At 45.6% G+C, this 71,791-nt stretch overlaps 1 protein-coding gene across 3 annotated transcripts; it reads left to right on the top strand.

The window, feature by feature from the left end:
- Positions 1 to 45,996: 45,996 nt before the first annotated feature.
- PITX2 (paired like homeodomain 2) lies at positions 45,997 to 65,687 on the top strand. 3 transcript variants are annotated; one of them, XM_059662530.1, is made up of 5 exons: positions 45,997 to 46,466; positions 50,256 to 50,311; positions 50,690 to 50,827; positions 61,782 to 61,987; positions 64,378 to 65,687. In XM_059662530.1, the coding sequence occupies exons 2-5, from the start codon at positions 50,266 to 50,268 to the stop codon at positions 64,939 to 64,941; spliced, it is 954 nt and encodes a 317-aa protein (XP_059518513.1). In that variant the 5' UTR covers positions 45,997 to 46,466; positions 50,256 to 50,265; the 3' UTR covers positions 64,942 to 65,687. The 3 variants fall into 3 exon arrangements, with proteins under 3 accessions (XP_059518513.1, XP_059518523.1, XP_059518507.1); XM_059662540.1 differs by lacking the exon at positions 50,690 to 50,827 and having other exon boundaries at positions 46,018 to 46,466; positions 64,378 to 65,686; XM_059662524.1 differs by lacking the exons at positions 45,997 to 46,466; positions 50,256 to 50,311; positions 50,690 to 50,827 and adding an exon at positions 60,114 to 60,936 and having other exon boundaries at positions 64,378 to 65,686.
- The last annotated feature ends 6,104 nt before the right edge of the window (positions 65,688 to 71,791 follow it).

Below are 71,791 nucleotides of genomic sequence, written 5' to 3'. Positions count from 1 at the left end.
CATATCATTAGAGGTTCTACCTAATTTAACAAGGCTCAAAATCATAATTCAGAGAAATCTGTTTTTCTTGGGTATGTAAATGAATCTTGAGTGCTCCTTATTTTTTCTATTTATAGAGCAATTAAAATTAATTCTGGCAATATTTTAATCCTGTGATTAATTTCTAAAGAAAATTTAAACTTTCCAAAGATTTCAAGGCAGTCTACGTTGTTACTCTACAACTTCAACTCTAAAACAGACAATGCTTTCTAGATCGACTTTATTTTTAGGAGTAGGAAAAAAAAAAATTATTGGATAACTTGGGAATTTAACCAGAAAAGTAGCTTGGTAAATCTGCATTGTAAATAGGTTTCTGTTCACAACAAACCGTCAATTTGTAATCTGGCTCAACTAACCAGCTCAGAAAAACAACCTCTGGACAGGAGGAATTCCGCACATGCAGATAAGCACTAGTGAAAATCCGTGTAAAATAACTGCCCGCTCAGCATGCACCCGTGCAATTTGGTAACCACTCCTCTGGAGAGATGCCAAATTAGCTAGGTAATTGCAGCAGCCTGCATGTAGCCCTGGAGGTGCTAACCCCAGGTCCTTGGAGCTTTCCAAAGACAGCTTGGAGGTCCTCAGCTATGGACCATGAACTATGTTTCCGTGGCTTCCGTTATCCTTTTGTAAATTATTTTGTAAATGAAGAGCTCTCTTTACCACTGAAATGAAGTTTAAAGACAATATAGCTGAGCTATTTTCCAGTGATTGAAACGGCAAAGGGAGAAAAAAAGGCATATAATATGCAATTTATTTTAGTCAGAGAAAGTTGGGCATGTCTTTTCCTAGTTTGGAAGTGTTAGAACTATACTAATAAAATTTGTCTTTATTGTTACTTTAATTCTAACCCCTAATCAATGCTTTCATACAGGTGCGAAGTGCTAACTATGTGTGTATTTTTTAAATGTTTCTATTAATCAGCTCCTGATTAGTTGTTTTCGGTTATTTTCTTTTCTATTTGAGTTTTGAGTCGCAGTAGCAGAAGCATTTTTGTAATTAAATGATTGTTGCTCTTTGCAAAAATCTCCGTACACTTGCAAAGGCTGACTTTGTCCTCATTCTCCTCACCACCTAGTTACTTGTAGTCTATGAAGGCGCTTTGACTGTGGGTCTTTCCAGCCTAATGCCCGCCCCCCCCCCCCCACACACACACACACACACACTCACACAGGACAAGTCAGAATATTGGTGCTGATTTAACTCTCTCTCTCCTGGTTCTTCTTTCTAGCAACAGCTTCCATGGGCAAGGTTTATCTGCTTCAGGATATACTAGTATATAGTCTGACTTAGTACCCAGAATTCATCACCAACCCCTGCTCCCTCCCCACAACCCTTTTTTCTGGTTCTGCCTGGATCAATGAGCAGGGCCAGGTCACAAGACAGAAAACTGGACAGATTCAGAGATTTCCATCGCTCCCTCCACCTCCATATCCACTCATCCAGGAAGCCCTGTGCACAGGGCCAGTCTTCGTGGAGGATTAGACCCCCAAACGTGCCTCCATCTCACCTCATGTTCATCCTTTGCCCATTGCCTTTGATGATGGCTCTTATCATTTACGGCCTAAACTACTGCAATGCTCCTTTGTATTGTCCCTGTACATTCCTGCTCTTCCTTTCCCCTCTGTTTTAACACTAACTGGGCAGGTCCCTCCAATTTGAAAAGTCATCAATGGCTGCAATGCCTCGTCTGCAGTCTGAACTCCTCGGCGGCCTTGCAAGAACTCCAGGCCCCATCTCTGGCCAATCTACGTGTTTATTCTAGTGTGCTTGTTCCCGGACTCCTCGTTTTCTTTTTTTCTTTGAGTCTGCCTGTCTTTCCCACCGCACCTTGCCGCGTCTGTGTAGAGAATTCCTTACCGATTCAGGTCCTTCTGCCTCCCCTGAGGAAGCCCCCATGTCCACCCGGCAGTGCCTTCCCCTGGCCTCCCTTCCCGGCACTGCTCCTCCCACTTTCAGGACACTCACCCCTCTGCCGGGGAATTAGCACTTCACAGATAGTTGTGAGTTCCCTGAGGCTTGGGAGGTTTTCTTATCAGTTTTTGTATTCCTAGCACCTAATCCAAGTCCTAAGAATCTGAAGGGGGCAGGGGAGCTGAAGAAGGAAAGGGGGAAGATGATAAAGGGAAGGAGGAAGGAGAGAAGGAAGAGAGGAAGGAAGAAAAGAAAGGAGGGGGGGGTATTTAGAAACCCGTGTTAGAATGAACAGTTTAACCAGCTGAGACCCAAACACTGAAAAGCCCCACAGCGACACACAAAGAAAGGAATACATCCTTAGCCTACACTTGGAAGCTGTGTGTGAGGCCTGAAAAAAAAAGATCTAAGAAGACAGTACAGTCCTTTCTGACATAACTGAGTCATATGTTGAGATTGGTTTCTAAAAGCAATAATATCTGAAAGTAAAGAAAATAATGAATGCCAGAATGGTGTGTGGGGGTGGATTTTTCTCCAGAATACACCCTAGGGGTTGAAAGGGAGGGGAGAGGATAAAGATTGACTAGAACTGAGGGGAGCCAAAAAATCACCTCTCCACCTTCCGCACTCTTCCTCCCCGCCCCCCCCCCCCCCCACTTTAAAAGGCATCAGAGAAAGGAAAGGAGGATTGGACATTAATGGGAAAAAACAACCACTCTGATTACAATGTTACATACTCTTTACTCACTCAGAAGGCCGGAGGAGGGGTCGAAGGGTGTGTTTTTACTAATGATTAATCTCTTTCTCTCTGTGTTTTTCAACCTGGTGACATTGTTGAACTTGGGGGAGGGGAGAGAAGAATTAAAGTAGCAAAAGTAAGATTTCTGTGATTCTGAGAGAACAGTATCCTTAACGAAAGTTTCCCTTGAGTGTTCACTTTTATGTACCCACCGCAATCTCTGCTTAAGAGAATTTTTCTATTATGACTTGGCACCTAAACATTGTTTGTGTACTTACTGGGAAGAGTCATCAAATAAAGGAAATTACGGAGCAACATTTTCATCCCAAAAGCGATTTATGATGTATAAGGCATCCCAAGTTTTGTCTGGTTAAAATAAATGTAATGCTTTTGAGATGATCACTTGTGAAAACATTTGAGAAAGATATGAATGTCTTACTCTAAAGGAGTCCGTTCTTCCTATATGGTGGCAAAAAAAAAAAAAAAAAGCCTGAAGACACAGCAGGAATAAATAATTCTGGGTGATTTATTTACAGAGCCCTGAAGTGTATGGTTCTGAAGAAGATATTTTCCAGAGCTGCAGCAGCCTGACACAGCACCAGGCCCGTTCCAGGCTCCCGACGGCTCTTCCACAGGCACTTACCTCTGTTTTCCAGGCTGTGTTTCCTGCTCCCAGGTCAGCAACTTCTTTCATTTACTCTTTTCTCTACCCCACATGTCTGTCCTATCAAGCTATCTGTCTGGGGTCTCCATTTCAGTGATGTGGGCGAGACTGACTCAGGGCCATTGAATCACCAGTCAACCCCAACACTCAGCTGTATTTCATCTCCGATGTACTGCCGGTCCCAGAGCAATTTAACATTTGTTCACTCATTCAACAGGTAGGTAATGAGAAACTACTGCATCCCTAGCTTGGCACTGAGTCCCTGGGGGACAAAGGTGACAACTACTGCTCTTCAGTGTGAACCCATCATGGCAACAGCAGGTACAAGGGCTGTAAATAGGAAACAGAAAGTAAGGATGCCGAAAGGAAGGGGAGGCCAACACGGACACCTTTCTCCAAAGTGGACAGAAGTTGGCCTTCGAAGGAGCGTGACTACACTTCACTGAGACTTTGCTGTGTGAGCCTCCTGTTCCGCCTGCACCGCGACCCCTTTTGGAGGCGCTGTCACAAGCCACTCCTAAGAGTGGGAGCCACGGGCTCAAAAATTGCTTACAAAGACTGCTCCCGAGTGGCTAGCCTCATGAATATGTTACTGATTTTTTCAGCACCAGCTTTAAGAAATACATAAGAATTAATTTATAACTAAAATATTACCTATTTATTAGAGCAGCCGTGGGCAAACTACGGCCCGCGGGCCGGATCCAGCCTGTTTGAAATGAATAAAACTAAAAAAAAAAAAAAAAAAAAAAAAGACCGTACCCTTTTATGTAATGATGTTTACTTTGAATTTATATTAGTTCACACAAACACTCCATCCATGCTTTTGTTCTGGCCCTCCATTCCAGTTTAAGAACCCATTGTGGCCCTCGAGTCAAAAAGTTTGCCCACCCCTGTATTAGAGGAATAAGTGCTATCTCTGTCCTATTCGAGAAATCCTGTACCTTTGGGCATTTAAGAAGATTGTATCATGTTAACACTTGTGATGTATGGAAGTATTACTGTCTATTTTAAGGATAACTTTAAAGTGATGGTGAGGAGCACATTTCTCAGTTCTCTTTTCATTTACCTATCGTAAGCAGTCACTATATGAGTGAAGAGAAAGAACATTAAATTTGAGGCTAAAATGAATCACAGCCAGTTCCAATGAAAATTGCATTGAATGTATGCATGGAATTTATTTGGATTAACATTACTCACGGCAAAGATACCAAAAAAGACACTCCATGGGACAGGAAGCTTGAGGTTCTCACCATGTCCAGAGCTCGTATGCATACCATCCGGCAGTTCTGCTCGCTGCAAGGGCACTGTCAAGCATATTGCATATGGTGATGTTAAATGTGGGTCTGGAAGCCAGTTAGAAAATCCCTAAACTGAGTTTATTTGAGGGCTTAACAATATGAATTGCAGTAAAAGAGAGAATCTCCTAAAGAAACTCCTCTCTGATGGAATACTGCAAACAGCCATCCAGAAACATATTTCATCAGCTGAGTAAGATCCCCTTGGCAGGCCATCTCCCCAGGGTAAGCCACAACATCTGTAACATCTCCAGCTCTGGGAGAAAGATGACATTCTCTCAATCCTGGAGGAACCGTATTTTCCCCTTAGAACAAAAAGCATCATCCTAGAGCCCAGGCCTTGTCAGCTTTATTACCACTGCCAAACCCCACGGTCTCCCTGCCCCCAAATGGTACACTGTCACACACACACACACACACACACACACACACACACACACACACGGAAATCACCTTAAAGAGTATAATTTCTGCCCAGCTGGCATGGCTCAGTGGTTGAGCATCAACCTATAAACCAGGAGGTCATGGTTTGATTCCCAGGCAGGGCACATGCCTGGGTTGCGGGCTTGATCCCCAATGGAGGGCATGGAGGAGGCAGCTGATCAGTGATTCTCATCATTAATGTTTCTGTCTCTCTCTCCCTCTCCCTTCCTCTCTGAAATCAATAAAAAAAATCTTTTTTTTTTTTAGAAAAAGAGTATAATTTCTAACAAGAATTTATATCATATCGCTCATTGGGACTTTTCAGAGTCAAATAATTAAGGCTGTCTACACTCTGGGATGGTTAGGCCTTCATCTTTTGCTTTTCCATGGAAAAATGAAGAAGGCACCTACAGCAGAGCCTGAAGCTGCTTACCCTCAATGTCCTTCTTGGGAGCAGAACTCCAATTTTTACGTGGGACCCATTGCCCTCAAAATAAAAGAGACTGTTTCCCAGCCTCCTTTCAACTAGATGTGACCTGTGACCAAGTTCTGCCCAAGGAGCTGGTTAAGTGGGTGACTTCCAGCAAGCTTGTTAAAAGGACCTGACTCAGATGGAAGAGCTCTTTGTCCCTTGGCCTTCCCTCCTCTTGATTGGCAACAGAGGCATGATGACTGGGGTTGTCCCAAACAGATGGCCCAGGTGGCCTTCTTGGACACTGTGGTGGCTTTGAGAATGTAAGTCATGCTGAGATATCTTAGCTAAGGTAAGCTAAGCTACTATAGCAAAGAAAAGAGACTCAGTGGCTTAGAAAACAGATTACTTCTCTCTTGTGCCCTGGGCCAACAAGAGGGTTCCAGGACATAGAAGGAAATGGAGTGGAAGACCAGGGCCAGAGTTCTCCTCCTGGGCGAGTGAGGAAGGAGCTCCCAACATCATTTCTCCACACATTCCATTAGCAAGAGCTTCATCACATGGCCCATCCAACTACAAGGGAGATGGGTTCCATTGCTATGGAAGAAGATGAGAAACAGATTTTAGTAAACAGATACCAGTCTCTGGACAGATGGTAAGGCAGATTATTGGAATCTGGGCCCTGATGACATTTTGGGGGCTGTGCTCTATACTAACTATACCTACATTTTTTTCTTTTATTTGAGAGAAAAATTCATTTTATGTTGTTAAGCCATTTTTATTTTACAGTATTTTTTTTCTTTTCAGTCAAACATGATCCTAAATGGTACAAGTTATCAGATTGTACCTTTAAACACAAGAACACTTTAGTTTATGACTATGACATATTTATTAGTCAATTAAACAAGTATGGTATTTATACTATAAAGGATTACTCTAACAAGACATTGGAAATTATGACTATAATTTTGAGTTAGCTTTTAAAATGGAACTTTTCCTTATCTTTTCTCATATTATTTGTCCTTCTACTTGCAATATACCACTTAATTTCTCTGTGGCCCAAATATTAATAATATTGGTGTAAAAACTGAGATTTATTTAAATTGTGAAACAAATTCTAGACTTAGCAATTATCTGGTAGTCGGCACCTCTTTAATCCATTTAATTTAATATATCATTGGCTCAGTTCTTCATTTTTGAGTTATGATTTTAAAAATAGGATGAATCACTTACTGAATTGATAAAATCTTCTATGAGTTAACAGAAAACATAGAAAGATACAGATTTCCCATGAGAAACATTTAGTAATTTCATGTAACATATTTTATTTGATAATGCCTAACTTTTTCCTTGAGATTGGTAAACATAGTATTCAAATCTAAGAGAATCTCATACTACTTTGAAATAATTTCTTGTTGAGTTTTACTTTATTTATTTTTGCTTTTTCTTTTTGTCTTTGCAAATTTATAGTCTTTTACATATTTTAAGTAAGGTATCTGCATGGATTCTAACTATATTGCGTAGGGAGCCCGTCCTCACATAAAACTTGCTTTTTGGGGCATCATCTATATATATAAAAGCCTAAGTGACCATTACTACCAGTCCACTGAACAACCGGTAGACCAGTCGCTATGACGATGCACTGACCACCAGAGGGCAGATGCTCAATGCAGGAGCTGTCCCCGGGTGGTCAGTGCACTCCCACAGCAAACCTCCCATGGCCAGCCAATCTCTCACAGTCCTTCTACCACCCCCTACCCCCCCGCCACACACACACCCCCGCCCAGACTGGTTGAGATGGCCAGGCCAAGGGACCCCACCCATGCACAAATTCATGCACTGGACCTCTAGTCCATAAATAAGAGCTCATTAAATCTGATTCTCCCCAATGCTTATTAGCATAGTAACCCTTTTAAGTGATTTCACCACAGCAATATCAAACTGAAATGCCTTGGAAATCTGCTTGTTAGCATCAGTGAGGCTTTTAAATATGGGAACCAGAAGACCTTATAGTCCAGAACTCAACAGATCTTGAGTAAGTCCCTTACTTGTTTTTTATCTCATTTTTCTTATTTATTAAAGCAAATGTACAAATTAAACAATCTCTATAATCTTGTTCTACCCTGCCAATTATTTCCCCAGTTCTAAAGTTCCCCTGACCCTGTGACTATAAGGCCAAGCTTTGTATGGCCATTGAAATGGCATAAACTCACAATAAAAACCCTTAGAAACATGGGACTAGTTCCTGTCAAAAATGGTTGTAGAATTGTGTAATTCATCAGGCTGTGTTCTCCACCCTTCTTGACAACTTTCAGTGACACTCATAGTCACCTTTTACTGGGAGTGTATTATTTGCCAGGCACTGTGCCAAGTGAATTACACACAATATCTCAGTTAATCCTCCTGACAACCCCGTGAGGGCAGTGGTATTATCCCCATTGCACAGATGAGGAATCGGAGGCTTAGAATGATTAAGTAATTTGCCTGAGCCATGCCCAGTATAGACTAGAACCCAGGTCAGTCTGGCAAATTGCTCTCTTGCCCCCACTCTTGGGCATGCCTTTGAGTCATCCACATGTAATTTCACCATGAAGTCTCCATAGTAAACATTTTTTGTGTCCCTCCCAACTCCACGCCCTTACTTCTCCTAATAATAGATGTGAACATTAATTGAGCACTTGCCACGGAGCTCTGCTCTTTAAATAGATTGTCTCATTTCACCACAATACTCTGAGGTAGATATGCTAATATTCTCTCTGGGGAAGGACATGAGTTACAAAACAGGTAAGTACATTGCCCAAGTTACCCAACTAATAAGTGAAAAATAAATGTTTGAACCTAATTCGGATTCCAAAGTAAATAAAAATGTTTAAATTCTGCTAACATTCTAAATTAACATATATTGATCCTTTACAGTGTGCTGGGCCGAGTGCCAATGCTTCACATAAACCATCACATTTGATCCTAGGAGGTAGATATTAGTATTATGGATGCCACTTTTCAATTAAGGCAGTCGTGAGTAAGTCATGAGAGAAAGTCAGAACGGTTACAAAATCAGGCTTTCACATCAAACAGGCCACTCGTTACAACTCTTAATTGTATGCCCTCAACAAATTATTTAACCACCCTCTACTACAGTTTCCTCCTATGTGAAATGGCTGTGTCACAAGGATTTACTGTGTTAGTATATGTAACGCATGTGAAACACTTTGGTACACAGTAAGGACTATATGACTGTTAAGGCAAAATAAAGAAAAATCCAGACTTTGCCTTTTGCAAAGTTGCTTTATCTCTCTGTACCATTTGCAAAATATATATAAAAACACTGCCTATCTTGTAAGGTTATTATAAGGAGGAGATGAATAAGTATGTGTAGAGACTAAATTTGTAGATATGTATTAGAACAGGTTATTGCACATAAGTATTCAATAAATGTAAACTGTCATTTTGTTGTTATTCAGAGAAGAGCATTATTCTCATTTTGATCCTTTACTCAGTCACACAAAATTTTTTTTTCTCTGTCTCGGGAGCGATCAAGCCAGCCCTGCCTTTGTCCTCACAGGGGCAGAAGTGATGCTTAAGGTGGGATTGTTTCAGGTGAGTAATACATGCAGGTCACAGAATGCCTTTTTCCCCAGCACTCAGCCCCAGGAAGGCAGGAAGTATTCTCAGTATCTGGGCATGAATGGTACTCACTGCACCATGCAAATCAGCGCGTAATTATACCCTGTCTTGAAATGTTTTCTAAGAATGCGCCTGACTTGCCTGACTGACTGCAAGGCTCTCAGGGCAGGGCCTTGACATCCACTGTTTTGATGACTCCCACAGCACAAGCTCTCATCCGCAGTATTGACGGATTGCTTGTTTGACTGACTGACATAACAACTGGCCCTTCCCTCCCAGCGGCTTAGCCGAGAGTACAGGAGTCCTGGTCCCCGGAGGCAGGACTGCAGGACGTTTCCATGCAGCTGGAGCCTGGGTTAGAAGCCTGCCTCCCCTGTTTTCTGATTATGTGAAGTTAGGTGATATCACTCACTTCTTTGTGCCTTAAAATAAATCTCTGAAATGCAAATTATAATCATCTCTACTCCGAGGATTAATTGAATCCATCATATAAGTACTTGGGAAAATGTCTGCACGTATTAAGTGTTCCATCTATGCTAGCATTACTGACTGCCTGGCACAACTCACTTAATGGAGCCTGGGTTGCCCAGTCATTTCACAGTCATGTGGTGAGTCCCCATCTGAATGTAGAACAGAGGGAGCTTCCCGCCTTTGGTGGGGGTAGGCTGTGAGTCCAGCAGGGAGCAAGCTTCCCACAGCAGCTGTGCCCTGCCCATCACTCCAGCAGCAATTGTGTGCCAAGCGTACATACCTTCATGAATCATTTTGGCTGTTAAGAATCATTCACCAACATGACCTTCTCTTTTCTTCTTGAGCCATGTTAATAAGGCTGTATCACTTGCCACTCACGCTCACATACACATGCAAAAAAAAAATTAATCTTCAACAATTATATCATGTAGACTTGTCCTTGGGCACTAAGAATAATATCTGTGCCTTCTTTCCCTTACTCCGTCAATAAACACTCACTGAGTGTCCCACTACTTAGCCACAGGGCTAGGCACTGCAATTTTAACAGTGAGAATCCAGTTTTAAACCAGAGTTTATAATCTTGCGGGACAGAAGAGGTAAAGTAGAAAGAGAAGTAAATAAGTAGGTAAATATAAAACCATGTGGTAAGCATAAATTGTCAGGTGGGGCTGGTCCAGGGGGGGTGGGGGGGTGAGGTTCCAAAAATTAGGCACCGAACCAAAAATGAGAGGTTCAAAGAAGGCTTCCCACGAGAAAGTGGCATTTAAGGTAAGACCTTAAGCAAAGATATGGTACTTCTCACAATTATCCATTATGTGGGTGGAGAAACGGAGGCTGAATGATATTCATCTGAGGTTGTAAAAATGTATGAGAGTCTTAAGAATAAAACATTGTCCTGAAGACTTGGGAGTTCTGTGCTTGTACCATCACACCATGTCCCTCCCTCCAAAAGATCTAAACATTTTAAGTTTATGAGTCTGACAACTTCAATGGCATTCCTTACCCAGGCTATAAAATGCTAGCCCTGCCACCACAGAGCTGTTTTTTTTCTGAATTTCACAAACTTAGAGATAACACTGACTCTAGTTTTCTGGCCAGCAACAGTAATGGAGCCCAGAACCTCGGTATGTATTTGAAGACTCACTTTACAGCTACAAAAATGCTGGTGCCTGTAAAATCCAGGCCAGAGGCAGAGGGCAAAAGAAAGCTTTTTCGGAGAATTCCTGCTTTGGAAAAGCTAGAACTTTCTAATCATTTTTGTTAATCTTGCTTTTCCCTTCAAGGTTATTTTTGGAGGGTTTGTTTGTAGCAACACAGGAAAATAGCGTCCTAGCAATGTCTATATCATAATAGAAATGCTCTATCTTTTCTGTGTGAAAAAGTGAAGTAGCTATGATGTCATTATTTCTCAGTTGATATTGACTAATCAGCAAAAATAAAGAGGTTGGGTCAACATGTCAGCTTTGTGTAAAGGCATCGACATATAACCTACCTCAGAAAATACATTTTATAAGTGAAAATGTGCCTATATTTCACAGGTTTGCATTTATCCATCTTCGGCTCTGATGATATTACACAAGCATTCATTAACCACGAAACTTTATATGTCATGGTAAAACTGGTTCAACCAAAATATTCAATGATGTCCTTTGCCAAGCATGTGAAGGCTACTGCTCTCTCGGCCAAATCTGGCTTAGTTCTATTCTTACCATCATGTAATTTCACAAATGAGACATCCCTGCTCCCACCCCAATTCATTCAATCACATGGATTCTACCATGTCAGTTCAAGTTTATAACAAAACAGAGAAATTATCATGAAAATAAAGATGTTATTTTGGCATAATTATAATCAGTAACTTGAGGCGTGCCAAAGTTAAGTCAATAAAGGTTATTTATAAAGCATGAGGTACCGCAGTACTGTTAGGAATAAATAGAACCCAGGACTTCAATTTCTAACGTCAGCTAACTCTTTCTCAACCAGAAGAATTACTGCTGGCGTTCTAGAGAAGGAATAGTGTCAACAAGGCTATCGTTTGGATTCTTTATTGAAAGAATGTTCTAGAAATAAAACATGACAATAATCAAATGTTTTACTGCTACAAGAAAGAAAGGTTTCATATCAACTTTTGCTTTCACCTCCTGACTATGATGCCTATAAAACTGAATATATAGGCCAAAGTGCACAGCAAGGGCAGGGACAGCTTGAGGCTAGAAAGCATGTTCTTTCAGGGTGATTCTTCTCTTTATTGAGTACGTTACAGTTTAAAAAATTAGTTTTAATTTTACCAAAACTCATCAAATGCCTTCTCTGTGCTGATGTTGTCCTAAGAGCTCTGGTCAACTACAAAATCAAAGTTCCATCCCCACTGTCTCCTTTTTTTCAATCGTTGAAACAAACTCAGAAAAGGTGGCTGTTATCCTAATTTTATGGTTAATAAATGTGGGGTTTAACAGGATTAAGTGATTTTCTGAAGATCCTGGAGCCCTCAGACTGAGAAAGTAGTAATGAACCCTGGTCATTTGACTCCTGCACCAGCCTCTTGTAAAATAAACCACTCTACCTCCAGGGGGTGCCCTTGAGCCCTCTTGTGGCCATTCTTAGGGCTTTTTCTGTTTAAAACACCTTCATCCGGAGGACAGCTCCAGCAGTCAGCTGACTGACCTTTGAACAAAATGTTGGGCAAAGGAAAGAAGGCTCAGAAACCGGAGAAGAGGCTGAGATGCAAGGCAGTGATGTAAAAAAGGGGGTAAGATTCCAGTTCTAACGCTTCTCTTCTCCCCCTACCCGAATAAAGGGAAAATTGTCATTATTTTAAAGCAGCTGCAAGTTGTGATCTTAATGTGTTAACACTTACTTTTCAAATAAGTTTGGCTTCCACCAAATTTTACAGTTGCTCAAAGAAAGTTTAGCTGTTTACATGGAGAATGCAAAAGTTACTCCTAGATTCAAAATCATTTCATATTCTGTCCAAATTGTTCTATGATAAAGTCCATACTCGTGATTCATCTTTAGGCTATGCTTCTCAGCACCAGCTGAGCTCAGATTCGCCTGGAGAGCTTTTAAACGTTACCAAGTCCCAACCCTCCATCAACTAATTAAATCAGAAACCCTGGAGATGGAACCCCAGCTGAGGTTCCCTTCCAAGCTCTGCTGGTGATTCTGCCGTGGAAACCTCAGCCTTTCCATTCTCCTGAAGTGTGGTCCTGGCGACCAGCAGCCGCATTATCTGGGAACCTGTTGGAGATGCAAATTATCAGGCCCCACCCCAGATCGCTGAAAGCAAAACCGTGGAGGTGAGGCCCAGCGAGCCGTGTTTTAAGAAGCTCCCCGGGTTCCTCTGGCACATGCTCAAGTTTGAGAACCAATGGCCTCGAATATTTTGTTAGTCAAACAAAGGAACAAAATAGAAACGGACTCATAGATACTGAGAACAGACAGCTGTCAGAGGGGAGCGGGGTGTGGAGCTGGGTGAAAAAGATGAAGGGATTGGGAAGTCCAAATGGTTTGTTACAGAATAGACACAGAGATGTAGATTACAGCATGGGGAATACCGTCAGCAGTATCACGGGACTATGCATGGGGCCAGATGGGTGCTTGGAGCACCGGGGACCAACGCCGTGAAGTACATGATTTTCTAACCACTTTGCTACAGACCCGAAACTAAGAATAACACTCAATGTAAACTGTGATCGAAAAAATAAAAACTTAAAAAGCTATAATCTATCTAGTTAAACATCCAAAACAGCTCCTAGGCCGTTTTATTTCTTAACATGAGAAAGAATAAGCCACTTGAAAAATACTTGGCATTTGGAAAAATAAGAAGCACAGTAAATAAATTCAAATTAAATGATGGCGTTATTATTTAATTTATTTTTCTGAGTTTTCCCTCTATTTTTCATTTTTTTTCCCCCCTTTTGTTTCTAGTGAGCAAATGCTGGCATTTTCAGAGCTCTGGCCTGATGGAAATGAGTTCCCTTCTCTTTAATTGCATGAGACACATGTGAGCACAGAAATATGAGTTACAGATTTACATGTATTAATCCCTGTGAGAGCCACATTCTCCAAGTATCATGCAAGCCTCACGTGACAGTCTTGGGTGCCACAGGCAGGCATAAGTTGTTTACATTAGCAAATACATTTCAACAAAAACACATGTTGCCAGTTAGGCCTCTCCACTCCTCACACAAGACACTCTGTGGGGAGTTAGACTCTGTTAGAAGAATTTAAATTTAAAAGTCCCTTTTTTTTATTTGGTTCCTAACAGCCATCTGAACACCTCAAAAGATTTTGGAGATGTTAGAGTTTCAATTCTGTGTAAATACCAGGAGTTAACGTGACCGATCCAAAACCATAGAGTAAAGTAAGAAATGTAGAGCTCGGCGGGCCACGCTCTGAGTGAACATCTTAATAGGAATGCTCGGGTGGGAGCGGGGAGGGCGGGGGAGGGGAGACTTACCCTTCAGAAGCCAAGAAAAACAGCGCATGCTGGAGAACGGGGGACAGAGACAATCCAGAGGAGTGCAAATCTGAGGAGCTAAGGGATATCATTAAAGTGACAGGCTGAGCACAAGCAAGCCATTTCCATGGGCAGGACTAATACTCAGCTCCTGGGCAGCCTGTAGGTACCAAACGTAAATACTTCTATATTCATTGGTAACTAGTTGGTGCTCTGAACGCCTATAATGTCATTTTGCCACCCTGATGCTCCCCCAACACCTCCCCACACACCCCACACCCCCTGCTCTCCCCACCCCCCCTGCTCTCCCCACCCCCACCCTGCAGCTGCAGAGCCAATGCCAGGTGGAGCTGCCGTAGAGCCTGTTGAATAATATGAAGATCACCCCTGTATCCACCTAGGCCTTAAAAAGAATAAAAAATAAATGAAATAAATGTCCGGTGATGTAACAAATTACTAAAATATTTAACTTCTTAGCTTCACACTACGTATTTCTGTTTTGAAATGAAATTCCCTTAAACATACATATAATTTATTATTTTATGTTGCTTAACCACTGATTTATCTCATCAGTAATAACTTTCTTTTTTCCCCCAATCTTTATTGTTGAAAGTATTACATATGTCCCCTTTTCCCCCATTGACCTCTCCCATCCCACCCCCACCCCCACCCAGGCCTTCCCCCATACCTATATTTTTAGATGTGGCAGTATATGCCAGCCGACAAGGCCCTGTTCCCAGTAGCACCATTGTCATCAGCGGCGCCCACAGTGCTCATTGTGGTGTCTGTCACGCTCACAATTGTACTGGCATTCCGCCCACTTTGCTTCTCATTGCACACACCTAACCGGACAGTGCCATGGGCCACCAAACCGCTGGTCATTCATCTCTCAGGGCAAGCATTTAAAGGAAAACACAGTGTCTTGGGGGGGAAAAAATCTCAAACTTTAGAGTTTGAATGTAAAAGAAAATTTTTTTTTCACTTTAAAAAACTTCAAAATATTTGTTTCCGCTACATTGAAAGGAAGGGTTTCCCAATGCAAGTGTCCCAATGGACTGTCCCTGAGCCATGCTGCAGATCCTTAAGGCAGGAGTGTTCTCTTCACTGACCATCCTCACGCTTCTCTTTAAGCCTTTTTGGCTAATCGAGAGAGGGGATAGCATGAGGAAGCATATGGGCCTGGGCAGTCCAGCACAGAGTATAAACTACAGCTTGGCAAGACCTGACTCAGCCACAGTCACACAGCCTCTAACACACGTTTTCAAGCTCCCGCCTCCCAAACCTGCTCATTCAGTTTAGTCTATTGTCTGATCCACACCCATAGATCCTTTCCAGCTCTCCGTTTTCATTCTCTGCCAGCTTTCTTCGCTGGAGGCTTCACTTCCTGGTCCACTCTTGACCCCAGTGTCCCAGGGTCATGCCTTGTAACCTCAGTACAGTTGCTCTCACACACCCTGAAAGCCCCGCCTGAGCAGAACCCCAGACCACTGCTTGCCCAGCAGGGAAGAGAAGGGTTGGCCTCTGCCCTCAGCACTGGGACATTTTCACAAGGGGTTGCTGGCCTCCGGTCACTCCCTCCCCCACTGGCACTGCCATTTAGTCAGCAGATATGGCTAAGCACCAGCTCTTACAAGTTACCTTCTCAGAACTCTGGAATCCTGGCCTCACCAGGGCTTAAATTGTTAATGGCACTAGTGGTGAGATGTAATAAACATAAAAGAGAAGACGTTTTAAGATCTACGAAGGAAAAGAGAAAGATTCGAATAAACGTATCTATAGTTTTCAACATGCAAAACATCCACTTTATATACCCCTTTCTTGCACAGCTGCTAATAAAGAAGTTCTATTTAAAATAAGCCCCACAGGCATGTGTCATGTCCAAAGTTGTTTCCTTTTTTCAGGTTATTTATTTTTAAGAAATTCTAGAAAATACTAATTTAGTGCCCAAGACTTTGCTTTAGCCTTGACTCCTTCATCCAAATTCTGATGAGGTTTACTATGTAAAGAGGATTAACGTTAGCATTTAATTTAAGCACTCTGAGGATTATATTATCCATAAATGTCAGTAAATAAGTATTATCTTTATCCTTTGGTATACAAGATGTAACACTGTAGGACCGAACTTGTTTTTCAATAACACGTGGCAAGTTTGCGGTAGGCGGGGCTTTTTTACAGACTGGTGTGTGACCAGCAATGTAGGTCAAAGATCCATCTGGCACTTAAATGCCTCTATTTTCCTCCATATGCTGTAGACCAGGGGTCCTCAAACTACGGCCCGCGGGCCACATGCAAATACAAATATTGTATTTGTTCCCGTTTTGTTTTTTTACTTCAAAATAAGATATGTGCAGTGTGCATAGGAATTTGTTCATAGTTGGGGTTTTTTTAAACTATAGTCCGGCCCACCAACGGTCTGAGGGACAGTGAACTGGCCCCCTGTTTAAAAAGTTTGAGGACCCCTGCTGTAGACTTATGTAAGTTCCACTTTTCAGTTAATTAGCCCTCTTGCACTAGCATTCATTTTTTCCCAGAAGTAGACATCTTTGTCTTCAATCAAATGTCCTCAGATCTTAGTATTTCAAGGACCTTCTTTGTATAAATCCCTGATGTTAAGAAAGAAACACTAAATTAGATCTACCTTAGCAGCAGGAACATGCAGTCTTAAAAGCGTTGGTTATCAATTTGTGCTTTGCCACAAATATTTTTCCCTTCCTCCTAGTGTTACTGTATTACCACATTCCTTGTTATGATTCTGCTAACAGATCTGGCTATAAATTCATCAAAACTAATGCTCTCGAGAAATTACCTATAAAATCATTATCTCAGACCACTATCTTACGTCTTACCTCTACTAAAATTACAAGAATAATAAAGCATTAGATTTCCAACATCACCCAAAAGTCTTATTTTCTTTATTTGTCAATTATTTCATTTTACAGTTACAGTTCAATATAAACATCGGGATTTTACTTCCCTTATGAAATGCTTGCAGAACCTCCAGTGACCTGATACGGAAAGATATTTGCAAAATAAGATAAAGTGTTAAAGATTTTGCAGAGCAGAAAATTGGAATACCTAAAAGCAGCGGAACGGTACTCATTTCTCACATTTCTCCACTGTGGCAAGCTGCACCTTTCGCAGCACAGCATGTCTCCTACCTAAGCCGGCGTTGTTTCTCAAGGACATTTGTGTAGACAGAACTAAGAAATTCCAGCGCAGTAACATCTGACTGCGGAGGAATCCCGTAAGCCTTATCTCTGGGAAGATAGAAATGTGGACATTCCTCCTACTGAGATCAGTTTCTTGTAGAAGAAACCAAAGATACCGTAGGTCTTTCTGACATACCAGTCCTTTGTTTTCCCAGAAGTTATGTGTATATCACTGCTCGTATGAATAGTCACAAAGGTTATTCTTTTATTAAAAATATATTTTAATTGATTTCAGAGAGGAAGGGAGAGGGAGAGAGAGATAGAAACATCAATGATGAGAGAGAATCATTGATTGGCTGCCTCCTACATGCCCCCAACTGGGGATGGAGCCCAAAACCCAGGCATGTGCCCTTGACTGGAATCGAACCTGGGACCCTTCAGTCCATAGGCTGTTGCTCTATCCACTGAGCCAAACCCGCCAGGGCAACGGTTATTCTTTTTTAATTCCAAAGTATAATGCGGTTTACTCAATATAATTTCAATTTATAGCAAAGCATTTTATATTTCACTATGCAAAATATGCTGCAGATATTTATGTCAAGATAACTTACAAAATATTATAATTTGTTTTTCTATTCTTTCCTTCTAATCATTGCCATCTTTTCCCATAAGACTTAGAATGAAATTATGAATAATAATAAAATGAAAGACGATATGAGGGGAAAAGAAGATTATATCTTCTTATTAGTTATCATCCAGAATCTGCACTGGTGGTTTTCTATCCTGGCTACATGTCAGAATCAGAATTTGTAAAAATACTGATGTTCAGGTCACATCTCAGACCAAATAAATCAGAACTTCTGGAGTGGGGTCTGGACACCATCATTTTATAAAAGCTTCTTAAACCCTGGCTGGTGTGGCTCAGTTGGTTAGAGCATCATCCCGTGCACCGAAGGGTCACAAATTCGATTCCTCTCTCTCTTTTTCCTCCCTCTCTCTCTCTCTCTTCCTCCTCCCCCTCCCCTTCCTCTATGTCTACAATCAATGAAAAACATAACATAAGATTCACCCACACTTGTAGTAAATCAATTCAACCTTATATTGGCTGTCCATATTCAGCTGTACTGTTTCTTTTATTAACTGATTTTCAATGTAGTGTTTGTCATTCTGAAACATTAATAGTGTTTGTAATTATTCTCTTTTATTGCCAAACCTAATGGCTGCGTTTGTTGTTGTTGTTGTTGCCACAGAACCTGAGTTCCTTCTGAAGAAAGTAAAACACTTAATGCATTTGCTCAAGAAAGGCAGTGTCATTTTAAGCAAAAGCTATTCATTTGATTTCCATTGATAAACATTAGCCAGTTGATAAATCTTCAAAGAGAAACTTACACCTATGTATAAACTCACTAGATTTCTATATAATAATAGGGTGGTTCTATGGAGAATCCCAGCAAGATTAATATGCTCTGGGAGAAAAAGGACATTTTACTAAATGATAGATTAATGGTTTTAATGACTTCTTCCAATCCTGGCATAAACAGGGTGCCCAAGAAAACAATCACCGGGTCTGTGACTCCATTATCACTGTATGACTTAGATGGATCTCCTATTTGTTCATTAAAAAAAAGTGTTATTATCCTTTGTGGTAATTTCCCAGGGTTGTCATAACAAATACTACAAACTTGGCGGCTTAAAGCGACAGGAATGTGTTCTCCCACTAAGTCAGCAGACTCTGGGGGAGACTCCTTCCTTGCCTCTTCCAGCCTCCACTGGCTCCCGGATTTCCTTCTCCTGTGGCAGCATAGCTCCAGTCTCTGCCTCTGTCTTTACCAGGCCACTTCCCTGTGTCTCTCTATGTCTAAAGTCTCCATCTCTTTCTTCTTATTAGGACACACAACTGGATTTAGGAATCAACCTAAATCCAAAATGATCTCATCTAAAGATCTTTAATTATATCTACAAAAACCTTCTTTTTTAATAAGATCACATGCACAGGTAGTGTGGGTAAAACTTAGATATATCTTTTTGGGGAACACAATTCAACTCACTATGCCTTTGTAAGCTTTATAATTTATACTAGAGGCCCAGTGCATGAAAATTCGTGCACTGGGGGGGGGGGGGAACCTTAGCCCGGCTTGCCCCCTCTCACAGTCTGGGAGCCCTCAGGGGATATCCTACTGACGGCTTAGGCCCACTTCACAGTCTGGCCTCCCTCTGCAGGAGGCGACCAGGCCAAACAGGAGAAGGAGTTGCCTCCATCACCTCGCTGCTGCTGCCACTGCCAGCCACCATGGCTGCCTGCCCTCCTCAGCCTTCACAGCCACTGCGGCTTTGTCCAGAAGGATGTCTGGAAGGATGTCTGGAAGATGTCCAGTTTATCTGATTTAATTAGCATATTACCCTTTTATTAGTACAGATAATGATCAGCTACAAAAGAGAAGTCTCAAAATAATAGTGATTTAAACAAGAAACATTTCTTTTTCTCTCAAGGTAAAGCTCAAGTAGTGAGGACAATGTTGAGATAGCTCCCCATGTTGTCAAGGATGCAAACTGCTTCTATCTTCTGTATAAGAAGGTGGCCTCTATCCCTAAATTTACCTCATGGACCAAGATAACTGCTCTATCTCCAGCTATCTCTTCTGCATCCCAGTCACCAGGAAGGTAAAAAGACAAGGAGAAGAATACACCCTCTTCTTTTAACAAAACTTCTAGAAATTTTTCATATTACTACCAGTTATATATCATTAGCAAGAATTAGTCATATAGCAAACCTAGCTGTAAGAGAAGATGGGAATTATAGTTTTTACTTTGGGCAACCATTTGCCCAGCTAAAATTCAATAATTGTATTATTGAATAAGTGAAAAATAATATTGAAAGCCACCTAACCATCTCTGCCCCAATAGCAAAATGATCTCCCAGGATTGGTTTTGAAGAACTGAATATCCTGAATTGCTATGTTCTATAAAGAACGAATGCCTGCATAGAACCTGACTAGTCTTTGAAATAAACACTTTTTATGATAACCCCCCTCCTTTTTTTCTTAGCACTATTTCTTGATTTGGTCTCCACATGCACCAGTTAAAAAGTTATTACATTTACTTACTATTGCAACAGTCTTGTCAAGCCCCTTGATCATTAATTATTAAGGTGATACCTAATTGGGGTTGCTATAAAAAGTGACATGAATGAAAGATGCCACACAAGAAAAACAGCATGTTTTGAGTAATCAGGGATTACATTTGGAAGAAGGAAACAGACTTGGAAAAAAAGAAAAACAGGGAAGAAACAGCAGCTCCCACTTCAGCAGAAAATTTCACCTCTGACTGTGACAAAAGAACAGGTATTCACCAACAAAGACTAAGGCCAGCATCGGTTCCCAGCAGGGGACATCTCATCTGAGCTGACAGAAGAAAGAAATGCTTCAGGGATTCCTGTAATAGTAATATTCAGAGACAACTGCAGACCATAACATTGACTAAGGAAGTTGGCTTAATATACTATAGAGGAGGTGGGGAGAAAATCAGCTCGAGGAAGTAAAGCTTATAGGAAACATGTCCCAATTAACCAGGTGGAGCAGTGGGTTGCCCTAACTCCCTACTAGTGAGCAGAGAGCTAAGACAAAGAAATCCAGACATGGAAAGAGACCTGGGCACTAGGGAGGTAGACTATCCGTTGGCTCTTCCAAGGGTAGCTTCAGAAAACCTTTTTCGGATACAGCCGGCCACAAAGATGGTATCCTCTGGAACTTTGTCCCAAAGAGCAAGCAAACAGAGGCTCTTTGCCAACTAGTCATGGGAAAGCATGTCTTAATAACTGGATAGGTGAAGTGCCAGCACAACCTTGTGGTAATATCCACTTACCAACAGTGAGGACAAGTCCCACCACGGTAAGAACTGACCACTACTTTCTAAAATATGTGCAGATTTGAACTTTTAATATTATGTTCATTTCTTTATTGACCCATATCTGAGTGCTCTCATGCAAATCCTAAAAACAAGATTGTGTTTGTGATAAAACCCACAGCTAGCTCATTTTAGGCCTTTAGTTTTTCTGTTCCTATTCGGACATCTTTTACCCTCATCAAGGAAACCATTGTTTATTGCACTGTTGTGTCCAATTAGACAGACAATCCTGTTATTCTGAATCACTACTTAAATGAGCAAATCCAAAAACCTCCCAGTAATAAACCTGTGAAGGGAAGTCGTCTGGATTCAGGCGCTGGTGGAATAATTCATGTGTTTTCAAAATGGTAAGCAATGAAAGATTTGTTTCAGTGTTGTAGCTTAAGTATCATTCCAACCATTACCAAAAGTGGTAAAAATGCTTGTGTGATAAAAGATAGAGAGTTTTTATTTATTATCAGTTCAGGTATTCATCATCTGACCAGCTAGCTACAGGTCAGATGACTTTTTTGTTTGTTTGTTAATCCTGAACTAAGAATAATTTTTTCATTGATTTTTAGAGAGAGTGGGACAGAGGGGGAGAGACACAGAGAGAGAAACATGGATGTGAGAGACACACATTGATTGGTTGCCTCCCACACGTGCCCCCACTGGGGCCAGGGATGAAACCTGCAACCCAGGTACATGCCCTTAGTGGAATCAAACCCACAACCCTTCAGTCCATGGGCCAACACTCTAACCACTGAGCAAACCCAGCTGGGGCTCAGATGACTTTTTACCTCCAAAAATACCCTTTTGTTTTTCACATCTACATAATCCCCTACAAACATCATAGAGTTCATGTACAAAGCCTAAGGAAACAGATGTGAGGGCGCTCTGTGCGGTACCAAGCGACATGCTGATGCACGGTGCTCGCACTTCTACAAGCATGAGCGCCCCCCTCCAGGAGCATTTTGCTCACTCTGACTCACCACAGGACCAGAGGAATTGCCAGAGTGTTGAAAGGATTTTGTTTTATGTTCATTGTTGTATAGATTGTTTTCCCATTTCATCTTCTAGGTCTTTATCTTGATTCTTCCATTTGTTTGCTGAATTTTCATTTTGCTTGCTCAGGGATAAAAATCTTGTTTATGATCTCTCCACTGCACAGTTTTTCTCATTCTGCAGCATGGAATTGTTGGTGTTTCTTTAAAAGCTTCTTTCAGGAGAGCATATGTGTGTGAAGGAGTGACTTCAGCTGTTCTTTCATTTTTTTTTAATTATTTTTTTAAATTTTATTTTATTGTTTAAAATATTGCAAATAGCAGTACATATGTCTCCTTTTTTTTCCCATTGACCTTCCCCCGGCCTCCCTTACCCCCCAGCACATGCCCTCACATCCCCCCCCCACCACCACCACCAGTGACTTTCGTCCATTGGTTATGCTTATATGCATGTATGAAAGTCCTTCGGTTGATCTCTTACCTCCCCTCCCCCACCCTCCCCAGCCTTCCTGCTATAGTTTGACAATCTGTTCGATGCTTCTCTGTCACTGTATCTATTTTTGTTCATCAGTTTATAATGTTCTTTATTACCCATAAATGAGTGAGAGCATGTGGTATTTTTCTTTCACTGACTGACTTATTTCACTTAGCATAATGCTCTCCAGTTCCATCCATGCTGCTGCAAATGGTAAGAATTCCTTCTTTTTTATAGCAGTGTAGTATTCCATTGTGTGGATGTACCACAGTTTTCTAATCCACTCATCTGCTGATGGGCGTTTAGGCTGATTCCAAATCTTAGCTATTGCAGCTGTTCTTTCATTGCTGGTTGGCTTTAAAAGTTTTAGAAAGACGAGGACAAGCTTGGCAGGTGTGGCTCACTGGTTGAGCATCTACCTATGAACCAGGAGGTCACGGTTTGATTCCCAGTCAGGGCACATGCCCAGGTTGTGGACTCGATCCACAGTGTGGAGCATGCAGGAGGCAGCTAATCAATGATTCTCTCTCATCATTGCTATAAATCCCTTCCTCTCTGAAATTAATAAAAATATATTTTAAAAGAAAGAGTGAAGGAAGGAAGGAAGGAAGGAAGGAAGGAAGGAAGGAAGGAAGGAAGGAAGGAAGGAAGGGAGGAAAGAAGGGAGGAAGGAAGGAAGGAAACAAGTGAACTGACAGGGAGAGGAGCATGGGTCCTCAGCCTTGCCTCTACTTCTAAACAGTGGGAATATCGAAACACCTTCTTGGACACAGATTTATTTCCCCTCAAACAAGATTCCTTACACCCTGGCTTAAGTTTTCCCTGACAATAATAATCATATTGGTGTTTTTGGAGGACCTCAATGTGAGCACTGAACCAATAAGAAGCAAGACAAAGGAGTCAGCTAATGAGCAAAAAAAATCAACTTTATTACTGACAGACTTTGGAGGACTTAGCTTTCTATGAGAACCCAGCCCTCAGCCCAGTCCTCACAAAGGAAACTTTGAGACCATGAGGCAGACACATTTATGCAGGTCACTGTCTCCACTTTTCCGAAAGGAGAGTGTGAAAGAAAGACACAAAACCCGCTCATGTTCAGGACTTGAATTGAGTAACTCCCCACAATCAAGGACATTGGGATAATGGCTGTCACTAGGCAAAAACACAGCACCAGGAGGAGTAAGGAATTGGTCAAAAGTTTGGGAGGACACATGGGGTGACCTCTCCTCACAGAAACCAAGAATCAGAGGAGGTGTTTCTCTCTAGCAAATAATAGTAGTGAACATGTATTGAGTTCTCACTGTGTCAGGCACTGCTCTGAGAGCTCTACCTGGATTAATTCATTTCATTACTATCTTCATTTTACAGAAGAGGAAACTGAGGCACGGATAGATTCAGTAATTGGATGCGAGAAAAGAAAATCTTGTCCAAGTAAAAGGCTCACCAGGAGGCAAAACAACATTCCATCAATTAGAGAAATGAGAAAGTCCAACCTAGATAAAAGAGTTTCTTCTCTTCTCTATTTAGGGTTTCTTCTCCCGGTACATCTGGGGCGATAGAAAAACACCTGTTGCAGCTTGTGACCTGGGCTGGCCTTGACAGGGTGTGACAGGAAGGACAGGGGGAATGTTCCCCTCTCTCCGATGTGTCTCCCCTTAAGCTGCTGTGGAACCTGCTTGAAATCCCTCCTGGCATCTCTCCTCACATTGAAATTACCCCAAATCAATTGTAAACAATGTGTGATTAAAACAGGGTAACAGTGAGTTACCTAATCAGCTTGTATCTTCTTGTAACATGCTAATTTGGGGGTGGGAATTAGCACTAAAAAAAAAAAAAAGAGCTCTGAGGAAATGAGACAGATTGGAGAAAAATGAGCAGAGGGAACGAGCGTCCTCAGGGAGAGAGGCTGGGTAAGGAAGGCTCACAGTTATTCAGGAAGCCGTGTGAGGCACCAAGGACTGAAAGAGTGTGAGCGCAAAACAGGAAATGGCCTGTCCCCCTCTCCCTGTCCTTCACTTTATTTGATCTAATGCTCCCAATTCTTTCTTTAGGATAGTTTCTTATCAAACCCCTGTCATTTGACAAAAGGTCATTATTGCTTGTCTATAATTGCAATGAAACCACTCATCTGTCCCTGAAGCCCAACTGTCCACTCCCACCGGCAGATACCCACTCTCCCTCAGAGTCATGGGTGATAGAAGGAACATCAGTTCTATGACATTACATATGTAACATGAGTTCGATAACATCAGTTCTTTCCCCAGGGATTAGTTTCCTGTGGCTGCTGTAACACATTATCACAGACTGTGAGCCTTAAGACAGACATTAATTCTCACAGTTTGGGAGGCCAGAAGTCAGAAATGAAGGTGTTGGCAGGGCCACACTTCCCCCAGGGGCTCTAGGGGAGAATCCTTCCCTGCCTCCTCCAGCTTCTGGTGGTTGCCTGCATTCCCTGACTTCCTTGGATTGTGGCCACACCACTCCAGTCTGTCTCCATCGGCACGTCGTCTCCTCCTCTATGACCTCTCTTCCTCATTCAGTCTCAAATACCCCTCTGCCTTGCTGTTATAAAGGCACTTGCCATTGGGTTTAGGGTCTACCTACCCTGATAGTCCAGGAAGACCTCATCAGCTCAAGATCTTTAACTTCATTACATCTACAAAGACCCTTTTCTAAATAAATTGACATTCACAGGTTCCAAGGACTAGGCTGTGAATATATAGTGTGGAGAACCACCATTCAATCTACTATACTCCATCAGAAAAACAAGTGAGAAAAAAATGAAATTAATGGAGTAATACACTGTTTTAGAACCCCAACCTACCTCACCCCTTAAATAAAAAAATGCTAAAATGAGAAGTTGTACAGTGATGCTTTGAAGAGCATGCCAGAAAAGAAAAAGAGAAAAAAAGAATACTGGGTACCTGTCCCAACAATGTTGATAAAGCATCAATGTGATTTGGGTGATGTATTGATCCTTTCAGGGCCTCAGTTTTCTTATCTATAAATGAGGGGTTGCTCAGATGTTCTTTCAGAACTCTCCCAACCTCAACATCTTATGATTCTGCAGAAAATTCCAGGCATGTTTTAAAGCCCAGCATGCACACAGCGAGAAAACAGACAAAAGTAACGTTATCACAGCTAGTCTTGCACTCAGCAAACACTGCGAATGCCTTCTTTTTGCCAGGAAAAGGCAGAGGCCTCAGGAAATCGACAAACAAGCCATTGCATTAACCACAACTAAATCCCCGGAATCTCTCAGTGATGCTAAATCAACAAGCCCACAAAACTAAACTGTTTTATACAAAGTCTATCCTATCAAACAGAAGAAAAAGGAGGAGGAGGGAAAGAAGAAAGGATCCTAACACAACCAGTCTGAAGCAGAGCTGCCCAGTGGCTCTGTGGACACCTGATTTTGTACTGTGCTGGGGAGACGTTGTACTGAACAAGAAAGTTCTGAGATTAATCCCACCTCCACGAGATCTTGAACAAGTCACTTAACCTTCGAGAACTTGTTTGCTCATGTAGAAAATGGAAAAACCATAAGAGTGCATATGCCACAGGGAAGTGGTGAGGGCCCAACTGGAGCAGGTATGGTAGGCAGTTAGCAGCAGCTGCCCCGCATGTATTGTTTCTTCTGTTTGCTCTGCCCAGGAGAAAGTAGAGAGATCTGACCTTAATCAGATTCTTTGGGCCCCCTCCACGTTGGAGAATCTGAATCTGCTTGTAATAAGTTCTCCACACTTTTGCTTGAATCCTCTGGTCCGTGAAGCTCATTCTTAGGGATCTTGAGACACAACCCTGGGAAAATGCCTCAGCTCACCCTTCCAGAAATCAACATCATTGGGGACCTCACCTTGAGGAATTCACTGTCTCTGGGTATTACAGGCAAACCTGATGGCAGCTAGGTGGCTCAGCTTCTTTGCCTGGCAGGACTAATTAAAGCTTGATCATGAGATTCCAGCCAAGCATATATATTTTTAAAATAGCCTAAGTGATCAACTGCTATTCTTACTATGTTCATGCAAAGAATTAGGTCAAATTGTCTTTAATAAAAATGAGGGTGATTTTAGGGAGAAAAATTGTGTTCCAATAGGAAATTATGAGAACTGAAATTTTTTTTTCCTTCCACCAGACCATTTGTCATAATTCTGGTTGTTCTAACTTTTGTCCAATAATACTAAATTTTATAACACAGTTTGTCTCCACCAGGTTACAAGCCCTACTCGCACTCAGGAAATACCAACTCTAGACACCATTGCCTCCTCCTTCCATGACCAGTCCCTCAGACAGACAGCAAGGATCTCTTGGCTCTGAAGGAAAAACATCATCCCTCCTCAGCATGAAGCAGTTACAGAAGAGATCCTGCACCCCTTTTCTCTGAAAGAATTCAGAGCCAAGATCCTAAAGGGGATGTGGCAGGCAGTTAGACAGACATAAGCAGAGCAAGGGTGATGGGCCAACTGGAGGAGAAATGGATGAGACCCTGGGGCGTGCTTCTCACCACTCCCAACTGCTCTAAAGCTGGCAGTGGAGGAACCAGGTAGAGCAGACCTTTACATCTTGCCTAGTAGGAGTTGGGACACCTATTGCTAATATATAGAATTAGTCCATTCATTTTTGGAAGAAAGTCATAGATGGAGACCTTATATAGTGGGACCCACTGTCTGGGAAAAGGATGCAGGGATGTTTCCTCTATAGGTTACTGCAGTCGTTCCCTGTGGCAAATGGCTGACTGTTACTAAATGTTCTAGATATTGTCTGTTGGTATCTAATAACCACAATATGAATAGTTCTGATAATTTCACCTTCCCTTACAGTAATGGACTTACTAAGCGTCTGGCTGCTTGGTCTCTGGTATGTGGGCTAACTATTTATCCCTGCTAACAGCACCAGGGCCCTGTTCCTTAGGATGACTGACTGTCTTTATGACTCAGAAACATCACAGGATCTGAACCAAAAGAGACTTTCTCAAGGCCGTGGCACCGGACTGCAATGACGATCTCTACCTGTGGAGCCTGCTACTTCTATTACTTTGACTATTTTTGTTATGCTGGTAATGGTAGGCTCCCTTAATGCAGAAGTGACCTGGCTGGTTTGTAGCATGGTAAAAGCCTTGAATGCCACTTCGAGGACTATACAAGGGATAAATCAAGAGCTGAGCCAGGTCAGGGAGGCAGTTCTAGAAAATTAGCAACAGATTATTTGCTGTTGCAGCATAACCATGGTTGTAAGGAATTTAAAGGAATGTGCTGTTTTAATCTTTCTGACAATTCTCAGTTGATAGAAAGCATATTCAAGATCCTGCATTTGGTGTATTCCATCCCTGGGAACTGCTTTCAAGGCAGAAGCAGATGCAGTTCCAGCAGGATGAGACTTTTCATCTAAAACTAATCTCATAGCTATGAGATGATAAAAATAGCAGTGGAGAAATGTTAGGGGCAAAGATAGAATATTGGGGACTAGTTATGGTTATGGGAAATATTAATCATGCTCTGTTAAACATGCTTGCCTTGTGTTGGTTAAAGAAAGGACATTCTGACCTGGCTGGGAGTTGTACGTCCCCAGGACCTGGGAGTCAACCTTGGACCTGGGAATCAACCTTAGACCTGGGAGTCAACCTTGGAACCATTCTCATTTAAGAACTTCCTACTACCATGGAAAGATGAACAACCTTGTTGCCCAAACAAAGGAGTCCCACCCCAGCCCCCTGCTTCCCCATGCCTGTAATCCCTACTGCCCCATGTAACCTTTGTCCTACCCTATACAAGCAGCTGGCTTATGCGGGCGCTGCAAAGCAGATTTTTGTGAATGACCTGCAGCTCTCCCATACTATCTGCAGTATTGGAATAAACACTCATATATGAAGAAAGAAAAAATAAGACAGTGCATAGCCTTAAGAATAAGTCTATTCCATTGTCACATGAACCTTCCCCAAATTTACTTATTGAGACCACTTCCTTTGCCCCCAAAATATCAAGATGTATAATGAATGTTTTCTGAAATAATTGTATTTTGTTAATATTTGATTATTTTTTCATGCCCAAAATTTCCCCATAGCTTTATCCAAAAAAAAAAAAAATCTCCTGTATAATTATGAAGTTCCCAAAAAGTACATGGGCTCAAATCATCCTCCTCTCTAATACAGGCAGTTGAAAGTGAGTGTGAGCGTGTGGACTTGTCAGGCCGGCCTGGGTGGCATCCCGGCTTGTGACTATTTGCTCACTCTGTTTCTGTGATAACTTGGGGAAGTAATTCTCCTCTTTAAGTCTTAGTTTTGCATCTGCAAAATGGGGACAGTAGTGCCAATGTATACTCATTACATATGAGCTAGGATCATCATCCAAAATATATGCATATGAAAACAAAACCTTACACTTCAGCCTGGAGAATGGGAGAAGCATTAGTCTGAATTAATGGAACAGTAAACTGCAAAATAATTTTAAAGAAAAGAACATAAGAGAGTCCCACACTATTGCCTGGTAAAGAATTTGGTTGTCCCATTAACCAACAGATAAGATGAACTGTGAGCCCATATAATAGACCCATGGTGGGCATTTTGTATGCTTGAGCAAAGCATACAAAAAAGAACCAGGCAAAAAAAAAACAAAAAACAAGAACCAGGCTGCTCACAGGTCAGTCTAATAAATCAAAATAATACTTTAAACAATAAATAATTTTAATAAATAAATAAATTTTAAAAAATTATTATCAAAATAACATTTTTAGTTCTGATTATTTTCATCACAAGGACAGTTTGTCAGTTTGGTCCATTTATTCTTTTATTCAACAAATAGCAATTATTGATATCAAGGAATTGTGATAGGATCACACAGATGAATAATATTTACACCATCAACTCCAAAAGCATACATATATGTCCTACACAACAGCAATCATGTGCATAGCCTACATAATCATTTAGAAATTTAGCTAATTCCATGTCTCTCATCTTTATAATGAAAAATTACATTCATTCCTTATTTCACAAGATTAATGATGAAATTAAAGAACCTATTAAATAAGATCTTTAAATCTTTGGCTAAACAGCAAATGAAAGCACATGGTTTATTTCGATGGTTTTTATTTTGACATTGAATTACTTAGAAATTTTGACTAATTCAAGTGAACATTGTATTCATTTATTTGTCTCTATCTGCTTATCTACATATTTATTTCTTCTCTATTGCAAAAATTAAGCTGGAGCAGCACAACTAGCCCAGGTAGGCAGCATTTAGAAGCCTGACACAGGTTAATATATGAAAACTTGAAAGAAAGAAAAAAATCTGCCTTTGTTTTGTTTTGTAGAAGATAACCTGCTTAACAAGCTGTAGGCATATCACTTAAGAGTATTCTCTTCATTATGACAAACAAATCAGATTTCTAGTTTCTTTCATATGAGTACATTTAAAAGGCAAGTAACAAAAGATGCTAAATATAATTCAGAACAGTTAATGTTCATATGGAACATATTATATCCAGAGAATAAAATAAAAATCTTTATAAATTATAAATCTGATATATTTTCAATACAGTTTTAATACAATAGCGTAATTAGCCAGCCCTTTTGACATAGAGAATTGGAATGAATAAAAAGGGATTATTTTTACCTCCCCAAGGCCAAAACAATTTAGGAATTGGAGCTGGCCCCATGGTACACCATCAAAAAATATGTCAACCTATCATTTTATACTGCTAAGACTCTGTCACTTATTTTTTTTTAAAGGTTATTTATTTATTTATTATTTTTAAATACTTTTATTGCTTTCAGAGAGGAAGAGAGAGGGAGAGAGATAGACAGAAACATCAATGATGAGAGAGAATCACCGATTGGCTGCCTCCTGCATGCCCCCCACTGGGGATCAAGCCCACAACCTGAGCACATGCCCTTGACCGGAATCAAACCTGGGACCCTTCAGTCCACAGGCCAATGCTCTATCCACTGAGCCAAATCAGCCAGGGCCACTTTTTTTTTTTAATTGACATGAGACAAAGAGGTTTACATTAACTCTTACCAACATTATTCAAAAAAAAGTCAGCTTCAGATATTTTAGTTATGTGTAACTGTGCCAACATGTTCTTGGGGAGGAAAAATAAAAAGCTCCCTCATAATCCTTAATAAGGATCCTACCATGGGAACTTCACTCTTTTTTAAATTAAAAGTCAATCCTTTATTTTATTTTTTTAAATATATTTTGATTTTTTTTGGGGGGGGTAAAATAAATTTTTATTTATTTATTTTTTTTTGCTTAAAGTATTACAAAGGGTATTACATATGTATCCATTTTATCCCCCCGCCCTAGACAGTCCCCTAGCCTCCCCTATCACCCAGTGTCTTATGTCCATTGGTTATGCTTATATGCATGCATACAAGTCCTTTAGTTGATCTCTTACCCCCCTACCTCCTGCCCCCCAACCCTCCCCGGCCTTCCCGCTGCAGCTCGACAATCTGTTTGAGGCAGCTCTGCCTCTGTATCTATTATTGTTCAAAAGTTTATAATGGTCTCTATTGTCCACGAATGAGTGAGATCATGTGGTATTTTTCCTTTATTGACTGGCTTATTTCACTTAGCATAATGCTCTCCAGTTCCATCCATGACGTTGCAAATGGTAAGAGATCCTTCCTTTTTAGAGCAGCATAGTATTCCATCGTGTAGATGTACCACAGTTTTCTAATCCATTCATCTACTGATGGGCACTTAGGCTGTTTCCAGATCTTAGCTATGGTGAATTGTGCTGCTATGAACATAGGGGTGCATATATCCTTTCTGATTGGTGTTTCTGGTTTCTTGGGATATATTCCTAGAAGTGGGATCACAGGGTCAAATGGGAGTTCCATTTTCAGTTTTTTAAGGAAACTCCATACTGTTTTCCATAGTGGCTGCACCAGTCTGCATTCCCACCAGCAGTGCACAAGTGTTCCTTTTTCTCCACATCCTCTCCAGCACTTGTCGTTCGTTGATTTGTTGATGATAGCCAGTCTGACAGGTGTGAGATGGTACCTCATTGCTGTTTTGATTTGCATCTCTCGGATGATTAGTGACTTTGAGCATGTTTTCATATGTCTCTTGGCTTTCTGGATGTCCTCTTTTGAAAGGTGTCTATTTAGGTCCTTTGCCCATTTTTTGATTGGATTGTTTATCTTTCTTTTGTTAAGTTGTATGAGTTCCCTATACATTTTGGAGATTAGGCCCTTATCAGATATGTCATTGGCAAATATGTTTTCCCACACAGTGGGTTTTCTCGTTGTTTTGTTGTTGGTTTCTTTTGCTGTGCAGAAGCTTTTTATTTTGATGTAGTCCCATATATGCAAGAAAATGAAACTAGACCACCAACTTACACCATACACAAAAATAAACTCAAAATGGATACAGGACTTAAATGTACGACAGGATACCATAAAAATTCTAGAAGAATCCAAAGGCAAGAAAATCTCAGACATATGCCGAAGCAATTTCTTCACTGATACAGCTCCTAGGGCACTTGAAACTAAAGAAAAAATGAACAAATATTTTGATTTTTTACAGAGAGGAAGGAAGAAGGAGAGGGATAGAGAGTTAGAAACATGAGAGAGAAAAATCGATTCAGCTGCCTCCTGCACACCCTCTACTGGGGATGTGCCTGCAATCAAGGTACATGCCCTTGACCAGAATCAAACCTGGGACCCTTCAGTCCGCAGGCTGACGCTCTATCCACTGAGCCAAACTGGTTAGGGCAAAAGTCAATCCTTTATTAAATATATTCCAACTGGCTATTACTACTATAGGAAAATCACCTTTATGGATGAAGAATTTAGGGGAGGCAAGAATTTAGGAGAGGCAAGAAAGTCTGAACTGGATTGCTTGCTCTCTTACAATTAACATTTCAGAGAATGCTTTGTAAAAAAATAAAACATTATTTTACATTTTAAGCATTATTCCACACTGAAATGTGCAGTCAAATTTTGTGCTAGATCTTAAACAAAGTCTACATGAGCTCACTAGGGAATGAGACGACATCTTTGATAAATAAATTGGCAGTGTTTTTTTTAATTACAGAATTGTTTAAAGAATTTATATTTGAGTTCTCTAAATGAGTTGAATTGTTTTCTTATTTTGATTATTATTTACTCTATTCTTTACTTGTTTTTGTTGTGAAAATTATAAGCAGATAGGATTTACAGGAAATGTTGATATATGGTGTATGTATATATGTGCATAAATATTTATACACATGGTTATACAGGGTGGCCTATTTAAAATCCAAATGCTTTACATAGACCTCCTATTGGGAATAGTTAAACATATATTCATTTCTCTATGCATAGAATTAAAAGTATGCACTGAGAGTAAATATTCATAATTACTTGACTCTTTTTAACTAAAAAGGGCTAAAAGTTAACTGAAACAAAACACTATCATAAAGTTTAATATTTTACTTCCAAGTAGGAGAGAGATCTTACTTTACTCTCTTAAATGTTTTATGACAGATTATTTGTACTTTTTAAAGATAGGAAGTCAAATATAAAGAAAAAAATGGGTAAGAATAAAAACCTCCAAAAAATCCATTGTTCAAAAGAATGAAAACCACAGTCAATGACTTCCAAAACGGTGAGATAGTTTTCAGCTCAACAGTAATGTTTATCAAATAAAACATAACAGTAGTAAAGAATATGTGGCTTTTATATCACAGTCCCCTTAGTTATCAGTTGTGTTGAAGGTTTAGATTTACATCAATTTCACAGAATGTTGTCCAGATTCATCTTTGTTTTTTCTTTCTTAAAATGAACTACCCTTCTTCCCATGAGAAAATTTAATTTTTCAATTGACCCTCTATTTTCCAGAACCATTTCAAAGTTGTTAAAGTTTTCAGAAATAAAGTCTGATATCACAATGTTTTTCCCCAGATATTTGATGCTATTTACTGTCTCCCTGAAGGTGGAAGAATAATATTTTTTTTTGTGCACGTTTTTTATGCTTTCTTTAAACTAGTGGTAGGAAATTACGTTTGCCCAGCAATATAATTTTAAAATGTGATGGTGACACTACAAGTTTGGATTGGTTACCAGATTCAAGATTTCTAGTAGTTGGCAAGGTTTCATTCTAAAGTTACAATATTTAGCAACCAACCATGAAAACTGTACTCAGCAAAAGAACCTTTTGACAAATGGGTCCCATCACTGCTTTTCTTTAATCGCTAATGAAACAGAATACTTTTTCATTCCGAGTAAACATTTCATTTCTTCTTTTGTAGATTGTCTGTCCGTGTCTTTGGGAATTATTTTATTAGGGTGTTCATGGGGTGTGTGTTTGTGTTTTTTTTGTCAATTTATATAAGCTTTTTATACATGGATATTATTAGTCCTTTAGCTCCATTTTAGTGGCACATATTTTTCTACAGTTCCTTTGCCTTTTAATTATATGTTATGTTTAACTTGCAAAGTTTAATTCAAAATTTAGTAATCAAACACTTATTTTCTAACTATGGTAAAACTGTTAATTATAGAATTATTTTCAATGTTAATTTTTAGAAAATATGTTTGGATACAGTTTTGGATCATACTTTTTTGATCTGAAAATAAAAAGATGGAACATACGGCTGAAAAGGTAGGCAAAAGTCACATTGGGGGCTTTAAATGCTCCTAAGGCAGTGGTTCTCAACCTGTGGGTCGTGACCCCTTTGGGGGTCGAACGACCCTTTCACAGGGGTTGCCTCAGACCATCGGAAAACACATACATAATTACCTATTGTTTTTGTGATTAATCACTATGCTTTAATTATGTTCAATTTGTAACAATTAAATTGGGGGTCACCACAACATGAGGAACTGTATTAAAGGGTCGCGGCATTAGAAAGGTTGAGAACCACTGTCCTAAGGCGACCAATCTAGTGTAGATATGCTTCATATCACATTGGATGCAATTGTGGATCATGATATGGCAAGACATCAGTGTATGTTAATACCTTTGAAGCAGTGGAGTAGATTCCAAACTACACTGGCATAATACTTCACTCTTTTTTTTTTTTAACTCTCATAGAAGCCCCCTTGCTGGCAGATCTTTTTATGATTTATCTATGGTACATCTAAACCCATAATCATATCTGAAAGGCTTAGTATGTAAACATAAGTCTTAAAGATACTTATTTAAACTAGAAAACAACAACAGTTTACTCATTTCTCTCACCCTCCCACTGCCTCCCATCTCTGGCAACCACCAATTTGTTCTCTGGACCTATGAGCTTGGCTTCTTTGGAGGAGCTACAGGGGGTTGGTTTTTTTAGGTTCCACACATAAGCAAGGGGTCATGAGGTATTCATCCTATTTTAAAGAAAATTAATTTTTCAATTTCACAAAGAAATGTTGATTTTTAATGTTTTCTCTCTACTCTTCAAATCTACATATATGCCTTTGTCTTTCACTATCTATAGGCCATAGTCAGACCAGCTTAGGCCAATGACCATTAATAAATCGAATACAGAAGTAGGCTCCTAGGAGGCTGCAAGGACTCTTGTACATGGTCACAGAGAGAAACCTTGAAGGCTTCTACCCTAGCGTCTGGCTCAAACTTTCTGTCTAGCAGACTCCTCATTCCACAAGTGCTTGTGACCACCAAACTTGGAACTTCCAGGGCATATGCTCTTTTGAAGAACTCTCACAAATATATTTATCTGTGGGAGATTCAGGTTTGTGAGTCTGGAAGTAAAACAAAGTGAGAGCAACCTTGAACCTGGTCCAATTTCTCATTTTGCCTTCCTTCAAATCCTGGGAGCTCTCTGCGGTTGGGACTAACTCACTGATTGGGTTATAGCTTTTCAGTAAAATAATCCTTAAAAGGGCCTGGAAATAATGTACTTTTCCAATGTTTTCAAACCTTCAAACAATATGTTTAAAGGAAAACACTAAGATAGCAACGTTTAAACTAAATCAGGAGGGACTGGGAAGTTAACTTCACCTGTAATTAGACATGAAATTTTCAATTTAAAAATGTAATACTATTTAAGTTCAACATGGGAAACAAAAGACTCAAAAAACATTCTCCTCAAGCCAATCTGCAGACCATCCTACTCTCTGTAATTCTCTCATCTTCCTCCAACCCTGCACCCATCACGTCAGTTGAACCATCTTTGTTTCCTTTCCTTTTTCTGTGATCATTTGTATGTAATTAAAATATTCAGTTAGTCTTCCTTTTTTAACTCAGCTTATACCCTGTAAAGATCTAGATCTATCATACCCAACACCCAGAACTCAGTTTAACAAATTTCCACGAAAAGAATCTACCAAATTAACTGAATCATCTTATTAACCCACTATTCTAGACCCTGCCTCTGCTCTTTCTTCTCATTTTAGTTCAATCATTCCTTTTCCTTTCTTAATTTTTCTCTCTATTTAACATATCTTTTGGGTTTGAGGAGGGTGGAGGATGAGGAGAGGGCGTATTCTTTATGTATCCTTTCTATTCTAAACTATAAGAAAACAATAAATACGTATTTCAAGATGAAAAGCATTATTTTTATTTTTATTGACTTTTCTAGATCCTACTTTATTTTTGCAAAACAAAAACCAGTAAAATGGCAATGCTTTGGGAAAGGATGAGTTGTAGACTGTGGGGGTCTTGGGGGGCCGGAATAAAGAACAATGAGGCCAAAACTGGTTTGGCTCAGTGGATAGAGCGTCGGCCTGGGGACTGGAAGGTCCCAGGTTCGATTCTGGTCAAGGGCATGTACCTGGGTTGCGGGCACATCCCCAGTGGGAGATGTGCAGGAGACAGCTGATTGATGTTTCTAACTCTCTATCTCTCTCCCTTCCTCTCTGTAAAAAATCAATAAAATATGTTAAAAAAAATGAGGATGCAGCTTTAACCTGTACAATTTGCAGCTTTTCCTATAGGATATGATACAAAATACTCTCAGTGGATGCATCTCTGAGGGGAAAAGAGAAGGCACTTCAGGGGAGAATAAGGAGAGTAAATATCAAAAAAGAAAACAGTAGCAATCCTATTGCTTTTGATTCATAAATCACATTCAGTAAAAGGGACTTCTCAAAAACTGTGAAATATGTTCATTTGAAAGAAGAAAGAACATTTATATCAGAAAAGAACAATGTATATTGTTCTAGGATTACTCCCACATTTTGCTTCAGAAAATTCAAACATTTTACAGTGCACCAATGACTTCAGCTTCTTAAAGTCAGGCTTGGGAAACAAACTAAATATACCTGTAAGGAAACACACACACACACACACACATCAACAAAGGGCAGTTGTTACAACCTCAAGAGTGACATGAACAAAATGATCAACATCCTCCCAGCAGACGGCGTAAATATCAAAAGTGCAAATAAATGGAGGCGTCCCCCATGAGATAAAGTGTGGTATGTGTGCAATTTCCAGATAAGAACCAAATTATGGCACTTAAACAGTAGCAGCACTGTTAGTTACATGTGATAGCTGAAAAATATGACAACCATCTCAGTCTGCTCAAGCAGCACTCGTGGTAAGGGTGAAATTTTATCAACATTGGTTAACTTATGGTGTATTAGAAAACTAGCAAGGAGATAAATTGATGGATTAAAAGATAAAGTACCCGTAGGCAGACAAACAGACAGACAGAGTTACAATGAAACGTGTACTTTTCTCAGACAGAAAGATAATAACTAGCCCCAAGAAGTGACAGGACTTCTAGGAAAGCCTTGAACAGAGAATTTTCTGACTTCGTTTTTAATTTAGTTCTTCTAGTGCCATGCTACGTATAGTTAGGACAACTCTTGAAAGTCTCTATGGTTTCCATGTGTTAAATGAACCCTATAATGTTTTCATATAATTTTGGAGGGTAAAGACATGAAATAGTTGGACGACTCTAGAAGAAATCCTTCTACTAATTAGAACAATTTGACATGACATCATTTTTTTCACTCACTGGAGTTCAGTCATTATACAGTTACACAGTGTATCTGTGAAATTATGAAGCATCCCCATGCATTACCAAGGGACCTCTTTGCTGAAAGGAGTAACTGGCTATCTTTCTGGGATAATTTAAATGTAGACTGGTGGGTGGGGGAATTTTCTAGATCCTTTAGGGTTCTTATTTTCTATGAATCCTAATTTCTCTTTTCCATTTAGAAAAATACTGACTCTCAGACCCACAGGATAGAGATGGAAAATAAGGCTCTGTGTGCTCTCAAACTTTACTTTCAGAAGTCCCGTAGCATTTGGGGACAGCCGGGATTCCTGTGACAGCACATGTTGACATCTCCTTGAAATGAACCGATGTACTATTTTTCTTTATATGAACCCCCTCCTCATGTTACCTTACTCTACACATAGCACAAAGAAATAAGAGATTCAGGGTGGGGAGCAGGAAACTGGATTGAGTCATTTCTCCTCCTGTGCTTCGTAAAACTGGGAAACCATGCATGCACATATTATACCTTCTGGAAAAGGCTAAGATGGAACCAATTTTAGATCCTTTTCTACAAGGGAGACAAACTTGAATTCAAATAACCTTCAGGATCATGATGAAATGGACCTCTTAGAAGGCTCACCGGCATTCTCTCCTGGCTAATGTTCTCCTACCGACAACTAGTATATTGCTTCAGAGTTGCTCCCCACAGACTGTGTCCTTGGATTGCTATCTTTCCCCTGCATTTGTCTCTTGACACCCCTCCACCCAAGGTTTCTTCTTCAGCACAGAGGTCATCTCACTTGTAATTTAAAATGACTTCACTTAGCAATAGAGATAGAGATGAGCGTGTAAACTAGACAGAGGTACGAAATGATAGGTGAAGTCTCTCTTCTCCTTTGAGTTTGGCGCACTGGATCTCATTCCCCCACTCAACTTGCATGTTCCTGCAATATGGCTGTCCTCACACTTACATTTCCCTTTGATTCTGGGATAAAACTACTCAAACCACAATTTAGACATTTTATTCTCCCTTGGAAACTTTAGGAGAGACTGCTTATAAACTAGATTCCTGAGATCTTATATTAGGGTCAAGCCAACCTAACAATTTGCACATTAATTTCCCTACTACTAAAAAATGTGCCTGAATATATCTTTCTCTCTCCTGGAATGACCTGCCAGGTGCAAATACTAGAGATTTGTTCTCCTGTTCTCCTTAATTCAATCATTTCTCCATTCCTTCTCTCTAGCACTTAAAACATTTCTGACTTTATCCATCCCCCAATTAACATATTTTCTTTTCTTGTCTCTGCATGGAGTTTCTATATTTCTTTCCCCCAGAGGATTCTGACTCTTCGGTTATGTTCACCACCAGTTCAGTGTACTAGTTAACATTGGAATTTCAGAGTTAGACAAACCTAGGTTCAAATTCCCACTGTGCTACTTGCCACCTATGTGATCGGAAGTAATTTCCTACTCCCTCTGGTTAGAAGCCTGTGTTCTCACCAGTTGGATGACCTTGGGCCAGGGACATAATAATGCCACACCTCACCATCTTCAGTTGTAAATGATGGAACCCACCTTATAATGCTGATATAAGGACTAACTGTGATGATCAATACAAACATGTTTAGCACAATGGCTAAATAAACTAAGCACTCTGTAATTATTAGTTATCACTACTAATTCAAATTACCAGACCCACTTTGTATATACCAGGCTTTGACTTCACTTGGTTCTCAGTGCAAATGCTATTACTAGTATTTCTTAAAACCCAGATTTCATTACACCTCGTTAGCCAGAGGCTTTCTCCCATGGTCCACATGAAGTTGAGAGTAGAAAGCCCAGGGAGCCAGAAGCACTGCCAGACTTTTTCCACAGTCTAAGTCATTTAAACATGTCTGAATTTGAGTTACGGTGAGTCTTTACTTGTCCTTTTTCTTCTGTATGCTATGGCTTTCTGACAGAGCAGCTGTCACCTAAATGCATCAAAACTTGAACGTTAAGGTTATTATAATAAGTATGAGAGTTACAACAGCAGACATCATTGAACCAGGGATCTTCTATAAAACCACATGGGGAAGACCAAGAGGAGTGATCAACATACATGCCAGGTGCCTCAGGATCCCACGATGGGGAAATCAATGCTTCAATTTAGAAGAAACCCAGAACGGGAATCCGACCATTGCCTCGGTCATTTCGCTGAACTCCCGCTTGTCTTCTCTGAAGTGGCTGACAACCTCCAATGTCCCCAGCCCCCTTCATTGCTCCAAAGTCCATTCCTTCAGACAATGAGAGCGCATTCAAGAGATTATCTTCCCAGAGACAAGTTGTTCTAGTTGCTACAAACTTTTGCTTGAAATTCCAAGAAAGTGCACAAGTACATTTTTGGGATGATGTGAAGTATGTCAGAAGCATTCCAAGTATCAATCATTATACAAGAAAGAATTTAGCTTTTAGATTTTGTTCGTGGTAGGGGTGATGGTGTGACCCAACCCACCCCACCCCCAAAAGTAAAAGGAATGCATGTAGTAATACAAATTATTATTATTTCTTGCAATAGCTAAAATGGAAATTCTGAGGGAGTGAAAGCTAGTAGCTTTGATTATTATACTAGTTTTTTATTTGAAAACTAGATTTTTTTTAATTTGAAGATTATGCTGATTTAAAAAAAATCATTTTAAAACCAGCACAGTAGCCCTAGACATTTTTGCTCAGTGGTTAGAGCATCAGCCCACAGACAGAAGCATCTTGAGTTAAAAGAAATTCTGTATAGCTCATTTTAATGGGAGCTAAGATTGGTCACAATACATAAAATATTTAAAGCAGCTATGTCCTATCTATTCCCACTATTATAGATGAAGTTAAACCACAGAACTATGTAGACGGGGAGGGGGGCGGGCGGGGGGTCTTCTTTTCACTGATGAGCCTAAGGTATTGCTCCTCTCTGATCCCAATAACCATGGTGACACATTTTTTCCTGTCAATACTGCATGTACTAAAACTAGATAGTTACGCCCTGGCCGGTTTTGCTCAGTGGATAGATCATCGACCTGTGGACTGAAGGGTCCCAGGTTCGATTCTGACCAAGGGCACATGCCCAAGTTGTGGGCTTGATCACCAGTAGGGCACGTGCAGGAGGCAGCCGATTAATGATTCTCTCTCATCATTGATGTTTCTATCTCTCTCTCCCTCTTCCTTCCTCTCTGAAATCAATAAAGAAATATTTAAAAAAAACTAGATAGTTACAAACAAAACCCAGAAACATAACTTTCATTCTCATGAAATATCCTGAAATTATTCTGCTTTTTACTGTGGCTTTACAGGCTGTCCCATGGTGCAGGTTCCTGGGGGCCTCCTGCTTGCATGACTCATTGTAGATGCTGGCCCACATTGACTGAGGGATCCTTGATGGGGAATCTGATTCCTGACCCCCCCACCCCCCCCCCTTCGTTCCTCTTTGCCTACAGTTAGGTAAAGAATGTTGGTGGAGCTGTCATGGGCACATTTGCACCCATGTTCCTACTGCTTTAAGAAAGGAATGGGCAGGGGAGAGTACTATCAAAAGAAAAGCAGCCAGGCATTTTAGATTTCAAGGGGCAACTGAAGCCCTAACTGGTTTGGCTCAGTGGATAGAGCATCGGCCTGGGGACTGAAAGGTCCCAGGTTCGATTCTGGTCAAGGGCATGTACCTTGGTTGTGGGCACATCCCCAGTAGGGGGTGTGCAGGATGTTTCTCTCTATTCCTCTCCCTAAAGAATCAATAAAATATATATTTTTTTTAAAAAAAGGCAACTGAAAATGGAATACCTCTGAGATCCCCTGGGTTCGAGGGCAGTCTAAGTCTTTACCTCTCCACGTAGGTGCACATAGTGGAGAGGGTGGGCCCTTCCTTCTCGGAGCTGAAAAGATTGAGAGATTTTGAAAGGCCCAGGTGTGCCAAAGGTCAGAGGGGTCAACATCCAGACCCTCCCATGGGGAAGGGAGGGAGAGGACTCCGGGAGAAAACCTCTGCAAAAGGGAAGCCAATGGCGGTAAGGAAGTTTCTGAATAATTAAAAAGTTAAGAATAAGCAAACTCGGTTGCCACGGGGGAAGGAGGTGGAGTGGGGGGATGAAAAAGCAGTTGATGTGGTAATTAAGAATTTGGTGAGAGCCTAGGCAGGTCACCTCCTTTCTGAGATCAGAGCCCCATCAGAAATTCTTTCAAGTGTCCTTCTGCGTCGCCAAAGATGACAACAGCAAATCAATAAGTGCTTGAAATGAAAGGGGATGTTGGCGAGCCCCCGGGCTACAGATTTCCCCGCCGCCAGCCTTTTCTGAACTCCTGGCGTGCCTTTGCACCGCCTCTCTTCAGAAGAGCTACCTTTTATTCCTATTCTCAGGACGCAGGTAAGTGCTCAGTTAGCATATCTATTACTGTCGGCGCGAGTTCCAGCTCTCGGATCACGCGGAGCTCGCGGCCGCCGCTCGCTCAGACGGCCCGCAAGGCAGGGCGAGGGGAAGGCTGGCCCGACCGCCGGCCACACACCTCCCGGCTGGCCCCGCGGCTCCGGGAGTTAGCACTTCTGGGTTAGACCGCGGCCGACGAAGCGCTCCTTCCCCTTCGTTTATTTACAAACAAGCACGAAATCAGTCACAACAGAGAAGGACCAGGGTTCCCAAATTAAGCTCGGCATCACCGGATCTCCGTCCAGACAGCGGCCTGTTACCCATCGTACCCTCATCCCTCCCTAAAATGTCTTGATTTAACCATCTTTCTGGAGCCCCGCATCCCCGGGACGTTTTAATTAGGTAATTCATTAGTCAGTCAATACAGACATTTATCTATTCTTTTAGCTCTAGTGGTTAAGTACTAATTTCAAAATGATTATACGACACCGGAATAGGCAACGCAGAGTAATTTTAATTTATATGCAAATCATCTGGTTCATCTTAAATGCCTTTAAAAAAAAAAAACAATTATTGTATTGTAGCATCGGACATTCTGATCAAACCGCCTGAAGAGATCATTCGGAAACAAGACCTAAGACTGGCGAGAAAATTTAGAACCGCCAACAAATCAATAATGTTTGAGGCAGTTAAACATCTCTAGCCATCGGTATTTACATACTCGCTTGTTGTCAGATAAGGAGCTGGGAAATTGCCTGCCAGGGTTGAGATCATAATCCAGAGTGAGAAAGTCAATGGTAGCTGGAAGCCCGTCCCGCGGGCTGTAAAGTAATACTGTACCTCCCCCAAATCCTCACTCTTTGGGGGAGCGAGGGCTGGCCGAGGTCACCCCACATGTGTCCCCGGTCTTGCCCCTCTTCGATCAGGAAATGTTATGCCCTCCCGGAGTCTCACCATTTGATTCTTGCTCTTAATAGTTCTGTCACTTGCTTCAAATATGAAAGGAAGGGATATCATCCAGAATCTCACTAAAAATTCTCTGACCCTGTTCCGTCAAGGAGCGCTCTCCCCGGGCTGGTTGGAGGGGAGGGGATGTTTATTTCCCGGTGTCTCCCGCACATTAAACCCCAGGGTAGAAAAGACAGAAAGAAGAGCCAGGGGAAATAGTCCAGTGGAAGGTTATCCTCTTCAGACTTATTTCAAAATTTTGGAAAAGTAAAAATGATGTACACACCAGAGGGGAAAAAAAATTTAAAGATATTCTAGAGCACCGAGTCTCTTCAAGGAATACCAGGAGAGCCGACCCGCCTTGTTTATGTCACATTGTAACATCCTGGAAATTCACAGATACGCGAGGTCAGCGCCTCCCCAGCCGGCGACTTGGCCCTTAAGGAGCCAGTGGTACCTTCGAAGCTGCAACCTTGTTTACAACTGGGCAGAGTGCTGGCTTTGCTGGGACGCTCCCTCCACCCCTTCCTAATTTGGAGCAATCGGAATCTAAATCCCATGGCCACGGCCCGTCGCCAGGGCCCACTATTCCATTTCTGCTCTGACAGGGGAAACCTGAAATCCACAGCTTGCAGCAGCTCGGCGGTTTGTAGCCCCCCAGCACCCTGCCTCCCCGCTGCATGCCTAATGTATTCCCCCGTGGTTCTGGGCATTAATTAGTTGTTTAATAGGAGTATGACTAAAAATGTAAAAGAAGGATTAGGAGCGTGAAACGTATGTCCAGCTCCTTCCACACACTCGAGGGGGGAATGAGAATCATTCTGTATCTTGTATTTCTCCAGGAGACATTTGCATTTCCCACCAGCTGCTCACTTCAGATGCACTGGCGCTGGGCGAGGCGAGGACCCAAAAGCTCAGAGCGGTGTCTAAGACGGCCCGCCCGGACCAGGGTTCGCCAGCCCCCGGCAGGCGAGACTCCAGACAGAAGGGGGCGAGGGGTCGTGAGCTTCCACAAGCCCCTCATCCCAGTCCTGGTTAGCAACCCTCCGAATCCAGAGGGGAGGGGGCTGCAGGCGCAGATCTGCGCGGCTCCCCAGCTGCAGCCGGGTTCTCTCTCCCTGGTCTCCGGGTCTCTGAATCGTCCTGTCTCTGATTTTCTCACTCCTTTACCACTTTTCCTTGAGATTTCCCATCCCTGCCACCAGACGAAGGCGAGGCCCTTCTGCTTGAGCGTCTCTTAATCTCTATAAAATGAAAAGAAAAAGAGGGGAGGGGGACATTTACCCAATATTCAGGGGTGGGGGTAGGAGAAATGTTTGATAAGCAGAGATGAAAATGTCTCTCTTGGAAAACATCTGCTGGTACGTTGTAACTTTAGATTTCAGTTGTCAGACTTGTTGATTAAATTTTATTTTCTTGCCTCAGCAAGATTCCAGAAACCCAGGGACAGGGGGAAAATAAAAATAAAATAAAACAGCACGTGGGTATGTCCCCCTCATGTCTCTTCCCTTAAGTAAAACTGTCTTGAATTTTCACCTGGTAAAGGGAGGAGGTTTGAGTTTTCACGGATGTTATGTGAAGTTCAGTAATGGCTTTAAAATGTAGATCTCTCTTCAGTTTTCTTCGTGGCTCAAGAAGCTAACCCTTTCCATAAAATGAGTCCATCTGTCAACTGTTAGCTATTTCAAAGTGAAGGGATTTAGCATTCAAAACAAATTGAGCAAGTTTGTTTGCCTGTTTTTACTGCTAACTCAAATGAATTCAAAACACGGAGTAATTCAACAGAACACATAACATGTTCCAGACAGCCCCCAGATGCAGGAAAAGCCCCCAAACCTATGTGGTGACCGGGATAATTTTCATGACAGGCCTTTTTAATGTACATATTTCACAAGTCGTTCTATTTTCCTAACATGTCGAGAATTGGTACGTTGATGTAGGAAGGGCAATGCAACTTTTAGAGAGAACTTTATTCTCTATTGGGGGCCAAAGGGAAGGGCTCTTTGATGGCGGACCTGGCTGCGTTTTGCTCCTATGCGGGAACTAATATTGGTGGGAAAACCCAACCGAGAGCTATGGCTGTTTTCCAACACTTTCCAAAAACATGCATTCGCAGGATGCCCCTGAGACTGGAAGAACTTTGTCCAATGTGCCCGGCAGAAGCCTTCACACCTGGGCTTCCAGGCGAATCATATTTATAGCCCTTCCATCCAAGGGCAAGACTGAGCGTAAGTATCCTGCTCCCTGCCCTGCTCCAGTCAAGAAATCGAAACATCAGGGTTTAGAACTCGGGCACACTTTTCGGGTGAAAATGACCTCTCGAACTTCACTTGTTCTCCGATTTTGAGGAGGAAACGTGGATTTGAGGGGAGCTTCCCTTCCCACCCCCACCAACATCCCGTGCAATTTAATAGCATGCTCGACAAGAACCTTAACCTCGTCATTTTAAAAAATGAGATAGCCGTGACCCGGAGTGAACTCGCTGAGTGTAGGTAGAGCAGAGGAAATTCTAGACTCTACGAGGGCCTGCGCCTTGTCCAGCGCAATCTCTTCGCGGACAATTGTGCGCGGACACTGGGGACACTGGGTGCCCCATACCTGTTCCCCTCGCGTTGACCTTGGGAGCCTGGGAGCGGGGCCGAGCGGCCCGGCCTTCGCGGGTTGACTGGCCTCGCTCGCTCGCTCCTGACTGCCCCCCACTCACCCCACTTCTCCAGATTTCTCCTGGGTCATCTTCTCAGTCCCACCCTGCCTACCTTAACTCCAGCCTCCTGCCCTTCCCTCACTCCCCCCCACACCCACCCCCAACCTCATCAACCCCTACCTAGTCTCCGTGACCTCTTCCCTCAGCCCTGCAGACCTGCGAGAAGGTCACACACCCGCACACTCAGATTCACACCCCACAGGCCTCGCCCCAAACAAGCCCTTGCACACTGTCCTTTGTTCCATTCCTGGGGGCACGTTCCCGGCCCGGCCCGCCCCATCCGTCCCTGGGGGCTCCCCAGGGGTACCTTGCTGTCTCCCCGACGCCCTGGCCCTCCCTCTCGGACTCCTGCGAGCTCCCGGTTTGGCGCGGATTCCTTTTTCTCCTCCTCCCCCCCCCCCCCCCCCATCCTCCCTGCGCGTCCTGCTCTCCACCGCGGGAGTGCGATCGGCTGCTGTCTACGCGCCCGGCCCGGTTCCCTCTCCCTCCTCCGCTCTCCCGAGCTCTTTCTTGAGCTCCCGGCTCCTCGGCCCGCAGGCCTCTACCTCCCTCCCCCGCCGCGCCGCCCCGAGCCCCTGCGCGCTCCCCCCGCGCCGGCCGGCGCTGAGCTGGCTCCCGCTCCCCGCGCAGCCCGGCTCGGCCGCCGCCCGCGCGCCACTGTGCAGCGGAGTTTGGTGGAATCTCTGCTGACGTCACGGCACCCCCCACCCGGAGTCGGAGCGCAGGGAACAGAGAGGGATGAGAGCGAGGGAGGAGAGAGAGAGTGGGAGACCGAGCGAGGAAGCGGGAGCGCAGCGGAAAGAATCGGCCAGCGACGGCTAGACTCCGGAGGCCCCCGCGCCCCCGCGGACGCCCCGGGACCTTGGCGCCCTCGGGAGCCCCGCCGTCCCCTCGGCCCGGCTGGCGGGCGCTGGCGGTGCAGCCCGCGCCTGGCTCGCTGGAAATCTCCCCGGGAAGCGGCGGGACACGGAGGCGGCAGCTTCCTCCCGGTAGCGGGTAAGTGGAGGCCGTCCGCCCCGCGAGGGTGTGAGATCATGCGAGTTTAAGAATTGGTTCCACTTTGGAGAATCTTCGCTGTCGGTGATTTGTAGCTCCTGGGGATGCCTTCCCCCGACCCGCCACCCCTGAGGTAACGCTGTTGGCAAACAGAACTTGCAAAGCCCGGTTCCCTGCATCCCCACTCGCAGAACAATCTATGGGCGCGCTGGGGTCGAGTGGGAAGCGAGATCGGGGCTGGCATTTCAAACGAGGTCTCTTCCCCGAAATCTCGGTGCCAGCGCGGCAGGGACAGATCCTCGGGCTGGGGATTAGCATTCCCGAGATCCAGGGCTGGGCACAAAGTTTGAGCTACTGGGAGATCAGCCCCCTTCCCATTGTTACCAACTGGAAGAAAGATTCCATCTCAACTGGCAGAGAGTGACCTCTCAGGCCCAAACGAATTACCTGGGAGCCAGGACTGGATGCCAAGCTCACACAATTACTTCGGCTTATAAATCCTTTAAATTGATCGCCAGTCAACTCCAGTCTTACCCTTCAAGAGATACATTTTAAATGGGTGCACGGAAAAGGACTCTTCCAAATGTCAAGTAAGGGAAAAAAATGATTCTAAATCTGAGAAATATGTTCCTCTTTTATTCCAGTGTAATGGCTTTACTTTCCCTAAGCAATTCAGAAACCAACCCATCATAGGGTAGTCTGATTTTTACTCTTTTTTTGTGTGTGCACGTATTATGTCTTACTAAAGTAAACTAAATGGAAAAATATTTTGCTACGATAAATTAAAATAATAGGAATTCATACATTCGAAAAACATTTTAATGAACAATTAACCTAATTTAGAGAGATGCCCTTGAATTCTTTGTAGGCCATTAATAAGAATTAAAGACAGTTTTAATATCATTTTGGAGAAAATTCATCTAAAACTCTAATACCAATTATTCCAAGGAAACAAAGCAATTAAGCAAAATAGCTTGAAGATTTCTGTTAATGCAACATAAAATAATCATGCAATAATTCAATAATCAAACTTTCCCTAAAAATTAAATAGCTACTTCATTTATGGAACGTTTTACTTTATCTCAGCAAAACCATACTTAAATCATTCAGGTGCATTGTTCCTCAAGTGTTCCTAAAGCATCAATATTAATTGGTTTAAAAGAAGGCTTAAACTGGTAAACTACAGAACTATGTTGTGCAGTATTTTAATGTCCTTAAATAATTACCTACTGAGAATTAATTTGCTGGCTAATCTCCCCAATTTAGTTCATTTAAAACATATGTTCTTGTGCTGTTTATTTTTAAATTTTCCATTGAAGATTTTATTATAGGGTGTCCAAATGAAAGGAAAGGGGAGGGAGTGTGAAAGGATTTGGAATTATGAGTACTATCTTTTTCCAGCAATTTTTCTTATGGCAATCATTAGAAATTCATTTTAAGCGAATTGTTTTATTTCTTAGTGCTCGCCTGCCTGTCTTGGCCTCTGTGATTCAGTGTGCTTTATTAGCTGTCTAGTGCTTTTAGCATGCTCACAATAGAAAACTCAAGTTGGACAGAGCAAGGTCCCCTGGCATATACTCTCCAACCAGGACATGAACTTTCGGGGTAAAAACTTTCTATCAGTAAAAGTTGCACATCTTAATTTGTGAAATTAGCCAGGGAAGCTAGACCTTAAGTCCAGCAGCCAAATTTGTCTTGTAAGACTTGTCTTGACAGGGGCACATGTAAGGATCGGCAGGCAGGAATTGGAAAATTTCTTTTTTTAATTTTAATTATCTTCCCTACTTATTTAGACTTAATTCATCTAGGAGGCCTGGTCATTCTGTGAAGCAAAACAATAAAATAAAATACAAATAAATAAATGCAGATTTCAGGGCTCATTTTGACCACCAAGTCAATCCCCAAGTCGCAAGGACACTGGGAGTGAGCTAAGGCACATGCCTTGACCTTCTTTTCAATCTTTAGAGGAGAGTTCTTGAAGATTTGTTTCGTGTTACTTTGTTTGGTCCACAGAACCGAAGCTTGGGAGTGGGGGAGAATGCGTGTGATAATTGACTGACTTTATATAGAGTGGCCCGGATCTTTTTATTTTGTATATTTCATCCTTTCAGAAAATAAAAACTATTTGCAGTTACCATCTGCAATGCCAGGGCCACCGGCTAATAATGCAGCCAGTTCAGACGTTAAGGGGGGAAGAAAAAAAAAAAGATTATCGAAATGATGATGACATGCAAATTTCCCCTGAAATTATCATAAGTAAACATTTGAAGTCTGGACTAATAAAATCCCATCTGTGTTACTTCATATCGAGTTAGTAGAAAGCTGTGATAATGAATTTTGTAATATCTCACGAACAGACATCTCAATCAGGGACTAATCCTGTGATTTTACTGCAGAATCACTAAATCTGGAACCGCCAAACTGCTACTTCTGGGACCCGGGGCCCCGCCAAGAGCCGCGGAGCCCCTGCTCTCGCTGGCGGGGGGGGGGGGGGGGGAACCATTGGGCGGTCTCGACCCTCGGATCCCCACGCCGCTGCCCCTCCTCTGGGCAGCGACTTGGGCCAGAGGCCCCGGGCCCCTCCTGCTCCTTCCAGGAGAGGCCAAGGAGCAGAGAAATGCGACTCAGGCCAGAGGCAGACCCGCGGCGACCCGCCCGCCTCTGCCCCTCGGCTAACAGGCAACGCCCTGGCCCACCCTCAGCCCTTACCCCTGGGCAGCGGGCCCTCCCGCCGCCGCGTACCCGGGTGAGCGCGGAAGGAGGCAGGCGCAGAGATCCCACGGTCCTGCGGGGCCCGGGGCCTTCTTTCATTTCTTCTGTCTTTGAAAGCAGCCGCAGCTCTTCTACTCAACCCCACAGAGCCGCTCACCACCCACTTCTCCGGGTTTGCCGGTGGCGGAGAAGGGGGAGCGCGCTAAATGTGAGGCTCGCTGCGTTGTGGTTGGAGATTTGAAAAAAAGATTTGGTTTGCCTCGGAGCAGAAGGGGCAGAACTGGGGAAGCCGGTCTCGGAGCTCTTTCTCCATCCTTGGGGGGCAGTAAACCCTCTGGGGACGTTTGCCCCGCTCTCCTCAGTCTCACCCTGGCCACACCGCTTCTCTCCTCTGTGATCCTAAATCATACTTTCGGGTAAATAAATGGCCGGGTGAGTATCTCCAGGGAGAAGTGTGGCTAAATATGGAAAACTAGCTCCTGATGGATGAGAGGCTCAAAGAAGGCTTGTTCCAGGAGACCCCTAGGCCGAGAGCCTTGGAGTCCTGTTCTCATTAGAGCTGCAGAAAATCGAGGGCCGCTGCTGTCCAGGACAGAAGCGAGTGGACTCTGACATTCTCCAAATGTTTACTGAGTTCCAACTAATAGAGCAGCGCTGTGCTGAATGGTGTGGCCTTCGCATACAACTCCCCAAGATAAAAGGCCTCTCCACCCGCCCCCCAAAGTTTGCATCTGCCGAGGTTACCATGGTGTTCAGAGGGGCTCTTAACCCCTGACAGAGCTCTGGAGAGTAGATCTGCAGCCTAGGACCCCAGAACACGGTCGCTTTATAGGCCAAGAGCCCGTGGGCCCATTCGCTGGGGCTGTGGAGGGAAATCTCCCCCTCATTTCCCGGGCCGGGCTGGGCTGGGCTGGATCTGGGCGACAGCGGCTGGGAGGTCCGAGAACCTGGCACAGAGTAGGCGCCTACTTGTGGCTGTGGAGGTCGCCTGTCCTCCCCCCCGCCCCCCAGCCTCCTTAGAGCCCTGCGCTCGCGTGGACCGCCGCTCCACACAGCCCGCCTTCTTCTGTTTTGCAGATAACGGGGAATGGAGACCAACTGCCGCAAACTAGTGTCGGCGTGTGTGCAACTAGGTAAGACTCGCTTCTCCTGCCCTGTCCCCCGACGGTGAGGCCGCGGCGCGGGGCACTTCGCAGAGGGGCCGGCCAGGGAAGGAAGGAAGGAAATCAGAACACGAAACAGGGGGAGCCGCTTGCTGCGTTCCTAAGCCCCAACCCCGGGAGCTGTTGTCAACCTGGGATGCGCAGAGAGAGAGACGCCCCCTGCGCCGCGTGGCCCACAGGGTCCCCGAGACCGGAGTGCCCTCCGCTCTTCTTTCTAACTGGGTGTTTGCTCTTTGTCCCCTCTTTCTCCTCGGCCCCGCTTTCCCCACGCCCCTAACCCCGCTCCTTTTCCCGCGGCGGCCCCGGGCGTCTCTTTCCGCGCACGTGGGGCGGGCGCGCATGGCCCAGGCGTGCAGCCGGCGGCCGTTGAATGCCTCTTCTCCAAAGACTCCGAGATCAAAAAGGTCGAGTTCACGGACTCTCCCGAGAATCGGAAAGAGGTGGCCAACAGCAAGCTCTTCCCGCGGCAGCATCCTGGCGCCAATGGTAAGGCAGGCTGCGAGCTGGGCACCCGCCTCCGGGCCTCGGGGCCTCGGGGCCTCGGGTGAGGCGTAGGCAGGCGAGCCCTCCAGACCAGCGCTCCTGCTCCTTGCACTTAGACGCTTGGCCTTTGGGCGGGACGGGAAGCAGCCGTCCCAGGGACCTTCTTGCCTTTCTCCAAATCTTACTGCACTCCTGAGACCCAACAAGTCTCCCTCTCGCTTTCTCTCTGTTTCCCTGTGGCCTGATCGACGCACACCCCAACCTACCTCGGTGCCTCCAAGGGGAGTGGAAAAGTGGTCCAACAGCGACCTCTGTCGCTCGCCGCGCCCCACTGCGGGCAGCGCCGCTAGGGGCCCACCCAGTCCTGGCGGCTCTCCGCCGCGCCCCGCCCAAGCTTGTGGGTGCGGAGTTTGCCGCTGCAGGCGAGCGCGGGAGGCCGGGGTTGGCGGAGAAGTGCCCGGCCGCGGAGGTGGAGGAGCTGACAACAGCCCGCTTAGCCAGAGGGCAGCGGGTATGCGCACCAGCCCAGGGTGGAGTGGAGTGTGTGCCCCTGTCGACGCGAACCTGCGTGTTGTGCCGGTTGCAGGGCCTCGAGTTTTGGTGGTGTCGTTGCTCGATTGGCTAGTTTCGCTCTGCACGAGTCAAGGGATATTGCTGCTCAAAGCCTGCAGGCTTAAGCACAACTGAAAACGTCTCCAACCCATTGCGCAGGCCTCTGATACATTGAAATGTGTCCTTTGGTCGTGTGTGTGTGTGTGTGTGTGTGTGTGTGTGTGTGTGTGTGTGTGTGTGTGTTAGGACAAGCTTTCCTTAGAATACAGGAAAAACTCAAACCGACTGTTCCTCTATTCTCTGGGTTTTCCAGGCTCCTTAATAAATAAGTGCCTAGCCTTAGGAGGTTGTTGACCTTTGATAGTGTGAGCAGATAGAGCGACTCCCCCCACCCCCAGCCCTCAGCCTCTAACCCCCTCTTTCCGGATTAAAGAGTAAGGATACAATGTAATGGGTGCCCAAGGGGGGCGAATTGGGACCCTGGCCAAGTAAACAAGCCATACTCCTAAGAAGAAAACAAGGGCCCTGCTTTCGGGCTTCCCAGTGAATCTGAGAGAAAAGCATCATTTGTTTGAAATTAAACGTCTAAAGTGGTCCGGAGCAGACCGGCCTGGACGCCCGCACAATATCGCTAGTCCTCCCGCTGGGCCAGTTAAATGCTCACTTGTCCGGGATTAACCCCATGGGGTTAAATGGGGCCATGCAGAGATAACGGCCGGTGATTTCTGTCATTAAGATTGTGTTAAATTCTTCTTCTGTTTGATAATCGGTCGTAAAAATAAATTATTAGACCGAAGTATGTTTGGGATATGGTTAAAAATCAAGAGCAGCTCTGACTCCCGGGGAAAACACTTTGTGCGGGTTCAGCCCTGGCTCCGGCCAGACTAGAGGAGCTCCCCACGCTGACTTCGCTCGGGGCGGACTGCGGCCCCGCCGAGGCCGACACTTCTCGCTTCGCTGGGAGCTGCAGAGACGCAAAATGTCTCCTCCTACCCCCGCCCCCACACCAGGCTCTTGGACCCCAGGAATGGTTTCTGAGTACAGGTGGCCTCCGAGTGAGCTAGGAAGGGAGGGAGGAACCTGGGATGGGATGGGATGGGATGGGGGTCCCGTGGGTGGGAACGAAGCGGGTTAGCTGGGGAGTCCCGCCACAGGCCTGGCAGACAACCCCGGCGGTTCGCTTTTGCTAATTAGCAAATAAACAAAGAACTAGAAATAACCAGGACTACTTCCAAGCCCAGATTATTTTAATGCAGGTGAAGGGCTCGTTCCCTACAATGCCAATAGTCTCTTTTCTACTTTTCAGACCAAAAAAGAAAATTGCTACCCTCACATGTAAATGAAGAAGAGGCATGTGATAGTAAGAAATGCTGAACATCTGAGCCGAATTGGCTTTTAGGAATCTGGTAAACCAAAAACTGTAGTAACCTTAAAGGAAGGTTGCCAGCGTCCCTTTTCCTGAATATAAGCAAATTTAACTTACATAATAAACAAACTCCTGGCCAGAGCTTGCTTTTGAAAGAAAGAGATTTCTCTCCTTTGTTTGTTTTTTAATAGTTTTTATTTGCTTTTAAAAAGGAAACATGTTTACAATGACATGCAATTTTCAAGAAGAGCCAGTATATTCTATTACTGGCATTCCCTCTCCTCACCCACCATGTCCTCATTGAAGACTGAAAACACTCTCTGAGGAGGCAGGGAGGGCTTCTGCAAGGCCCAGTCCGCTTGGCATCTACCAAGCTGACCCACAGCCTGGCTCAACCCCCAAAAAGAGATGGAGCTGAGGTCAGCCAGGCCTCTCAGGCCAGGGCTTTGAGAGAGCGGGAGAGGGGAATGGCTTGGGCACGGAAAGTGGAGCCAGGAAGGGGTGGCCAGTTAAGCAATACCCCCACCCCACCCCCACCCCCAGAAGTAAGAGGTAGAGGCCCCAGAGAACGCACCCCTAGAACCGAGGTCCTTCGTTTTTCCTGTTTAGGTGTCCTGAGAGGAACCCCCTTACGGAACTCAAAAAGTGGTCGTGACCTTCAGGAAGGGACTGGGCCGAGTGCCTTCCCCTGTCAGTAACCCTGAAGTTTCGGGGTGGTGGCCCTGGATTCCCAGCTGAATCAGTCCAAGCTGCCTCCCCGGGCCGACCTGGGGTGGGGGACTTTTGTCCAGCCCCCGCCCCCCTCCCCAGCGGCGCCGTGGATTGTGAAACAGCTTGGCCACAGTGGCTGGTGTGAAGGTGCTTGGCCTCTGTCTCTAGTGTGGGAAAATTCCTCCCCCTGGAGGGGTCCCAGGCCCGGCGCGGAGTCCCAGCCCTACACACACCCTCTCACGGGCCGCAGCTCCGTCCGGACCCGACTTCTTAGGAAGACCCGGGACAACCGCCCCCCCCCCCCCAATCAGTGGATCAGCAAATGTTTGCCGAGCACATACTAACGTGGGTTCCAGGGCACCCCCTGAAAGCAAACCATCGTGCTTCCCGTTGGGAAGCGACTGTAATGCTAACAGGGACCCCATCGACAGCGCCCAGACCCTCCACCGAGACACGCAGAATGGGGCGCGGGGTGCTGCTCCGCCTGGGGCCTCCGCGTTGACAGAAAAGGGAGGGGAGTTTAGAAGGGTAGAGGGCTCCCCAGTGCGGCGCAGGGACGAGAACAGGGGCCTGCCAAGGTGCGTTAACTTCTAAGCAAGAAGCAAAGAGAGAGGGGAGCTGGGCAGGAGAGATGTCCATTTTCTTTTGGACTCCCCCCCCCCAAATCAGCGTGTGTTTGTGTGTATGTGTGTGTGTGTATGTGTGTGTGTATGTGTGTGTGCGTGTGTGCGCGCGCGCGCGCTTCCCCACGCCCACGGGGTGGGGGGGGATTTGAACAGTTGTCCCAAGGTGGTCAGGCCCTGCGGACCCCCGCCCGCCCGCAGAGGTGGACCAGGTTGCGTTCCTCGCCCCGGCGGGGTGCGCCCTCCAAGCTTGGCCGGGCTGGCGCGGCTGTTTCTCCGCACCGCCCGCCGCTAATATATGCAGCGGTTAGCGAGACTCCGGGGAAAAGGAAATGTATAACGAAAGCTTATTCGTGAGCAGGAATATACTAAAGGAGCAATCTGATGTCTTCTTAATCCTATGTAAAAAGCTTTGTGGTCTTCCTAATATTGACTGAATGGGTAATTAATGGCTCTTCATCTAGGCGAATACCCTGTAATCCAAAAATAGGCAAAAGACAACAAGCCCAACGTAGAAGACAAAAGGCCCAACAGCGGCTGCCCCCCTCCCCCGCCAGTGCCCCCCTACACACACACACACACACACACACACACACACACACACACACACCGCTACCCCTGGGGCTTCCAATGGGCGCGTTTCCTCCTGGATGGTAGAATTTACCTACCTTTCCTGGGTTAGACTTCCCCACAGAACCTGGCCTCCCAGCTCCGTCCTCCACTACTTGGTCTTTCCCTCACCCGTCCTTCTCTCTTCGTTTCTTTCTTCTCAGCTTTTCTAAGAAGTCGCCCTCATTATGGCTCTCAACCTCACTCCCCCCCCCCCAAAGCCCTTATCTTCCATTTGGAGAAATGATTGATATCAGAGGACCAACACACAAGGCCCTCAGAAGGTTCAGGCCAAGGAGCCGGCTCCCTTCTGATCCAGGTGGAGTCTCCTTTCTTTTACAACCGAAGGCCCAGAGTTGGTGAGGACTGCGGTAGTTGGGACAGAAGGGAATAAATTAACAGGAGAGAGAGCACGCAGAATGGTGTCTCTGTGTTAAAGAGTGATCAGGCGTGATGGAGTCAACTTCATTGTGAGGATCTGACCTGAGGAGTGCCCAAGATTCTCCCGGCATGTTTTTAATAGGCTGACATTTTAATTTAAATCTTTAGAAGTAATATATTACTTGGGTTACTACAATGAGCTGGGTTCCTTTTTTGTCAGCTGACAGCTTTTAAAATATTATTTCGCTAGGGAAATAAAAGCTTCATCTCAGATTATAGGTGGGTATTTTTGGATTTATGTGATTTATGGTCACCATGACAACTAATGCTGAATGTTAGCTACTAGCATGTCTGGGAGAGGGAAGACAGGAAGAAGGGAGAGCAAGAGAAATAGAAAAGAGACGAACATGAGCTGGAGAGGGAGAAAATAGAAAGAGAAAGGAGCATTGTAATCCAATTTTTGTTGGGTTTTTTAAGTGACTTTAGTTAGTCCCTTGTCACTTCTCTCTCTGGACCTGAATATTGATGTTTATCTTATTCCCGCTTCTCTCTCTCCCCTCCCCTAACACGTATACATTCTCTTCCGTGGCTAGTTGCATTGCGAGATTAAATGAGGGCCTAATAAACCCGTAAGGCTAGCATGCTAACGCGAAAAGGCATCACAGCACGTGGGCTTAGTGATTTCACTAGCCCCCTGCTCCAATGCCTCCTCTAATCCCTCACCTTCTCTTCACTGGCCAGCGTAGAGGCCCCTACACCTGACACCCAAGCTTTCTCATCCGGTCGTGCCAGACCTCCAGCGGTAGATTGTGTGGGAACAGAGATAGGGGGACCCATTGCACGGACCTCGAGAGGGTGGGTGGTGTTTAGCACATCTACAGACTTCTGATTCAAAAAATGCACCCCCCCTTTTTTTTTTTACAAAATAAACTAACAGGGGTTTTTTTAATTCCATTTAGGCAATGGGGGGTGGGGTTAGCTACAGTAAAGCCTTTAATTTCTGGGTTATGGCTGAGGAAACGCGGGTAGAAAGGGAGCACTTTCCAGCTTGATTTTTTGTGTGGAGGAAAGCCACGCAGAGGAAGGAGAGGAGGAAGGGCCTCTTCTTGAGCAGGGTGCAAGGTCTCCTTCTGACCTCTGTGCCTTACACCACTGCTGGCGCACCCACGCCCCTCACGTGTCTATGAGCAGAATCCCTGGCCTCGTCCTTGAGCTGGCCTTGACCTAGCAAGACTCCCACCTCTCTAAGGCCTACCAGCCCAGGGGGACATGTAATTGAGTCATTTTCCAGGTGAGTTCTCAGGACACATTTTTTCCAAACGTTGTTGGCCCCTTGTTTGTGTCCCAATCCATACCCGGACCATTGCAACTAAGAAATAGATGGCACAACCCAGCCAATCTCACCGTGGTGACCAGAGGGGTTTTGTGCAACTAACACTAAAGAGTGTGAAATTAAATAAGACGTTAAGACTGGTAATCAGTGGCAAATACCAGCTCAAAACTCTCCCGACCAGGTGTCACACATTTCCCTCCTCAAGGGTCATTATTTGAAAAAATAAGCAAGAAAACGCCTATTGAGATGATACCTGATGTCTTTGGACACAAAAACTTAAACGCGTATGGAGCTTCCTGTCCTGATCCTGGGAAGCCTGCACCTCGGGCTTCCCTGGACCAGACCACGCTGAGTTTTTCTAACTTCTGTGAGGAAAGCTGAAATGTTAATTTCTAGAACCAGTCAAAGAAGGGGTTTGGGGGGCGTAGTGCTGAACCAAAATACATTTGATTTCTTTGCTTTCAACTTCTTCCTTATCAGTATTGCCCGTACCTGTGTACCCACCCACACGGTTTTGGTAAATTAAATCTCCAAAATTACCCACAACCACCACAATTTTTACTGAAAAGTATTCCCAGATTCCCCACTACACACTTGTTTTTCTCCATCTAGGCTTTCCATGTTGTTATACTCCTACCACCCATGGAGTGAAATCTTGGGCTTGGGAAGTGTGTCACTCAGACTCAAGAGTTTGGGAAGTGATGAATTGATTAGGGGGGAGTTGAAACTCTGGCTGAAAAAAAAATGTGAAGAAACACCTCACTGGCTCAGTTGTTTCGAAAGCTGGGGTTGAGGGGTTGTGTGATATATATATATATATATATACACACACACTATATATATATATATATATATATATATATATATATATATATATATATATACACATACATATATATACTGTGTATATATATATATTCTATAGATTTGTAGGTATATGTGTGTACGGCTGTGTTTTTTCTCTAACCAGAGTGTTCCAGATAACTGTCTTTATGTTCTACTTGGCTTTGCAATGGATTGACACAATTTAAGATTCCTTGTCTCTTTAGGCTTTTAGGCTGCCTGAAGGTCACCAGCACTTCCACCATCTCCCGCCCTTTGGCACTATAAGATGCCGCCCCCTGTCCTTGGGCTTTTCACCCCTTGGAGGCTGGTTTAGGGCCTCCACGGTGTGTATTTGTCCGGATGAAAGTTCTATTAGTCCAGCAGAGCCACCTGAGCTTACATCAGAATTCTGCGGGTTTAATGAGAGATGTGTTTAGAAATCTGTATGGCTCTGGGGAGCTTCTCAGCTCTCCCAAGCAAGGAGTTTTGAAAAACGCCCTGAGCTCGCACCAAAAATTGAATGCTCGCTGTGATGGAGAATCTTTCATTCTTTGATGTAATGGAGTTTCTTCATGAAATGAGGCTGTGGGGGCACGACAGTGTGGGGATCACAGCTCTGCGAAGGTTTCAGAGAAGAAACTGGAATATGATTGGTAAACACATTGGGCAGAAAAGAGCTGCATTCATGTTGACTTAGTTACAGGTCATCGGCTGGCAGTGCTATGGGAGGAAATATTTACTTTACACATATACTTTATGATCTTGGGGGAATTAGAGGAAATTCAATAAGAAAATGGCTAGAAACATCTAAAACCCTTATTTAAAAGACTTAAGCAAATTAAAGTCTTATCAGATTAAAACCCACTACAAATGTAAGAGCATTGTCTTCAGTGAAACGCTGTGGGGTCTGAGGAGATTCTCCTCCAAATCTCAGGGATAAAATGCGTCATTTAAGCACCAGATAATGAACAGAATGTAAATTAATTTAACCTTCTTTACCAACAGGCTGCTGGTGTAATATGTGTAATTTAGTGATAAGATGGCAGGACCTAATGTAGCTGGAAGCATGAGTCTCAGCCCAAGCAGACATGTCAGAGGCGGGTGTATTCTGCTGAGTAGGTGTGTGTGCGCTTGGAATGGGGGTGAACTGGAACAAAAGGTTAAAATCAGAAATGCTGATTTAAAGCTGACTGTGAAGACAGTTCCCCCTTGGAGCTGAATTCTTCTTAAAGTAGGATGATACTTGTGTGGAGAGACTGAAGAACAATTCTCATTTGGTTCCTCTGACTGCTCTCAAGCATGTTTAAAATGGGGGAGGAGCTGCAGAGAGGATTTGGGGTGAGAGCGGGGCAAAGGAGAGACACATAGGTTACAAACATGTTTGTAGTCCGTTTCATCTACTCTGCCGCAGACTCAGTAAGTTTCCCAATCTTGTGAACAAGGGCAAGGAGGGAATTCTCTGAAGATACCCCATACTGGTGTTGCAAATCATTGACTGTAACGTCAAACAAATACACAGTCAGGGATGATAACACTAACTCCACAATAAAGCAATCGGCCAATGCAGAGCCCAGGGGAGATTAGTTTGTGCTCCCCAGCTGACCCAAGCCAGAGGACAAAGGGACTTTCAAAAATTATTTTAAATAATATGTCTGGATTCCTTTCTTTAACCTCTGTGGAAATTAAATTTATGTGGAAATAGTGCTACAAAGAGTTGGATGTCCCCAAAGGTGTTCTGTTTCCTTTGTTTATATAAATGAATACGGGTGGTTTTGCCTTTCCTGGCCCAGTGTTCTCCTAAGCTTGTGCCCTTCGCTCACACCCTACTGCCTCTGCCTGCTTGGACTTTAACAATTCAAGACAGCCTAGAGCTTCCTAGCGGGGGACAAAAATTATCCTTGAAATTGGTTATTTGGCAACATTCTTAATTGTATGGAAACTCATTAAAGCATAGTTTATATATAATTAGCTCAAGGCTGTTGATTCTACAAGCTTTATGGATTTCAATCTGATTGATAATAAAGTAAACACGAGAGTCGAATTTAAAGCTCGGCTCTCTCTCTGGTTAGGACGAGCTTAATACAGTGTACGAGGAATTTGAAAGATCTAGGATATGTGTCTTAATCAACGTTAAGCAGAATGGATAAGCTTTCAGCATTTTGAAAATGCTGGGTTAGGGTTTCTATTCTATTGTGTGTTTTCTGTCTGGGGACTAATAAGCATTACAGAGAACGTGATCTGAGGCGACTTTTTATTCTTGTATAAATCCAGAATGAACCACCAAACAGTTGTTCGTTGAAAGTCAAGGTAATTTTCTTTTGACGGGTCCATTTGCTTCCCGATTTCTAATTTATTAGCCTGCCTTTTTTTTTTTTTTTTTTTGCAATTAAAATAAAGCTTCTTCAGATTAGCACAGCATTCACCTGACAGGCTGTTTGGGAAATCTATCGGAGAGGTGATCTGTTGGTGTTTTTTAAATATTTCTGGTTTTAAGTAGCATGTCTCCTTTCCATACAGGAGAAAAACACCTCGGGAGTGAAAATAGATGTAGTGAGACACAAAAAGAAGGGGGGGGGGGCCTTGTTGATCCGTGTACCTTCCAGCTCCTTTCTCCCCGAGCTTTTTACTCCCACCTCATCCTTCCACCTCTCCGCCCGAACAAAAAGCCGATCGTGTTTAGTCGGGTTGGAGCCAGCGGGTGTAGACTCTGCGGGCGCAGTGAGGTATTGGCCCAGCCCACTTAGCTGATAGGTGCAAGCAGCACTGTCCCTCCGCCGCAGCTCGCGGCCTCCTGATTGGGTCAGAGCCACGTCACTCCGGCCGCAAGAAGGGTCTGGGAGGAGGCGGAGGCGGGAGGGTTGGGGAGGGCCGTGGCCAAATGACGTCTCCGCACCAGGAAGCCCGCCTCTGGTTTTAAGATGTTAGGCCAACAGGGAAGCGAGGAGCCGCAGTGCTGGTCCTTCGCTGGCCCAGGTGCCGGGAGCTGAGCTGCGGCGAGGCCGGGCTCCAGCTCGACGATCCGTGGGGCCGTGCGTGTGCCCGACGCGGAGGGTGCGACCGGAGGCTCGCGCCGCCGCCGCCGGGATCCAATATCAGCTACCTGTCCCTGTCACTCTTGACACTTCGCTGTCAGGGCTGCGCGCGGGGGGCGGGCAGAGCGCGCTCCGCGTTAGCTTTCCTTATTGGAGGGGTCCTCGGGAGAGGGAGGGGGTGAAGAAAGGGGTCTTTGCCCACTCTCGTTTCGCTTTGGAACTTGCAAGCCGGCTCCCCAAAGACGCTCGGAGCTGTGCCCTCCCGACCTCGTTCGCATGGCTCCGTTGGCCCGCTGACATTCGGCCGCCGGAACCTTCCGCTTAAGCCTGCCGAAGGAGACGGGGCGGCGAGGCTGGAGCGCTCCGCGGGGGTTGTGTTCGCCGGCTCTGCCCGCGGCAGACACCGCGGGGAAGCTCCGCGCCCAGGGCGCAGCGCGGCCCGGGACTGGCAGGGCGGCGCGCTGCTCCGTCCATGAACTGCATGAAAGGCCCGCTGCACTTGGAGCACCGAGCAGCAGGGACCAAGCGGTTGGCTGCCTCCGCGTCCTCCGCCTGTCACCATCCCCAGCCACAGGCTATGGCTTCGGTCCTAGCTCCCGGCCAGACCCGCGCCCTGGACTCTTCCAAGCACAGATTGGAGGTGCACACCATCTCTGACACCTCCAGCCCCGAGGCCGCAGGTAAGGAGCCGCGCGGCCCCGCGGTACCCCCGCCCGGCCGCCCCGCGTCGCTCGATCCCTCTGGCCGCCGAGGAAGTCGGCCCCTGCTGGGGAAAGGTGGGGGGAGTGGTCGTTCAGCTTGCTGCCCGCAGAACCTCCCGTGGCTTTCGCTCTACCTCCACCGCCGGGCTGGGGTGGCGCGAACGGCGCGGGTCTTTTTGCCGCCCTCCCTCCCTATTCCTACCCTGGCCTCCCTTCTGTTTCTTGGGTCACCAAAATCCCAGCATCTACATCCGAGGGGGTTCAGAGGCCGCTCCGCATCTACCCCCTGGGCCATGTTCTCCTCTCGGCTTTCAGTTCCCAAGAAGCTCCACTTGTTAGCAAAGTATCTCTGAAACTATGTCTCAGAAGAAGAGGTCTTTTTTTTTATTTTTTAAACGTGAGTGCCAGACCGAATCCCAAAGTCCACTTCTCTAGCCTCCCGAAACCGCTTCGAAAGCCGGGGTGTCTGTGCAGCGCGCGCGGGTGCGTCTCCCGAGAGATTTGGTGTGTCTGCGCAGAGGCGTATACATGTGCTCGAAAGTACAGGCAATAAAAAGGAATGTGTCGCGGTCGCAGGCAGATAAACATGTAAATAAAACGTACGGCGCCGCCGGGGGAGGGGGGAGGGGAGGAGATGGGGCGCGCACACCCACACTCGCGTCTGCACCCCCCAGACGCAGTGCTCCGCGCCACGCGAGCGCTTGGTCACACACTCCTCCCCGCTGGCCCCCCAGCGCTTCCCGGCCAGTGCCCCCCGCTGCAGCGGGAGTTCTCGGGTTGCAGGTGGGCATGCTGATGGGAACCTTTGTGTGTTTCGTTTTCAGAGAAAGACAAGAGCCAGCCGGGGAAGAATGAGGACGTGGGCGCCGAAGACCCGTCCAAGAAGAAGCGGCAGCGGCGGCAGAGGACTCACTTCACCAGCCAGCAGCTGCAGGAACTGGAGGCCACTTTCCAGAGAAACCGCTACCCGGACATGTCCACGCGCGAGGAAATCGCCGTGTGGACCAACCTTACGGAAGCTCGAGTCCGGGTAGGAGCCGGCGCGGAGCCCGAGAGGGCTGGGCGGGAGAGCGCGATGGAGGTGCAGGCCGTGTAGACCGGGAGGGAGTGCGGAAGGCGGCGCCGCCCCGGAGGCTGCGCGTGGGGTGCCTTTGCGAAAGCAAAAGGTCGCTGGGCTGGCCCAGTCGCGAGGTTACAGCTCCCCCATCCGAGGCTGCCGCGGTCCCCGTTGGGGCCCGGAATGGCACCCGGCGACCTCCCAAACTGGGCCACATGGCATTCATTCCCTTCGCACAGGGTATTGTGTTCCTGGCTTGCAGTCGCCAGGCGAGCGCTAATAAAATCCCTCCCAGGCCAGGAGCTGAAAACAGGCTCCAACCTGTGCGCCTTTAACAAGGAAAACCGGCCAGAAACACGCAAGGGAAACTTTCGCGCCGGGCCTGGCCCAGCCCTTTCTCTACTCGTCTCGTCCTCCATGCAAGGTCTCTGCGGGGTTTTTTTTGGCCATTCAGGTCTCTCTCACACCCTACTCCCTGGTTTTGTGATCTCCGGAAGCCATTTTAATACACAAGCTACTATCTTGCTAGTCCTCTTAGAAAGAAAAAGAAAAAGACTTTTCAGTTTGGTTTATTTATCTTTTCTCAGGAGATTGTTGCACCCTTCCTCCCAGTTATAATAGTTTTATCAAAGAAAGGGCTTACCTTTGTAGCAAAGCTGTGCTTTATGGATTGGCAAAAAAATGAACTTTAAATCAGTTACCCAGTAGCAGCATCCTGGTTTATGCTCGTCGGTGCAAAACTCCAAAATTGTTAGGATTCTGGAAACAGAAAATACACAAAGGATCCAGAGGCTTTACTGTTTTAAAAAAAAAAATGCCCTGGATAGAAAAACAGAGCCCCCAGCTAGAACAGAGAAAGCAGAAAGAAGAAAGCATGTAACAATAACGATGAAAAGATTTAAGGCCAACAGGCACTCCCAGAGCAGAGGGAAGGAAGAAGACACTGTCTGGGTGGCATTGTGTAAGACATGAGGCGAGGCTGGTGGTAGAAGAGCCGGAATGAAGTTGGAAATGGTTTTAGTTTAACTGCATGGAGCTAGCGCTCGGCAGGCCTGCCTGGTTTTGCGAAAGGTCAGTCTTTCATTAGCTCTCCTGAGCAGCAGGGGAACGGGCCTCTCACGTACTCTTCTTGCCTGGGCAAAGTTTAGACGGCTTAGGGTAGAAATGGCAAGTAGTTAAAATAAAAGCCCAATCTGTGGATATTGCGGAATCCTTCAGAAAAGCCCTCCCCCCGTCCTCTGGCTTCTCCGCCGTCCCTCCCAAGTGCCCTGCGGCCGCCACGCCGGGCTCTCGCTCCCTCTGGCTCCCTCCGTCCAAGCCCAAGGCTGGTCCAGCCAAGTGGGAGTGAGGCGTGCTTTTTATAGCAGTCGGGTGCAGAAGAGGAAGGGGGATACAAAGGAAATCAAGAAGGAAAGGGGGAAAGGGGGGAAAAAGCGGATTAGTCGTCTGGGCCCGGCTGAGACGTGTAATGTGAAACATCACTGGTGTCAACTCCGAAATCTCCGACCAGGCCTCTCTCCAATACACAAAAGCCGCCGTCTGGGGCCACTGGCGGGCCCAATGTGGATTGAGAGCGGGGTTGTGGCGGGGCCACCGGCCGCGGGTGGGGGTCGGCTGGGCTGCGGGGCCGCCTGCAAAGCCCAGACCCGACTGGGCCCAGCGGGGGAGCGTGGGGGCGCAGGCCTGGCCTGAGATTGGCGGAGTAAGAGAGAGCGCGGAGCGAGCGGGGGCTGCAGAGCGACCCTTTCCGGGTCGGGAGTTTACGCGCTGAGTTCGGGGAGTTTACTGAGCAGTCGGGGAGGGGCCTTTGGCTTTTTACTTGGTGGTTTTGCTAGGCGAGGAAGGGGTTGCGGCTCGGCATTGTTGAGGGGAAGGTGCAGCTTCCCCTGAGTGGAAGGCGGCAGTGGAGACCCCAGAGGGCAGGGAGGAGCTGTGTGGGAGAGCGGGGCTGGTGCGCTCTCCGTCCCGGAGTGTGTGGCTTTGGAATAGAAGCAAGTTTGCAAGGTGGCCAGGGAAGGATTGGGGAGGGGGGGCGGGGGGAAGCCTGCTGACCCGCGTTTGTTTTCGCAGTGAGTGTTTCTGGATCCTGAGCAGGGCCTGGGTTAGAGAAGGAGCTGCCACAGGCCACCAAGCATTCGGCTGGGGTTTGTGGCGAAGCTCAGAGTCCTGCCTCGCAGGCCCGAGCCGCCAGGGCTTCCTTCCTCGTTCGGTCTGGGCTCCGGACCAGGGGGCGCGGGGCGCGGGGGAGGGGAAAACGAGGGTTTGTGTGTCAGAAAAGAGGCGGCCTCTGGTGCTCTGCGGGATCCAGGTTTGACTTATCCGATCTGTGGCGTCTATTTGCTCCCTGCCCCCCCCCCCCCCAGGTTTGGTTCAAGAATCGCCGGGCCAAATGGAGAAAGCGGGAGCGCAACCAGCAGGCCGAGCTGTGCAAGAACGGCTTCGGCCCGCAGTTTAACGGGCTCATGCAGCCCTACGACGACATGTACCCGGGCTATTCGTACAACAACTGGGCCGCCAAGGGCCTCACGTCGGCCTCCCTGTCCACCAAGAGCTTCCCTTTCTTCAACTCGATGAACGTCAACCCCCTGTCGTCGCAGAGCATGTTCTCCCCGCCCAACTCCATCTCCTCCATGAGCATGTCGTCCAGCATGGTGCCCTCCGCGGTGACCGGCGTCCCCGGCTCCAGCCTCAACAGCCTGAATAACTTGAACAACCTGAGCAGCCCGTCGCTGAATTCCGCGGTGCCGACGCCCGCCTGCCCTTACGCGCCGCCGACTCCCCCGTACGTTTATAGGGACACGTGTAACTCGAGCCTGGCCAGCCTGAGACTGAAAGCGAAGCAGCACTCCAGCTTCGGCTACGCCAGCGTGCAGAACCCGGCGTCCAACCTGAGCGCTTGCCAGTACGCCGTGGACCGGCCGGTGTGAGCCGCGCCCACAGCGCCGGGATCCTAGCACCGTGCCGGACGGAGGGGGCAGCTCTGCCCTGGAAAGACTGGGGATGACGCTAGAAGGTCGTGGGCACTAAAGAAAGGGACAGAAAGAGAAGACAGAGAAAAGGAAACCACTGAATTAAAGAGAGGGAGCTCCCTTGATTTCAAAGGAATTGCCTCTATACCTGACATCTTTCACTAAAAGTATTTCCAAAAGTTGCAAGGACACACACACACACACACACACACACACACAAATGTTTGACTGGATAGGACATTTTAACATTACTATAAGCTTGTTATTTTTTAAGTTTAGCGTTGTTAACATTAAAATTACTGAAAGGATGTATATATATCGAAATGTCAAATTAATTTTATAAAAAGCAGTTGTTAGTAATATCACAACAGTGTTTTTAAAGGTTAGGCTTTAAAATAAAGCATGTTCTGCAGAAGCGATTAGGATTTTTCGCTTTCGAGCAAAGGAATGTATATATTAAATACCACACTGTATGTTTCTAACATATTATTATTATTAAAAAATGTGTGAATATCAGTTTTAGAATAGTTTCTCTGGTGGATGCAATGATGTTTCTGAAACTGCTATGTACAACCTACCCTGTGTATAACATTTCGTACAATATTATTGTTTTACTTTTCAGCAAATATGAAAAAAAAAAGTGTTTTATTTCATGGGAGTAAAATATACTGCATACAAATTGGTCTGGATTCTTTCTGCCCTGCTCTGTCGCCTGGCCAGGGTTTCTCAGTTACGACCTACTAAACCAGTTCCCTCTGCCTGTGTAGTCAAAGACACAAGGCGGGAGTACTTATTTAAATCTGGTAGAAATAAATTATAATCATCCATCAGAAACAACAACAAAAAAGCACTCCCAGAAAAGAAAGGAAAAAAAAAGATCTGCAAAGTCTGATCCTGTCTCCCAGATTTGTATTCGGCTTAAACCCCGAGGATTCCATTATTGCTAGAAAAAAAAAAATAATCTAAGAGAGAGAGGAGAAAGAAATGTAGAAAGTACACCAGCTTGGCATTTCTCCTTGACTCCTGGGGGAGAGGGGTGGGGAACCTGTGCCTCCAGGGAATTGTTCTGGAGAAGTACATGTGTACGTATACCTGTACAGTTTATATACATTCCTCTCAAGAGGAATATGTCTATAAGTTATAAGGAAACACCTCCAGTTCAAAATATTTAGGCCTCCACGTTTATCTTTCAGGCTTAAGTAGAGAGATTCTTCATGTTATATTGCATTACTATTTCCAAATCCTTTAGAGACATTAAAAGAAACAAAGACAGGTTCTAATAACTACAGCCCCTTCGTTTCTCAAAGAGCCCAGGGGGTGAGAGGTTAGAGTGGAGTTTCCTGAGTCTTGTCGAGCAATATGTAGTTGAGACAAAGGTCATGCTCCCCGTGTTTTGTTTTAAATAATATTGACCCATTAATTCTAAACCTGCTTGTTCCTGAAATTATACAGGATTATAGTTTGCAAACTGCAGGACAATGATTCAAATCAAGATGAATTACAGCCCTTGCCCTCCCTCCCATCCTCTGACTTCTAAAGGGGGAATGAGGGTCTGTGTGAGTGTTTGAAAGAACTTGAAACACCCCCTCTTCCTTTGTCGGTGGTTTTCAGCTTTTTTTTTCTTCTTCTTTTTCTTTTTCTTTTCTTTTCTTTTTTTTTTATGTGGAATTTGATTTAGTAGCAAATAGTAGCAACTACCACTGAGTTCGGAAGAACTCATCACCGCGGCGCTGCGAGGGGGAGAAGAGTGTGGTCAGAGCCGCCCCAAACCCCCAAGTGGGCGAGGACAGGCACCATCAGGGGAACCGGGAGCGAGAAGAAGCCGCCAGTTTTGAGGAGCAGAGAAAAACCTGTGTTTTTTGCGCTTAGGGTTCTTTTATCTGAAGCTTTACCTACAAGCTTTTGAAGCGCAGACACTGAGTCTTTGTTCTGCGAGGAACTGCTGCTGCCATTTCAAGAGATCGCAGGTAATGTCCCCGATGTAAGAGCAGTGCTCCACGCACATTAACTTTCCTTCCCTTTTAAGCTCTGCCTGCGACCTGTGGAGGGATCACGCGGTGGTGGGGGGCAGATAAAAGCCCTTTGAACGAGGGCCCCCTCCGTCCTTGTTGTGCACTGGCGAGCACTGGAGGGGAAAGCGGTCCCCACCGGCGGACTTTGGCTTCTGGAGCGGCGGGGGCCCCGGTCCGGGCCGCCGGGGCTCGGCCTGGTGTGGGGGAGGGGCGGCGGGGGAGGGGCGGCGTTTGGGGGTCGGGGGCTGGAGGCGCTAACGAGACCCGCTGGACGGATTGGCGTCTCCTGCTGGTGCTCGAGTGACTCGGGAGCGCTGAGCACACCCAGGAGGTGGGTCTCGGCCTAGTTTGCTTGCCGAAGTAGAACTTCATCTCGAGGGAATCCATCCATCTGCGGGAAACAAACAAACAACAACAACAACAACAACAAATGGAAGTCGAGGTCTGGGGAGAGTTGTCACTTGCCCGGCTGGAGGGGTGCGGGCTGGGGGCGGAGACTCGCCCCGCCGGGAAGCCCTTTCTCCCACCTCAGCTCCTTCCCCTGGACTTCCAGCCGCTGGAATGGCCCTCCTCGCCCATCCCCGCCGCCCGCCCGCCCCCCTCCGCCCCTCTCCCCTCGCAGGGAGCACAGCCCGGCTCCCCGGCCGGCGGAGCGGGTCCCCTCGCTCCTCCCGCGCCCACCACGTCCCCCCTCCAGCCAGCGCCACTGCCACCAGCTCGGTTCCACTCAATCGATTTTTGCTGCATGTCAACACTTATTACCGGTGAGTGTGAGGGTAATTTTTCTCCTTCTCTAGGTCTCTTAATGATTTCTGAGCTAGTTGTGTATTAAAGCGCTTAAAGGAATCTTTAGGTAATCTATAGTATGAACACCGACCTCCTGCGCTGGAGATCGAAGGGGGCGAGCCTCAGGCCGAAGGGGAGCCCGGGCACCGCTGGCCCCCGCCCCCCGCAGCCACCTCGGAGCGCCCGGGCCCGGGGCTGGGGCAGGAGCCGCCAGGCGAGCCTCGGCCGAGGCCTAGGGGCTCCTGTCTCCCCACCACCTGTGACTCTCTCGCCCTGTCTCCGGCCGGGCCTTGGTGTTTTAAGCTTTTTAAACACGTCTAAGGCCCCACACGCTTCCTTCCCCTAATTTACATCTGTGGAGACCCGGGGAAAGCTGTCTAGAGCTCACATCTGTCTCGATTGCCTCCCAATTCCTAAATTTGAGCTTACTGTCCACACTTGGTTAGAAATTTAATTCAAAAAATGGGGCAGCCTGAGCTGAGCGGCTGGCTTGATCAGGAAGCAAGTCCTCCCCTTTGCCTCCCTGCCCTGCATTTCTGTCGTCCTCCCCACCCCCCTCCCACCCCCCTTCCTGAGAGGTGCTGAAACCCGGGAGTCCCTGTAGGAGTGTAACAACAATCACAAAATTAATGGGGAGAAATAAAGTGCGTCTTAAAAGTCCCAATACTCCTCGAAAGCCCCATAAATTAACCCTGTAAAGAGGGCGCGCTCTTCGAAGGCGAGTCTATAAAAACCTGGCGCGCTCTGGGAGGCGGACACCCTCGCCCTCCCCCTCCAAACCATCGCCGGCTCGGCGAATGCGTCCAAACAAAGGTCTGTCCTGCAATCCACATCCTAATCCACGGTGCCTTCGTCGCTGTCGCGGGCCCTTCCGCCTCTGGTGGCCCACAGTGTACGCAGACAGCCCAGGGAGTCCCCAGATTTGGGGGAGGGAGGGCGTAATCAGATCAGAGGTCTTTATGAATATAGAGTCCCTCCTGATTGACACCAAACCCGCCGGCTGCGGTGGATCTGAGCACACAGGGAAGCAGAGACCTGGCTGGCAGAGGGAGGACCGGTCTCCAAGTAAACAGGAAAGATTTCTTGTTGCAGATTTTCCAGAAAGAATTGTTTGCAAAACTATTCTCTCTCCACAGCCCTCCTCAGCTGAGGATTGCATTTTAACTGAGCCTGAGAAAATAATAATTGGAGATTTAAAGTAAAATCACACAAATAAATAAATAAATAAAACCAATGGGTTAAGTAGAAATCTGATTGTAAACACACAACTAATTTACCCTCTCTGGTTTTAGCAGAGAAAACCAGGGACATTTTACTGTAATCTTCACAGTTTATCACACTTGTCCCTCCCACCCCCTTCTCATCCTTGCCTTTCCATCTGAAAAGACAGAAACCAGCATTTATTTGGGGGTGCATAACTCCATGCGCTTCTGTGCTAAGTATTTTATGTAACTGTTGATTTTAGATTTTGGTTGTGGGTTACAGAAGGCCTGCAAGAAATAAAATATCCTATTGAAGATATATTTAATTCTAGTTAATTACTTTTTTTAAAAAAAATATGGCTATTCTTGTAAAAAGAATGCGACAACAGTTCAATGGCAGCTGGGGAAAACAGAATTTGAGGCTTAAGTTACTCAGCCAAAGAATGGCTAAAAGAACCATCTAAATTCCTTTTTAAAAAAAAAAACAAAATTTTTAATGAATATATAGTAAAGGTGTTTACTTTGGGGGGGGGGCGTGGGGAAATTGCAATGTTTTTATTCTCTCACAAGGGCTAAGAGAAGTTCAGACTCACCCGGTCTTCCCTGAGCAGGGCGTGTCTACACTCCCTGACTTTGATGGATCTTTCAGATTTAGTTCTCTGATTCTCCCCCCTTCTCTCCCTGACTCTTCCTCTATCTTCTCCCTGTTCCATTTTCTTTATTCACACCAAAGTTGCCCACCCCTTCTTCCTACCCCACTTCTACTGACTTCGCAAATGGCCCAGCCCGCTGCTGCTGGAACCTGAGGCACCCCTACTGCGGCTTGGGGTGGCTCCTTACAGCCCCAAACGCCCTCTACCAAGGCTTTTCCCGGCCACGCTTAGCAACGCCTCTCTGCCTCCGCCTGACAGTTCGAAGCTTCGCGGGACCCCCGGGCACGCAGTCCTTGGCAGGAAACTTTATCCTTGTTGCTCCAGGAAGATGAGACCTAGAGCCATCTCTGCTGTCCCTGAAAAGGGGGTGGGGCAGCATGTGAATGCGACTTGGAACCCAGACTAGTGGCAGCCCAGTTCTTGGGCGCTGTTCTGCTTGTGTCAGCAGCCCCAACGCTGCTTCTCTGCGTGGAGAGTGGGTGGCGTTGCTGCCCCCAGGTGAAATCTGATGGCATCTTCTCGGTCCTTCTGGGACTTCTCGTGTCACTTCACAGGCTGCTTGCAGAAGGTGGGTCCTGTAGGGTGTGTGTGTGTGTGTGTGTGTGTGTGTGTGTGTGTGTGTGTGTGTCCATTCGTGCGTTCCCGCTGCTCTGCACAGAGGTGGAGACCCGGCAGGTATTCATTCCCCAGTGCCAAGGAGGGGGCTTGGCCTGTCAGAGCCCAAGGCATGTTCTTAGAAAATAATTTGACATCAAACAATAGGAAGTAAAATAAGTCTGCGGGCTCCAGGCCTCGGGAAATACTCACTGACCTCAGCGCCTTCAGCCCCCGCTTAAAACCTGGGAAATGGTAGGAGCCACTCTGATCTGATGAGGCAGGGTCTTGTTTCCGAAAGAAAAAAAAAGAGAGAAAGAGAGGAAGGAAGGAAGGAAGGAAGGAAGGAAGGAAGGAAGGAAGGAAGGAAGGAAGGAAGGAAGGAAGGAAGGAAGGAAGGAGGCGGGGAGAAGGAAAAGAAAAGGAAAGAAAAGAAACACAAAACATCCCGCCTGCAAATGCTGGGCTACCGCTCCTGGCGCGAAGCTCCCCTGACCAGCTCGGAGCCTCCTGTCCAGGCGCAGCCCGCGGCCCGCAACCGCCCAGCCCCGGGGCGTAGCCGTCGGCAGGCCGGCCAGGCCCTGTGGGATCCTTGGGTTCCGCTGGGCCACGTGGCCCCGCTCTTCGGAGGACCCAGGGGCTGCCGCTCCACCCGACCGCGCCCCGAGGGCGCTCTCGCCCAGGGCCTCGCGGCGGCCTCACCCGTGGCCGGGGCACAGCGGGTCCAGCTGCGGGCTGTGGACCAGAACCTCTGCTTTAGGATAACGCGCACGTTTCGGCCGGCGACCTGGGATGAGGGTGGTGGCGAGATCTGCCACCGTGCACCGCCCCGGCCTGTTTGCGCAGGGCCACCCGCGCACCTCCGGAGACCCCCGTGGGCTCGGGCGCTGGTGTGGGCACGTCGCTCCGGACAACAAAACCGGGATCTAATCGGCAGCGCGGGTGCTCCCAACCCCCGCCCCCCGCATTCCAGCGGCTGGAAGCCCCCGGGCCGGGGCCGCCCCTAGGGCCCTGGGTCCGGCTGGGGCGAACCCCGCCTCCGCGCCCTCCCGCTGCCTCCGCACGCGTCGCTCCTCGCCCCGGCGGCTTCGTCGTGGGCGGTCGGGCCCCACGGGGCGCGGCCTCCGGGCTGAGCCTGCCCGGACGCGTGCTGGGCCCCGGCCGCGGCGCAGGACTCTCCCTCCCGTCCCTCCGCACCCTCTACCTTCTGCGCCTTCACTCCGCGGCGGCCATATACCTTGAATGGGTCACCCCTGCCTGGCTTCCACCGAACTGCCTCTCGAAGCCCTGGGGTTGAACATTAACCAGCCGGAGCTATAGAGAGGGGTAAAACGTTACATATAAAAATGAATCATCTATCCGCTCCTGGGAGAGAGGCCCTATAGCGAGCTCTGCGCCCAGAGCGGCCCCGGCCACGTCCCCGACCCTTCTGGTGGCCGCTGAGGTCGGATGGGGGCGGGAGCAATGGGGTCATCCATCCATTGGAGCAGCCTGAGGTTAACAAGCGGGGTTCCTTTCCTTTCACACTTGAGGCACCCAGAAAGGTCTGCAACAGCTTTCG

This window comes from Myotis daubentonii, chromosome 1 (assembly GCF_963259705.1).
Source record: "Myotis daubentonii chromosome 1, mMyoDau2.1, whole genome shotgun sequence".
Classification (NCBI taxonomy): Eukaryota; Metazoa; Chordata; class Mammalia; order Chiroptera; family Vespertilionidae; genus Myotis; species Myotis daubentonii.
This window is presented reverse-complemented; position numbering and strand designations above follow the sequence as displayed.

Coding starts and splice junctions, on each gene's coding strand:
- PITX2 (XM_059662524.1), top strand. CDS start 60,729: ATGAACTGCATGAAAGGCCCGCTGCACTTGGAGCACCGAGCAGCAGGG. Junction 60,937..61,781: donor CTCCAGCCCCGAGGCCGCAG/GTAAGGAGCCGC, acceptor TTTCGTTTTCAG/AGAAAGACAAGAGCCAGCCG. Junction 61,988..64,377: donor TTACGGAAGCTCGAGTCCGG/GTAGGAGCCGGC, acceptor CCCCCCCCCCAG/GTTTGGTTCAAGAATCGCCG.